Source organism: Chanodichthys erythropterus, chromosome 12 (genome assembly GCF_024489055.1).
Source record: "Chanodichthys erythropterus isolate Z2021 chromosome 12, ASM2448905v1, whole genome shotgun sequence".
Taxonomy (NCBI): domain Eukaryota; kingdom Metazoa; phylum Chordata; class Actinopteri; order Cypriniformes; family Xenocyprididae; genus Chanodichthys; species Chanodichthys erythropterus.
The window spans coordinates 19,160,507-19,232,595 of record NC_090232.1 but is presented as its reverse complement, the minus strand read 5'-3'; the positions used below and the strand labels follow the sequence as shown (position 1 = coordinate 19,232,595).

At 38.2% G+C, this 72,089-nt stretch overlaps 3 protein-coding genes across 4 annotated transcripts in view; 2 read left to right on the top strand and 1 right to left on the bottom strand.

Annotated features, from left to right (window-relative positions):
* anxa5b (annexin A5b) overlaps positions 1-1,056 on the bottom strand; it is a 10,540-nt gene extending 9,484 nt beyond the window's left edge. Inside the window, exons 1-2 of one of the 2 annotated variants that reach the window (XM_067403844.1) lie at positions 950-1,056; positions 684-732 (exon numbers count right to left, since the gene is read on the bottom strand). In XM_067403844.1, coding sequence (XP_067259945.1) covers positions 684-686 — 3 coding nt within the window. In that variant the 5' untranslated portion in view covers positions 687-732; positions 950-1,056. The other variant, XM_067403845.1, reaches the window with a different exon arrangement.
* A 1,800-nt stretch (positions 1,057-2,856) lies between these two features.
* Positions 2,857-5,860, top strand: uchl1 (ubiquitin carboxyl-terminal esterase L1 (ubiquitin thiolesterase)). The gene is made up of 9 exons (XM_067403593.1): positions 2,857-3,030; positions 3,140-3,151; positions 3,483-3,611; positions 3,888-4,023; positions 4,360-4,445; positions 4,813-4,860; positions 4,972-5,041; positions 5,158-5,216; positions 5,390-5,860. The coding sequence occupies exons 1-9, from the start codon at positions 2,998-3,000 to the stop codon at positions 5,471-5,473; spliced, it is 657 nt and encodes a 218-aa protein (XP_067259694.1). The 5' UTR covers positions 2,857-2,997; the 3' UTR covers positions 5,474-5,860.
* A 45,226-nt stretch (positions 5,861-51,086) lies between these two features.
* On the top strand, positions 51,087-62,636 carry chrnb5a (cholinergic receptor, nicotinic, beta 5a). The gene is made up of 6 exons (XM_067402733.1): positions 51,087-51,114; positions 51,791-51,921; positions 53,535-53,579; positions 53,838-53,947; positions 58,636-59,596; positions 62,490-62,636. The coding sequence occupies exons 1-6, from the start codon at positions 51,096-51,098 to the stop codon at positions 62,634-62,636; spliced, it is 1,413 nt and encodes a 470-aa protein (XP_067258834.1). The 5' UTR covers positions 51,087-51,095.
* Positions 62,637-72,089: the final 9,453 nt, after the last annotated feature.

The following is a 72,089-nucleotide window of genomic DNA, read 5'->3' as shown; positions in this document are numbered from 1 at the left end:
TGTGTGCACACCTGGTATTAATTCAGTGCCCTTTTCATATTGACAGTAGGGTAATGTACGACGTTCAAAGATAATAACATAGTATCTAAATATTACATTAGCCTACTGAGTTTATGCAATATTAGTATTATGCTCCACGTTGTCGGAAACGATCTGTCAGTTTACTTTGGCTCAGCGGAACAGGGGTGAATTAGAGGAAGAAAAAGGACAGAGAAGTGGAGAATCTGAGATGGAGACAGACAGGAACGCCCTTTGGGTCGTTTAGCCCACACGAATGAGTCATAGTTGATCTCCATTGCAACAATTTTGTTTCTTTCTAACATTAGCGCTTGTTTGTGAAAACTTTGTTCTAGTCGATAGTTAGATCAACAGTTGTTTCACACAAAAATAACTTACTCCCGAAATGTGTCGTCTATATTGTTGGATAATGAGGAAGCATCGTTTTACTCTGCGAGTAAGTGTTTTACTGCAATACAACTCGAGTAAACGGACTTAAATGGATCTTGCGCCTTGGAAATGTTTTTTATACGCAGCTATGATGGGCGTCGACACACATGAACTTTCGGAAGTTTATACTATTCTCAACAGAAGATTGAATATATTCAGAAATAAAGGCGTTGAAACTTCATAGCCAATGTGCTACAAATGTTATAGACTTTTATTACAACAATAAGATAACTTACCATGTTTGAGATTCACGGACTTCGAAGTGTTTGAAGCTGAAGAAATAGCCTAAGCGACAAAATAACAGTTCAGAAACAAACATTAACATGTGAATATACCCTAATGCATAGACTAATGTGATTATGAAATAATTAAAAGCAGGGTTTACGATGGGAAACATGTTGGGAATGTTTGCAGACAGGTAGGGTCCTACCTGTGTACTCTATAGAATTTGAGTAGCCTACAGTCCTGGAAGTTTAAGACTTAGGATTTCTCATTCACTTACCGAAAGAAGAGTTTCCGCAGTACAGACCAAAGCAGCAGCAGCAGGAATGAGGATGAAGTAGTAGTAGGAGGATTAAACTTGACTACGATGTGTTGAGCCACACCCTGGCAAATAAGCCAATCGCTGTGACTTATGGGTAGTGGTGTTTTTGCTTTCTTCTTATGTTTCAACATTTCTGTGCTCACCAAAGCATTGAATCACTTATGGAGCAGGCATTATATAGAATAACATAGAATATAAGCTATTTGAGCATTCATTAAGCAAACCTATAAACTTTAATTTTTTTTAAATTTTATTAAAAAAAATGTTTTTAATTTTTTTTTTTTTTTTTTTGCCATCAGGAGGCTATGGTTTGTGAAGTCTGGTGTGATGGTTCCCCACCCTGTTGGTCAACAAACTGTTCCAGGTGCTCTCACCGTCTAATAAGACAAACAGAGAAAAACTATTTGCCAAGCAACATATTAAGACTAATCAAACACACAGTGAAGAGTGTCACATTACACTAATCTAACATTTGATTTGAAAAGTAACCTATTGTTGATTTCCACATGGATGCATGCAAGACTTCAGGTCAAATTTCAAGCCAAAACACAACTGCAACTGCATTGTTTTCTATCTAGAAGGACTTGGCAAGGAATTAAAACATACCCTTTTTTAGCCGTAAAAAAGCAAAACATACTCCTGTTTTTATCACATTAGATGACATTGTCTGTAATAACAATACCATTTGCACATGAAGGCAACCTTTTATCACCTGTAACATTTATTGCTTGAATGAAATTAAATTCATTGTCATGGTGTTTTTTGTTGTTGTTTTTTGTTAGGCCTACTGTGCCAAAATCACTATTTTGATAGGCAATTTTTAATAATGTGCTTGTCACTTTTACATGCAAGTACAGTGAATGGGGGACTGGAGCTTTCAAACTTGAAAAAGGACACAAAAGCATCATAAAAGTAGCCTATAAAAACTTGTCCATGTGCTTTATGTGATGAAACTGTTAATCATTGCGAATGGATCATTGCTTTGTGCCCTGTACATTTTAAATATATATTTTAAAAATTGTTGTGGGCCCCCCACACCTTTCACCACTAACTTCAGCCTGCAGTTGTTGAGATTTTCAGTGAATGAATCACTTCAGAATGCTTGAAATACAGCAAACAAGTTTTATTTACCACTATTATGCTTGTATGGTCTTCTTTTGCCATGAAGGTGAGCAAATAGCCAGAATTTAGATTTTTTGGATGAACTACTGTAATTAAATGGGGCAACATGATGATGCCATTTTACATTATCTAGACTACATATGGTTTTTCAATAGTCAGTCAGAAAACCTTGTTATGTCAAATAGGTAGGATACTCTCACACATACTGGGCCTTTATTAATTATGTAACTCATAATCAATATGGCAACTCATGTCTTTGAGTGTGTAAACTGGATTTCAAAGACACACAAACATGATTGACAGTAGTAAACCCACTTCAAATTGACATTTAAAACGCATCAAAAAGTGCAAGTCATCAGTTGTAATTTCAGCTGATCCACTCAGGTCAAAGGAGTTAGATATGTGAATAGAGCAGAGTTGAATTTAGTCTTTTAGTTCTAATTTACGCAGCTTCGAGTCAATAAGTGCACCTAATACATATTTTGTCCACTTTTTAAAATAATCTACTGTAAATGTCATTGTTTCTGTTTGTAATCAAATGATTCATCAGAGATGGAAAACACTGGTAGCTTCCAGAATCGGTCGATGGCGGACCGACCTATTGCTGAAGAATCTGAACCAACTTTTTCCGTTTTACTCTCTTCCGTGTGGCGTTGACAGTTTCAGACGCTCTAAATATACAGAAAAGTTTCACTAACGGGGTAAATATGTGTGCCCGCAGTACAGAAATAGCACGTGTATCTGAGCGGACACCCCTCCGGTCTGTGTAAATGGAATATGACCGGTCGCATATATGATCCTCGTGCTCCCTCAGTTGGGTTTGTGTTTTCTCGGGCGGCGCCTTTCAGAACTCTGAGGAGTGACACTCACGACCGTCTGCGACCATGGAGTGGAAACCGATGGAAATAAACCCGGAGGTTTAACGCCATTTCATGATTTAGCCATGCTAGCTAATTTGTCGTGCATGCTTTCGTTTTCTCTGGTATGATTATGGCCGACATATTTGTGCGTTTGTATTGGTTTCAGATGCTGAATAAGGTACGTTCGCTGAGTCATAAGATGAGGTGATGATGAGCCTGTCTGCTGGACGGGTCTGTGGCGTCTGGGTGAACTGTCATGGATCCGAATATGAAACGAAAGGGCGTGGGCCACACATTCTCACCTATGCATGAAAACAATAACGCGCAGAATCTCTAAATGCATGCTTTACGCAATAATTTGTCATTTTGCGTAATACCACAATTCATATATTCTAATTATTTATAAACAGTCGACAATGAAATTCTCCCTTCATTACAAACTTGGAGCATTTTAGACTCTTATTTTAACGGGTCTGGCGTAGTGTGAACATTTTTCTGTATCTCTTTAGGTATTGAGTAAATTGGGTGTGGGCTCGAGTTGGCGTTTTGTGGATGTTTTGGGTCTGGAGGATGAGTCTTTGTCTGGGGTGCCCTCACCCTGCTGTGCCATGATGCTGCTCTTCCCTTTAACGCAACAGGTACGTACGGACGCACGCACGCACATGAGCGCGCACACAAAGCATTACAGTAAACGCGGGCGTGGTCATTTCCCACGTGAGGAATATATATTATACAAGTAAACATAAAGACAAGTTGTGTCGTTAAATCTGAATAGTTTTATTATAGGAAAGAAATGAAAATTGTCATTTTTGGCTAACATTTTAACAGTTTTAACATATAACATTTAAACTCTCACAGAATGAATCATATTAATAATATAGCTTTTTAACCCATATCTCTCTTCTTTCTTCCAGCATGAGGAATTTCGTTCCAAACAGTCTGTTGAAGACACTAAAGGGGTTTATTTTCTGAAACAAACTGTGGTCAACTCCTGTGGAACTGTGGGATTGGTACATGCTGTGGCCAACAACCAGGACTGTATTGATTTTGGTCAGTGGAGACATGTGCTTTGAACGTCTGCTCATACATAAGATGTTTTCTAATGCAGAAAATTGATTTTTAAAAGAAGGGTATTTTTATTTAATTTTGCTTTCGCAATTTTGACAGGCTAAATAAATCAAGCCAAAGACGTTTGGATTCCTTAACCATGTTAATCCATACTGCAACAAATTACATATGCATCACTAAAGCTAAAACACAAAGTTATGTTATTATAAATTAACTGTATGGTATCTAACCATGATATGACTGTCTGTATGACTGGCAGATTCAAGATTTAACATTTTATTTTTTTTTTATTCATTTTTTTTGCCCCCTTGTCTATAGACAACAACTCTGCACTGAAGAAGTTTCTGGAAGCCACCTCAGGGATGTCTGCTGCAGAAAGAGCCAAAGAACTTGAACAAAATAAGGTATTGTAAGCATTCATTAAAAGCTGAGCAACACAAAACATGTGATTTGCCAAAAACAAAGATTAACTTGAAATGTCCCAAAGTTCATGTGACTATTTTAATTTTTGTGCAATATTCAATACCACCAGTAGATGGTACTATTGTATCTCACTCACATGAGATCACAGCAATAGCAAACCACAATGATCCAATCAATTTCCAATGGGCAAATCAAGTCCTACTTTTTTTCTTTTTTTTCTGGTTTGTGAAGTCATTTCACGTCACAATAGGGAAGAAAAGTTTTGTTTCATGCTGACTTTACTTAAAATGCATGCAGACTTGATTTGTGTTTTTAAAATGAAGTTAATGAAGTTACAATTGTATTCAGGACATCCAGGAAACTCATGATGCGGTTGCTAATGAAGGAGAATGTCGGGTAGGACAAGATAAGACAAAACAACTGACAATAAAGCACAAATACTAGAAGTAATGACTTTGTTAATTTTTTTTATTTATTTATTTTTTTCCTTCTCTCTAATCCTAACAGCCAGAGGCAGACGAAGTCAACTTCCATTTCATTACATTTGTCAATGTAAATGGTCAGCTTTATGAGCTGGGTAAGTAGATCTGTATTGTGGTGTAGTGTCTGTTTTATTGCCAGTGACTTTAATTTAAGTATAAACTCCTTTTAAAATGTCTATGAGATGAAAAAGTGGGTGGTTTGTCACATCAGATGGCAGAATTGATGGACCTGTGAGTCATGGACCTACAAAACCAGACAGCTTCGTCATGGTAAGCACACATTTTCCTGGGAATGGTCTTTTGTAGTTAACTGTAGCATGTTCTCTCTTATGAACTCTTATTACGGTCAACCTTACGGTAAAAAAAAAATAAATTTTTAGAGCATCAAACAATGAGTCATTTTCCTTTGACTGAATAACTGACTGAATAATCTCTCTCTCTAGGATGCGGCAAGGGTGTGCCGTGAGTTTACAGAGCGGGAGAAAGGGGAGGTGCGTTTCTCTGCTGTGGCTCTCTGCAAAGCCTGAGAGGAAACGGACCACAAAGCTTGAGCCATGAGCAAAACCCTTCAACCACTTACTATACAGAGCACAGAAACCAAACCTGTATCAACCTTCATACATGCTACACAAACTGCCTGCTTGTCTGACTGTGAATTAATGTAATTTCCTATTTATTCTAATTTATTTAATTTTGTCTCTTGAATCACTCTCCAACTACTATGCTCCCTGTATACAACAGTGTTAATTAGCTTTTGTTGATGTACCTTTTAGTTCTAGTTACAATATTTTTGGGCACTTTTTGGAATGGGGCAAAATTTTGCAGAAATGTGATGTAAACTCATAAGCTTAGCGGCGTGAGTATGTGCAAAATAAATAGGAGACTGAGAAGGGTAATCTGCTTCTGTGTGTAATATTGTGTGACATTCCATGCTGGAAATATCGGACATCACTGATGTTTAACTTGACATTTAGACAATACGGTATGTAGTTGGTTAACTATCAATATTCACCTTATTTATTAAATTGAACAAAAGTGACAGTAAATATATTTAATGTTACAATTAATATATATATATATATATATATATATATAATTTTTTTTTTAACTATTCATCACAGCACCAGAACTCTCCACAAGGACCCCAAGCAACCCCATTGTTTCAAACTTTTAATGGGTCTCTCTTTAACACCTGATTATATTTCCTACAAAATTACATTATGATATATCACTTCAGCTAAGTTATAAGAAACATTTAATGTGTGTTTTAGTTTGCATTTTCAACTATCTTTAATTATCTGTTAGTGTTAAATCTCCAAATGTCAGTTTTATGTGAATGTATTTTTTTGGTGTATTATGCACTATATAGTAAGCAGTTAAATACATATTGGCTCAGTGGACTTTGTGTCATCACAAATTTTAAATATCACATCGAACAGGAAAGTCATCTACTCACTAGTCCACAGTGTGTTTTTTTTAAATAAAGACAGAGACAATAAAGTTTTTCCAGAAACTGCCGGGCACACAGAACACTGTACAAAAAATGGAAATGTTTTTCCTTTGCTTTTCTCTCATACACATGACAGCGTTGTCAAAATGATCCCAATTCACATTGGTGTATAAAAACAAAATGCTGTAATAATCTGCCAGGCCAGTAGTTGACAATGTCACTTTGTACAGAAAAATTACGCGCCTATAAACATGTAATATGCATGTGCATGAGGTCACTGTTTTCACAAATTCACGTTTTTGTAGTTTACAGGGAGACAATAACGTTATTTTCTATAACTTGCACTTTGAAAAACATTTTCAAAAGTTTGCATTTTCAGGCCCCCAAAACGCCTTTGTTCTGTAAATGAACACCCAAAATGCATGTTCAGTTTTTGGTTTAAAATGGTGTCGTGTAAATGGCCCTTTACTGATGGCTATGTTAAATTCATGTGACCATGGTATAGTTCAGTGGAGTTAATAGCCTATGTTTAGCTTTTTACTTTTGCCGATTGTCTTTTAGGCTTCAAAATTCATAAAAGTTGTTAATTTATGATATTTTATTAACAAAATTCAAGAGGAGCAACATTTAAATAATCTGATTAATCATCACGTCATCTCAGCCAGCTGTCAGCAATCAGTAATCAATGTATCTACCCAATGAGCATGAGTGAAGCATATAGACACAGTCTACTCACCCATATTCCTCGACAGTTTTTCAGCATCCCTCCACCACCCTGTCTCCTCACACTCGCCTGGTTACTTTTCTAACCAGAAATACAGGGGGAGTAGCTACTCCTCCTCCATAATGACATCATGGAGCTGCTGGATGTTAGACACATGGCGCTTCTCCACCTTCCGCTTGAGGATGCCCCACAGGTGCTCAGTAGGGTTCAGGTCTGGAGACTTGGCCACTCCATTACCTTCACCTTCAGCTTCCTCAACAAGGAAGTTGTCATCTTGGCGGTGTGTTTGGGGACATTATCATGCCGTTCAGCCCAGTTTCTGAAGGGAGGGCATCATGTTCTGCTTCAGAATGTCACAGCAGAGCTCCCCAGTACCAGCAGCAATCATGCAGCCCCAGACCATGATGATACCACCACCATGCTTGACTGTAGGCAAGACACAATTTTCTTGGTACTCCTCACCAGGGTGTCACCACACATGTTGGACACCATCTGAGCCAAACAAGTTTATCTTAGTCTCATCAGACCACAGGACATGGTTCCAGTAATTCATGCTCTTGGACAGGTTGTCTTCAGCAAACTGTTTGCAGGTTTTCTTGTGAGCCAGCTTCAGAAGAGGCTTCCTTCTGGGACAACGCCCATGCAAACCAACTTGTTGCAGTTTGTGGTGTATGGTCTGAGAACTGACAAGCTGACCTTCCACTTCTGCAACCTCTAAAGCAATGCTGGCAGCACTCATGGATCTGTTTTTTAAAGCAAGCTTCTGCACCTGACACAGCACAAGGTCTCAATTTCTTTGATTCAACTTCTTTGGCCTGTTCCGATTGGAACCCGTCTTGGTAAACCTCTGTGTGACCCTGGCCACTGTACTGTAACTCAGTTTCAGGGTGTTACCGATCTTTTTATAGCCTAGGCCATCTTTGTGGAGAGCAACAATTCTAATTCTCAAATCCTCAGAGAGTTCTTTGCCACGAGGTTCCATGTTGAACATCCAGTGGTCAGTATGAGTGAATTGTACTCAAAGCACCTAATTTTAACTGATCTAATACAACATACACACATTTGTATGGTCATGTCAAGCAGACAAAAACATGAACATGATGAATAGGACATGTGGCTTTGCATGGTTAAACGACATACAACTGTTATCACTTAGGGTGTTCTCACTTTTGTTGCCAGCTATTTTGACAATAATGGCTGTATGATAAGTTATTTTAAGGACAGTAAATCTATACTACTTTACAAGCAGCACATTGACTACTCTAAAATATATCCAAGTTTCATTTCTATAGTATTGTCCCTTGAGAAGATAAACTAAAATGGTTGCTGAAATTCGAGGGGTGTACTCACATTTGTGAGATACTGTATGTCAATACAGCAGCATGAGTTGATATTTGAAATCAATACAACTGACCCTGAAGCCTGATCATATGTGCTACAAGCTCTTCACAACTCTCCAATTTAGTAAGTTTAATCAATTTGTCTAATTTGGGTAGTTGATCTTCAGTCATCAGTATGGAGCAGTACCTCTCAAGAAGAACCAGGGCTCTTCCCACACACCTGAGGAGATTCTGCGTGCAGGGCATCTCTTCCATTTAAGACCCATGTGAGCTTTCACAGCTGGCAGCTGTAATTAGGTTGGGTCACAATTACAGCTGCATCTCTGTGAAAGCTCAAAGACCCAACGGTTTGAAAGAGTGCTACCTGAAGTACGCTGCTGTCCTTCCTGACATCCCCCAAGCAGCCTCTGTCTCTTCAGTGGACATGTGTCTGGCTCCTCTGTGTCACCAGGAAGAGCCTGTCTCCATTCACAGCTGCAAAATGCAGGACTACCAGGATATTTACCACTCTGTGGTGGACCCCATGATGAAGACGCGCTGTGGTTGGCACCATTTCTACAACCTTGTGCTGGGAGTGAAGGTCAAGCAGCATTTATGGAAGACCGGCCTCAACTGCTCTTCACTGGTGGAGATAAAGCTGCCTGATGGATGAATCCTTATCACTGAGAGCTTCTCCACACCCAGCAGAAGCTTCACTCCATGAATCCACATAGACATCAGTAAAGAGCCCCTGCCCCCAAAAAAATGCACTCTCAAAAAATAAAAATAAAAACCTGAGACTGTGTAATGCTGCACAACCAAACGTTTTATTAACAGAAATTATTATGTACATTAGTATTTACACTAACAAAAAATACTCTGCCACAAGGAAACAAATCTAAATAAATAAATATAATAATCTTTTTTCTATTATAAACACTATTTACCCTCCAGTACACTCACGTTAATACCTGGGAATGTGAAATGCTGAACAACCATACGGTTTATTAACAAACAAACATAATTTACTATGTACGTTAATAGCCTATTTATACTTACCAAAAAACACTGTTGGCTAATTGACATTCAGTTACTTGCTAATGTAGCATTCTATCATCCTGGGTAACGCATACTATCACCAGTTAATAATAATAATATAATAATAATCCTTACATTTATATAGCGCTTTTCTGGGCACTCAAAGCGCTTTACATATAGTAGGGGGAATCTCCTCAACCACCACCAATGTGCAGCATCCACCTGGATGATGCGACGGCAGCCATATTGCGTCAGTACGCCCACCACACACCAGCTTATTGGTAGAGAGGAGACAGAGTGAGGAAGCCAATCAGTATATGGGGATGATTAGGAGGCCATGATGGACAGAGGCCAATGGGCAAATTGGGCCAGGATGTCGGGGTTACACCCCTACTCTTTTTGAAGGACATCCTGGGATTTGTAACGACCACTGAGAGTCAGGACCTCGGTTTAACGTCTCATCCGAAGGACGGTGCTTTTTTGACAGTATAGTGTCCCCATCACTATACTGGGGTGTTAGGACCCACACAGACCACAGGGTGAGCACCCCCTGCTGGCCTCACTAACACCTCTTCCAGCAGCTACCTAGTTTTCCCAGGAGGTCTCCCATCCAGGTACTAACCAGGCTCAGCCCTGCTTAGCTTCAGTGGGCAACCAGTCTTGGGCTACAGGGTGATAAGGCTATTTTCCACAGTAGAATTTGCATTTGAAAGCCTGGTCAGTCACTACTGCTAGTTTATTTGTGTGGCTAGCTAGTTATTTTGCCTACTTACACTCTGACTCTGCTTTATGAAAAAGCTTCTTATGTCCCGTGGCATCTACAAAGTAGAAAAAGGGGCAAAAAACGGAATATTAAAATGTTTTTACTCTGGCCTTTGTATGTGGCAGAGAGACAGCCCTGGTAACTTACCGTCGGCGTCGTCAACTTGCGCGCGCACACACACCACCCGCTCGCTGCTAGTGCAAGCACAAAAGTAGTCCCGGCCCACGCGTGTAGCCTGTAAGATACCCCGCCGCCAATCAAAAATTTAAATTACGGCGTTTCTTGTACTGTCGTCGTCCTGGCCGTTAGAATCGATCCAAATAGCAGTGCAAAAATCCAAATAGCAGTTCAAAGGAGCTTGCTAAATATTGGTGGGGACAAATTTGTCATCTCAAAATATTGATAGGGACTAGTACCTAGCGTCCCCCCCTAAACCTACGCCCATGGTTTGTAGGGTTTTTGCTGTGGGACTGTTAGGATGCTTTTGGTGATGTGGTGTTATGAGGCTCCTCCTAGGTTGTTCTAAGCTGTTTTTAATGCATTGCTATATGGTTGCCAGGATGTTTTGGGTGCATGGTTTCCTGTGTGCTGACATGCTTTTGCCTAGGTTTTCTGGGCAGAAAGTTATTGTTTTGCTGTGTGGTTGCTGGACTTTTCGCAGTGCTTTTTTGTGCATTTCTACATGGTTGTCAGGACATTTTGAGTGGTTGGTTGATATGCGGTTGCTTTTAAACAATAAAGTTAGGTTAGAGTACCTAACATGGTTTGCAGTTTGACATGCTGTGAGGGCTTGTGTGCATCAGTGTTCATACTAAATAAGCATAACCTTTACTATATTTAATTATATGTAAGTGTGAACTTGTGAATTACCTGAATGGAAGAAACTTAAAACTGGTTATAAATGTGGAAGTCATTGATGGATCAGTGGAAGCAACAGTATGAACAGAATGAGGAAACAATATGATTTAATATTGGTAAATGTGACCAGTCATGGAAAGTAGGGACACAAGTCGGTTCTGGGGCATTTTGAGTTATTCACAGATTCTGAAAGTGCACATGTGTGACACATGGAAATCTGATAATATTTGGAGAAGTTGTGGCCATTTGAAGGTAGGCACTCAAAAAAGCTCTAATGGGAGAAAAACCCTTTAAAGTTTTTGCAGTTCTCACCTGTTCTCACCTGCTGGGAGTGACAATAGGTCTCATTTACATCTTATTTAGATAAGCCATACCCCCTGTAAAGCTGCATGGACCACATACTTTTAATAATAAAGGATAATGTGCATTGTAAATGTCAGTAATTTATCTTTTTTGACTTTTATAAAAATGATTTAGAGGCTGAAAATGATTTAGAGATAACATGTTGCAAGACACTCCTTTAAAATCTGGCCATCATTTTTAATGTTATTATTTTACAGTTTATGTAAAGTTTATGTTATTTGCTGGTTTTCTACATAAAACTCGGTGAATTGATTTCATTGTGTAGCATTAGGACTTTTTGAACAGGATTCTGTGAAAAACGTGATCATTTTGGTCACTATAATCATGAAATGAATTTTTTTCACCTGAGAAGACAAAAGAATCACATAATAATGACCTGATATGACTTGCATAATAATGAGGCCTTTCAGTCAGGTAGGCTGTGAAAAAACCCTCTGTGATGGTGTGTATCAAACATACAGAAAAAACAGCAATACTGTGAAATATTATTACAATTTCAAATAATGGTATTATATACCTTAAAATATAGCCTAATGTATTTCTGTAATGCAAAGTGTCTGAACAATTATGTTACCTCAGTACTATGTTTCACAGTAGTACTGAGTTAGCCATCTGCTAACCCATGTTACTTATACAAATCTGACTTTATTCTAAATTATTCACGGTTTAGATTTTGTCAGTAAAACAGATGTAATTCCATTGAAAGATTCCAACAGGGTCTGGCTGCAGACTTGCATTAACTTGCACTCTCAGTCATTTTATATTGACAATGTTTTAATATTCACTAGAGGGCGACATTGTAGCGTGAATAATCCCTCAAAAACATAAATTTACTGAGAGGTTATGGTGCAAGGGACAGAAAGCCTTTAAATGGATCTAAAGAATTTCAAGTAAAACATATTGAAAGTTTACCATTAAGTTATTTAGAGAATGAAGAAAATCATTTGTATTTATGCTGGAAATTATTAAAACATATTAAGCTCGTCTTTACCTACTGTTTTGCATTTCTTATCTGTCTGAATAACTGTAGGTAAGTGTGAGTTTAACATTATGCTTATTGTTATGTTAGTACAATTAATTAATCTCTTCAGCTTTTTAATTTGAGTTCTAATTACTTTTTGGATGGTATTAATCATTCTGTTTTATACTGCAAGCTCTCAGCTGTGTTTTAATGAAGAATGACCTTTCTGGTGCATGATTCTGAAGAATCTTGCTTGATTGCTGCCCTTGAGGCGGAAGCCATGAGGAGACAGTAGCGGGTACTGGGTGAGAAAAAGCTGTGCATGTGGGTGTGTTAGGTGGTATAGGGCCAGATTGGATAGTCTGTAGGCTAGAATGACTTAGTTTAATTGACTGAGATTTTGAGATGATTAAAAGCTCCTCGATTGAAAACCCGGATTGCGCATCATGCCTGTACTTGTTATGCAATCTCTCCCCCAAAATCAGACAGCCATGAAACAAACACTGGGACAGACTGTGCAGTGACATCAGTGACAGGAACATTTGTATCATGATGTGATCATTTGTTGTCCTATCTATTTTTTGTTGTTGTTGTTGTTGTTTTTTTTTTAAAATAATTAAAAACACAATATTAATAGTAATAATTATGCTTCATACAAACAATGAATTTGATATACCTCTTTATTAGCATATTTTTAATTTCTGTAATAATTTAGATTTTTTTTTACCTTACAAACTGCCCTGATAATAGTTTCATTATTATTCAAAAAAAAAAAGAAAAAAAAAAAAAAGAAAACTACTTCACTGCTTCTTAATATTCAAAAAATTGTGGCACAACCCCTGAAAAACTAACATTTATGAATTATTTATTCCTAAATTTTGTAAAAATGTGTATACTCACATCATAATTAAATTGTAAGGGAAATGTTATTTTTTTTACATGATTGTTACATCACATGACATTTTTAAACATTAAATTGAGAATTGAAAAATTTTCTTCCATTTTTTTCAAAACCATATGAAACCAAAAGATATAATAATAATTTTGTAAAAACTTGATGTCACGTTGGCTGTGTTAAGCACACGACAAGAAGTAATTTAATTCAAACAAACATACAGGAGATTTCAGGAGCAAAACTATAGAATGCTAATCACATAAACGCAAATGAGAACTGACAAGAAGAAACTAAAACACAAGGCTTAAATACACAGGGTTTAAAGAAGAAACTAAATGAACAACAGGTGAATTAAAAGCAGTTCAAGTAAAGAGGTAGGGTGAGGACTCTGGAGGAGATGACAGAGAACAGGAGGAGATGATGGTGGGAGAAACCAGGGTGGTGATGTTGGTGGGAGACGCCAGGGAGGAGATGAGAGCATGGATGATCCACAGCCAAGCCAGGATCAAGGTCCATGGCAGAACCGATGGTGGGATGTTGGGTCAGCCCTCCGAACACCAGCGGTGGAGCAAGGACAATAGGAGACCCAAGTGAATCCGAGAAGCCATAGAGACTGGGCAACAATGATGATTCTAGAGACTGAGGCGAAGCCGCAGCGTTGAGCATCCAAGGTGGAGCCAGGGTTCCAGAGGACTGATGCGGAGCCGGTGGGACTGAGGACCAAGGCGAAGCTGGAGGGAAGGTCGAACCCAGCAGAGCTGAAGGGGTGGAGGGATGAAGCACAGCTGAAGGCACGGAAGTCCATGGTGCAGGCAGAACGATGACTGACCAATGTGGAGCCAGAAGAATGAGGGAGTCTGGTGGAGCCAGGTAAAGACCCTAGGCAGATGCAAGCTGAGGGGCTGAGGGGAACCAGTGGAGGCAGGCCAAAGGACTGTCTTTGGTAGAGGAGGTGGGAGAGGAAGGCAGGGTGGGATCACTGGAGATGCAGGAGATTTGGGACCAGACGAGACAATGTAGCCAGCTCGCACAACTGATCAGACCTGTTGTCAGGTTCAGGCTCTGAGGTGATGGTTGGCTCTGTCACTCTCTCTGGGTCTATCATTCAGGCTTCCTGTCTGTAGTGGGCTCTGGAGAAAGCTCTGGCTGGGTTCTGGGTTTGGAGTGGGGCTGGCTGGGTCATCCTCCAATGGGTAGACTGTGAATGCAGACCCTCGGTTCTCCAGCACCCACTCCACAAACTCGGCAAATGTTCCCCTAGGACCATCACCGGGCAGGTGTGCCGTGGTGTGCTCGCTCAAGATGGTAAAATAGAACATGCACATCTGGGAAGTCAGTGAGGCACACCAGTTGTAAAAAGCCTCAGTTCTTTTTTGGTTTGCTGTTCTTGCTCTAAACAGAGCAGCCAGATGTCCAGTAACTTCATACGTCATGTTGGCTGTGTTAAGCACATTACAAGACAAAGAAGAATCCAAAATAAACTTTAATCATATAATCCAGATCTCAGAAGCAAAACTATAGAATGCTAACCACATAAATGCTAATAAGAACTGACAAGAAGAAACTAAAACACAGGGCTTAAATAAACAGGGGTTAACAAGGAAACTAAAAGAACACCAGGTGAACTAATTCAGTAACTAACTGGCACACACTAGGAAACTAGGTTAACGTACAATGATAGGGAACAGGAGCAAAACAGAACCAAAACACAATGAAACTAAACATAACTGTTAAACTTGACACATTTGTTTTAAACTAGTGGTGGCATAGATTATTTTTTTAATCTACATTAATCTCACTGTAATCTTGGAATTAATCTAGATTAATCTAGATTTGAATTCTGCCGAAGACATTCAGAATATGTGTGCTACCCAAATAATAACTAAAATAATCCGCTATTTTGTCCGACAGAGCAGTCAGGACCTAGAAGATTAACCTTGGTGGAGTTAAACTTGAAAAATTGTGTATATTGACATCTTTCCGCGTTTGAAACAACATTGATTCTCATGTTCATTCATGTTTATTTGATGCTATAAATGGACTTGTAGTAAGAGATGATCGGTTTACGAGCCTCTTGAGCTGAGGCGCTACAGCAATCTGTCACGACCATGCTCACGACACATTAAAGAGCAACAAAACGTTTTTTATTGTTTGAATTTCTTAAAAAAACTACACAGTTTTAAAGGTGGGACTTTGTTTACTATCATAAGTAACCTGCTCTGTCTTTTCTGTCTACGTGTTGTCAGTGCCTTCTTTGCTCCGTGATGCATTTATCACTGTGTAACAGCGCCACGGCTTGTCGGACAAAGCAACAGTAACTAAGGGGGGCGGGCCTTTGCGAAGGGTCAATTCGGCTAGGTATACATCCGCGCTAAAATATCAAGGTGAAAGTCATCATAGCTTGCGTAGTATAGACCCAGCTCCCAACCCAACTTTGAGAATAGATTAACGGCGATATTTTTTTTAATCGCCCGATAAAGAGTCTCACGTTAACGCAGCACTTTAACGCCGATAACAGCCCACCACTATTTTAAACTATAGTTGTTGTTTTTTTTCATTTTCTTTATCATAGACACTCCTATGTATCATTAGTGCCATTTTGCAAAATCCTATTTAAACAAATTATTATTTAATTAATTTAGGACATGTTTTGTGTTAACCTTCTGAATGAGAATAAAAATGCAAATTATCTGGAAAACCATGTAGTGCTACAGTACTTGATGCAGTAGTAAACGTTAAATGCTTAAAATCATGTTTATGATAAAGAAAGAAAATAGCTCATTGCCACAGGCTAACATGCTCTATAATGTGTTCTATTTCACATTTGACACTAAATACAACACACATTCTGTCTAAGTACAACACGTACGTTCTGTCACATTCATACCAGTAGCTGGTTTAAGCTGAAGTGAATGGGCAGTAAGAACACAGGCCTCCCTCTTCAGGCAGAGGCAGACTGCGAGATGGTTCACAGTCCAGAAACAAAAGGGCTGGTCAGTGCTTTGAATAAGTTAGTGTGAGTGCTCTGACTCCAGAGGATAAGAGAAAGAGAGCAGAGAAAGATGCTAATTAAATCTAACCCCACCTAAGGGCTTCATACTGACCTCATATGTCAGTCAAGAAGGAGACATTCAGAGGCTGATTCAACATTTTCAATTATATAATGCTGCACTGGTCTATGATGACTAGCCTGTACTAGAATGCCCCATACCAGACAAAAATCCCATTGGACTTTGTAGTGCTACTTTTGGGTGTTACCTCAAGTAACATGGTGATTTGTTCGAAGGCATGACTTTGAGCTGAGGGATGTTAAAGGGATACTCCACTCAGAAATTATAGTTCTCTCATCATTTACTCATCCTCATACTGTCCCATATGACTTTCTTTCTTCAGATGAACACAAAAAAAGATTTAAAAAAAAATAATCCATCTCTGTGAGTCCATATAATGCAAGTCAAGTGCATGGTCCCCTCAAAGTAGATGATTCAAAAACACAAAACGAACACAATGGTAATCCATACACCCCAGTTAATGAATCATTAGTTGGTTTTCCACTGTTTTAGAAATGATAAGGAACCGCTCCAGTTATATTTCCACTTGAGCTTGGTTCGGCACGGCATAATTACAAATTCTCAGCATGGTTGGCTTAAAATAAATATCTGATTGGTCACTATTTACATCTCATACCATCCGTAAACTCTTTCATTACCAAGGCAATGACTTACTGACTTACATTCAATTCCAAAGAGCTCTGTTATAATCCTCACAGTGGAAAATGAAACCATATCCGTACTGGCTGGGCTGGATCAGTACAGAATAGAACGGTTAAGCAATGAGAATAGTTGAAAAGCTGCTATTGTCTTTTGAAGGTAAACTATAGGATTAAGTGAGAAAAATACTAATATATATTTTTAAACCATAAACCATCATTTCCGGCCAACTGTCATGTGTGCGTTAACTTGGCGTAAATGTCAGCACATTATGAAGCATTTGTGTGGTTTTTGAAGCATTAACTTTGAGGGGTCCATCCTCTTGTAATAGTATATAGACTTATAGTGATGGATTACTTTTCTAAAAATCTTCATTTGTGTTCATCTTAAGAAAGAAGGTTATGGCATGGAATGAGGGTGAGAAAAATATGAAAGAATTTGTTTTTGTTTTTTTTCTCGGTGGAGTATCCTTTAATACCACAAAACCTAAAATATTCTACACTTTTAATAAAACAGTTTTGTTAGAAAAATATAAATCAAAGAATACCCAAAACATCAATAATCATTCAGTACAATTTCTTTTCCCACCAAGTAAACTGCATTAAAACAAAATGGAAACAAATGTTGTCAGCAATATAAGCTAACTCTGCACTTAATTTTTCTTTCAGGTAAATGTGTGTGATTTTTTTTTCTTCTAACAGTAAATATATTGCTATGTGGATACAGGTTTTCGAATTGCTATGACTCACAAGCAATTCTTGGTGAAAAGCCTAGTTGGCATCTTTTTAGATAATTTTCTAATGTTGCAACTTGCAAAAGGGGAAAGGTCATCTGATGACCTGCCAAAACCAGTAAAGAAAGTAACTTAAAGTCATGACCTCACATTTAATGCCAGAAGTCACTCAGTGGAAGTTTCTTTGATTATCCGTCGAGCCTTGAGCAACTCCTGAGTAACTTCTTGGCCCTCACGCTCAACTTTTAAATTATTAATAGAGCCATAAATCTGAATGTCATGTCAATTTTCTAGCTTGACTTTTACGACATTTTACTTCAGCAAATGAAAACCAATTGTTTTTTATTGAAGAACATACAGTTCATGAAATTTCTGGAAACATAAAAAATAAACTGTGATTAATTAATTTAATATGGTAATAAAAAAGTTTGAAAACAACCTATTAGTCATAATTACAGCAGAAATATGAAAATATGGGCTTTGAATATTGTGTTGGATAATGGTGGGCCTTTGAATATAAAAAAAGCTGAGGACCTGTTTAAAAGCATATCTGCTAACTCTAGAGTAACAGAAGCTCAACTCTTTTAAGGTCAGGTAAATAGCTGCGACACACTTCATATTCAGCGGAACGTACCACTATACTTCCCACACAAAGTGATTTGTGATGTAGACCACTTCCTTGAGTCAATACAGCTTCTTGATTACATCTCTTTTTCTCTCTCCCTGGTTTCTCATTCAGCATTTTTTGATTTTCTAGAGGGCAAATGTTGACACTGACTAAGTAAAAAATATGGTTACTTGCAGTGCAGTGCAGTGAAACGGATATGAAACACGCATGCACATCAGTGAATAGGGAATGATAAGTGCAGAAGGGTGCTATCATATTCAGCACTAATATAAGTGCTAAAGGGATTATACATCAAAATGAATAAGAAAGACAGTTTGTAGTCTTAAACATTCTTTTTCAAGCCCTTTAACTCTTCTCCATATATCAAGGAAAGATGTTTGCTCAAGTTGAAACCTTTTTAAAGTGTTTGAAATGAAGATCAAGTGGGTTTTAATTGATATGCTTAACATAATGCAGTACCCTGTAACAGCTTTTGAATCAAATTAATTCTTGATCAGATGAATTTATGTGTTAAAAGTGCCTCTCATGAATAAAAATCAGTTAATGAGACTAACAAGGTTTGTTCAATTAAGGGGACCAAATGTCTTAATTGGCTCTGTCTTAATTGTGAGTGCTCAGACTCATTTCACTGATTAAAAAGTCTATACTTTTCTGAAGTGTTTTTGTGTGTTAAGGTGGTGTTTGTTTGTTGTTGTTTTTTTTTTCTTTTCTCATGTATAGTATGCATAATCAGCTAGGATTTATATGTGTGTTTCACCAGGTTTTAATATGAACAGAAAATGAGTCAGGTAGGGGTTTGATGCAGTGTCTTCTCCAGATTTGTATATGTAATGCAAGAAAAGGATGGATTCAGTTTTATTTCCAACTGACTAATGGAGGCACATTTATGAGGCTGGATGTAAATGGAATATGGATAAATAATAACTGGATATTATCTGGACATGAGAGTAGATGGGCACAGAGCTTATTGATTGCAAAATTGAAAACACGGAGTAAAATATGGGAATGTCTGTCAGATCTTGTGCTGTTCCTGCCTGTGTGTAGCACCTACAGCTCTGCATGTTCTTCTGAAGAATCCCAATGGAAATTTTTCACATATGTGACTCCACAGTTATTAACATTGTATATCTAAGAAAGTTTTTTATATTCTCATTTTTAAAAAACATTTAATATATACTTATATACTCATATACTTTGTTATATTGCTGTGACATTAAATTACAGAAATACAATGGCTGACAGAGTGATATCAAATTTGACATCTACATTGCTCAGCGTAAACCCCTTTTAAAAAAAGTAACATTTTAAACAATATCTCAATGAATATAAAAACAATTTCCAAAATGTTGACAAGACTAAGTTTAATATAACATCTGTTTAACTTATAACATGAACGTAAGATTAATAATATAACATAGATTACACATTTTTCAGTTTTACTCAAATTAGGGTGATGCAAAAATGAGTACACCCCACAACAAAGACTACTACATCTAGTACTTTGTATGGCCTCCATGATTTTTAATGACAGCACCAAGTCTTCTAGGCATGGAACAAGTTGGCGACATTTTTCAACATCTATCTTTTTCCATTCTTCAAGAATGACTTCTTTTAGAGACTGGATGCTGGATGGAAAATGATGTTCAACTTGTCTCTTCAGAATTCCCCATAGGTGTTCGATTGCGTTCAGATCAGGAGCCAATGAAGCACTTTCACCCTGTTCTTCTTCAGAAATCCAACAGTGTGTTTAGGATCATTGTAATGTTGGAAAAGTGCATGATGACCAAGGGCATGGAGTGATGGTAGCATCTTCTCTTTCAGTATAGAGCAGTACATCTGTGAATTCATGATGCCATCAATGAAATGCAGCTCCCGACACCAGCAGCACTCAAGCAGCCCCACATAAGGACACTGCCACCACCATGATTCACTGTAGGCACCATGCATTTTTCTTTGTATTCCTCACATTTGCGACACCATACAGTTTTGAAGCCATCAGTTCCAAAAACATTTATCTTGGTCTCTTCACTCCAGAGTATAGAGTCCCAGTAGTCTTCATCTTTGTCAGCATGGGCCCTGGCAAACTCTAGGCGGGCTTTTGGAGAGACTTCTTTAGTGGATGGCACCCATGCATGCCATTCTTCTGCAGTGTACGCCGTATTGTGTCACGGGAAATAGTCACCCCAGTTTGGATTTCTACTTCTTTAGATAACTGCAGTGAACTTGTATGCCGATTTTCTTCAACCCTTCTCATCAGAAGACACTCCTGTTGAGGTGTTAACTTCCATGGACAACCTGGACGTCTCTGTGAGATGGTTGCAGTTCCATCTTTTTAAAATTTTTGTACCACTTTTGCTATAGTATTCTGACTGATAAGTAAAACTTTGCTGAAATTATTTTCTTTCTCAGGTCTTGTGACATTTCTCTTCCATTGCTGACAGCATGAAATGGGAAGAGGTTTTAACACCCTTTTATAGTCAACTGTCTGCTGGACACCTGTGTAATGAATAATTAGACTCACATGTGGTTGAATTCTTGTTAAATTAGACATTTGTAGTCTAAAATGTAGCTTAATGTTTTTGTGAATACTGTCTGAATTAGCTTTAAGTCACGTTCTTGCTTTAGCCTCTAAAACCATCTTACCCACAATTTTTGATCCTCTTCAGTCTAAAATCGTGCATGGTTTTGTGTGACTTCTGTTTCTCCATCACCCACAGTGCTCACTGTTGCTAGAATAATCACATTAACCACAGAGTGCCATGTGCACAGATGCTGCATACTCACAGAGCATGTGGCTGTGCAGCTGAGCTTGACATTTGACTCAACTCAACTCCACAACAGTGCATTTACATTTGCCACATTCCATCCGTCCCCACTGGGCAAGAGGAGACAACAAATTAACACAGATTCCCAGTGGTGAGCCAATGAGGCGGGAAGAGAACAACATTATTGTGAAATGACACTAGGGCAACAGGGGCATACGTATCTGCATTTCTGTTGCTGTACTGTTTTTAATGATGAGATAAATATGGAACACATGGCTTAGCTAAATGCTGAAGTAAACTAATAAAACGTGAGTGACTGCGTCAGGGACAAAACATAGCAAAGTCATCCTCAACAGAACTGGGTATTTGGTGGACGAGGGAAGGGAAATGTGTAAAAACCTTTAATCATGTGCTTTGGATTCGATTTGAAAGCCTTACTTTGATCAGCTCACTCATAATCCCCTGGCCACTGGTTTCTGTGAAGGAGCTCCATAATCTACAGCTCAGCTGTGCTTAACCACTAGAAGGATGTTATAGAGCACTGAAAGGCACAGTACATCTATAAACTTGCTAAAAGTAGAAGTGTGTATAATGCATATGCATAGGCATCTCAGTGATGTGATTCATTGTTTGTCCTGTCTACTAATTTATGCAGAAATGCAGTCCATAATGTCTTAAATACACCACTTTTATGATCATGTTTTTAATTTCTTAATTTTGATGGAACTGTCAATAAAAAAATAAATAAAAAAAGTATGAAATTCTTGAAAGGAAAATGTTAAGTGTGAAATATTTTATATTTCTAAGAAAAGTATGCATTTTTAACAAAACTGCTGTACTGTATTTATATTTGAAATGTAGTGTGACCAACAAAATCATGTTGTGAAACGAACATGCAAAACAAAACAAAAGAGAAATGATAGACGCAAGGCAAGTTGTAAAGTGTCATGTGATCCTATTTGATAAACGTGATTTCACCAAGTACTGTACAATATGTTCCTGCTTGTTGATCCTGGAACAACATTCCAACAAATAACTTTTATTAAAATTAGAATTATTATTTTTTTAAAATAATTATTAAAATGTATATAATCACAAGTGTTTGAGGTGTGAGGAAATATAACAGTTTACTCGACAGTTACGTATCAGTCATCACATAAAACCTTTCTTGAAAATGTTATGAAAGCTTTTAAAAACCATACAAAGCCAACATGAATACAAAGAGTATTCTTTTAATAATATGTCATATGTTAGAAAAAAAAATAGATTTATCTTTTTTCATTTTCTTTATCATAGACACTCTTGACACACTGTTGACCCACGTGCCGCTAAAAGCCACCCATTCACTAATTCAATCAATTTGTTGTATTAAAATTAGGGCTGTCAATCGATTAAAATTTTTAATCTAATTGATACATACTCTGTGATTAATTAATCTAAATTAATCACATACATAATTTTTGCTGTGAAAGTATTAAATATTTCAATTCAAATGAATCAATGCAGGGTTTTTCCTGGGTCAAAAATGGTCTTCGGTGGTGACAGACATGGTCATCCACACAAACACTAAAATCTGCAAGCCCAATACTGACAATAAAGTACCCGTCACTCTCACTGTAATTCTTTCTTGCCCTCTTTGCAAAAAAAAAACAAAAAAGTGATTTTATAGCTTTGTAAGAGAAGATGCTTTTTTGCTAAACCTGAAAAGTATTAAAAAGTAGCATTTAGAAGTTATATTAACTAATAATATAATTTTATACCACATACAATTGAATGCACCTAGCTAACAACAACTTGCTTTGTTCTGGTTTCACCTCACTCCAGTCTAAACTAACTGATTTTATAGGTAGGCGTAATTTACTGCACATTGTCATTTAAATAACCTGTAAATATTGTGGATTATTAAGGCTAATTTTACTAACCACTCTTGCTAAATGGGGTAAGCACACTTATGTTCTCATTTCAGAGTTGTTCGAGTAAATGATTCATTATAGACCGTATGGACAGATCAGTTGTTGTCATGATTCATTAAAATGAATTTGTTCAAATGAGTCATTAGGTTGCGAATTGGACATTAGCGGACGTTGACGCGTTGCGTCCGAATCACGACTGTTATTAGGACATTTCAAAAGATTTGTCAACACAGAAAACACTTCACCACTGGATAGGATTTTCTTTTTGTTTCTGAAAGTGTGGTTTATGTCAGCTTCACGTGCAGGGCGCCTGTCAGAGAAGATGAGGTGACGTTGTTTTGAGCACTATTCACACCCAGCGGTTATTCAGGAAAAACATTCTCAGAATGCACCTCGTGAAACATGGATTCGTTCTTACGAACTTTTAGCATTGTGTCAGTTAATTTTGATTATTATGTGTGAGGTAGAGAGAGTGCAAAGACGGTGCTTCCTTTGAACCTGGAGCCGTTCGCTCGATTAATCTGTGTTATTTTTTTTTCCGCGTTATTTTGACAGCCCTAATTAAAATAATAATGTGCTTGTTTGAGTGACTCCACTGCAGGCCTTAAAACTCTACATGCACAATCACAAGGGAAGATTATGGTAGCTCAAAGCTTATAGACAGGCTTTTGATGGTTTCTCCAGTGGCCATTTTGTTGGCGGGTAAAAATCTAAATGCTATTATTACCTGTTCTAAAGGAACAGGCAGCTTAGGTTTCTATCGTATAATGCACCATGCAGACCACATAGTATGTTGGAAGGCATTCATCTCGGTGACAGTTGCTCAACTGGTACAGTACGCAACCTGCTTGCTGCTATCTTTGCTCAGGGGAGCAAAATCACCTTTTTTTTTTAGCCAATCACCTGAGTCATAATTTAGATGCAGTTAATTACTCTGGATCCACAGTGAAATGATTTCATGGCAACTCTGATGTGCCACAAGTAAGTGACCAGCCCTTCACTAACAACTAGCTTAGCTGTAGCTCAGAAGACAACAGACATGGACAAATATTCAATTGGGTGAAGTGTGCTACGATGACGGCAAAACAAAAAAACAAAAACAAAACAACAACAATACTTAATTGGAGTAATGGGTAATGACTTTTATTACTTTGGGCAACAGATTTAAAAGTGTTGTACTTTCATGTTAGATATGATGACAGAAAAAGAGGTTTATTGGAGAGAAGGTTTCCTGTAGGCATGATAATCAGGTACTTTCTGTTAAAACAAAATCTGTGAGAATTGCCATAGAATTATGTCACTGTGTTATGTCAAAAATCACACATACAACTACTATAGTCAAATTTAAAGCAAAAAAGTGACAGAATTTCATTTCCATGACAGAACATACCTTGGCCGGGTGTGTGTACATTTGCATATGTGTGTATGACAGACAGTGTCAGAGGCAGTCCCAGTTATCCTCTCTTCATCTCAGAATTGCCACTGAAATGGACTTTGACCTTTGGAAGAGTAGCGGTCAGGGCTAAAGATTTCCACTGTCTTTGACCTTGTGATTTTGCTGCCACTTTCTTGAAATAATGCTGCTGAACAAGCAGAATCACATTCAACAAGGGAAAAACACACTATCATGGAATGACTCGATGTCTGCCTTTAAAATTGAAGTGTGCATTTTCTACAACACTATTGGCAACAAAGTTGCAAAAACAACTGGTTTTGAATGAGTTTTAAACATTTCCCATCTAGGCCTACAGGTAATGGCGTCTCAAACTCATGCAAATTTTCAAGCACAGTGTATAAACTCTTAACCACAAAGGTTACCTCAAATTAGTTAGGCCGATAAATAGACACTCATGATCATAAATCACTCATATAATTAGCATTTAGATATCAGATGTTAATAAAACAAACAGATTACAATTTTGTTTGCTGCTGCTAATGGCACAAAATTCACAGTTCATCTTTAAGGTGTTACGCCTCTTCAATCACAAACGGTCTTTCAAACAAACAAACAAACAAACAAACAAACAAACAAACAAGCAATCACATGGAACACTTTAAAATCACTCAAAATCACCAATATACTCCAAATACTAATTAACAAAACTGAAGGTAAACACAGCAAGCAAGCAACAAGGCTGACGAGAGAAGTGGTGACAGGATGTTTCATAGGACTGCAAGTGTCAGCTGACTAATCTGGTGTAGAAGTAATCAGTCTGCCCTGCCAAAAAATCCAGCATAAACCAGCATGAATTCCATGTTGGTCCAGGCTGGTTTGTGCTGTTTAAAGCTTGTATAGCGTTGGTATAGTGCTAGTCTGGCTGGTGGACCAACATAGTTGCAGTTTTTAAGCAAAACTGAGCTGGTGTAGCTGGTCTCCAGCTCTCCTACTTCCTTGCTAGGGACTAGCAAGCAAGCAACCAGCATCCTCTACTGTTAAAGTTTTTAAATAAATGAGAAATAGAGCTTCGACAATGTCAGACATTTCTCAACAGAACAGCAGCAATTACTTTATGAATTTCTTTTCTTGTAAGATTGATATTATCAAAAAGACAATTATAACCATGCAACCTTCTACTACAGTATCACAGTGCATTGTAGACCCCCTGAAGAACAATTCCAATATATAGATTTTTTTGCTATATGAGAGGAAGAATTGTCTAAATTTGTTAAATCATTATAATCTACAGCATGTATATTAGACCCTATACTGACTAAGCTATTGTAAGAGATGCTTCTGGAAGGAATCCTCTTCCTGATGCTTCATGGATCCTCTTCTTAATATTATTAATTCATCAGAGTCATTAGTATATGTCCCAAAACACTTTCAAGCTAGCTGTTATTAAGCTTTCATTAAAAAAAAAAATCACAACTTGATCATAGAGAATTAATTAACAACAGACCAATCTTGAATCTGCCTTTCCTTTCAAAAATAGAAAAGGCAGTATCCTCACAACTATGTTCCTTCTTAGAAAGAATTGGTGAGGATTTCCAGGATTCCGGGATTTAGACCAAATCATAGTACTGAGACTACTCTCATTAGAAATACAAATGATTTGCTCTTATCAACCGATTGTAGTTGTATCTCTATATTGGTGCTTCTGGGCCTTAGTGCTGCATTTGATACTATCGACCACTTCTTTTGGATAGACTCATAAATTATGTTGGCGTTAGTGGAATTGCATTGGCATGGCTCAAATCGTACTTATCTGAGCAATATCAATTTGTAGCAGTAAATGAAAAGGTATCATATCAATCACGTTCAGTATGGAGTAACACAAGGCTCAGTACTAGGATCATTGCTTTTCACCCTGTACATGCTACCCTTAGGAGATATCATTAGAAAACCTGGTGTTAATTTCCACTGTTATGCTGATGATACTCTATATTCCTTCACGGCCTGACGAAACATACCAATTCACAAAACTAAAGGAATGCATAATCTATATAAAAAAATGTAATTTCCTAAAATTACTACTAAGGGGTTATTGGAGAGAGGTTTTAGTTATTGGGCCAAAAACCTTTGCACACAATAACCTAGAATACTCTCTAACACATGATGGCTGCTCTGTGCAGTTAGGAACCTGGTTTGTTATTTGATAGCAATCTCTTTCATTTGAAAGACACATTTCTAGTATTTGTTAAACCACATTTTTCCATCTTCAAAATAAATCTAAATTATGACATATGACCTCAATGTCAGATGCAGGAAAGTTAATTCATGCATTCATGACCGCAAGGCTAGATTATTGTAATGCTTTACTGGGTGGTTGCCCTGCACGCTTAATAAACAAACTCCAGGTTGTCCAAAATGCAGCAGCTAGAGTTCTCACTAGAACCATGAAGTATGACCAATAGCCTGGTGCTGTTAACACTGCATTGGCTCCCTATTTAAAATTGCATATATTTTAAATCCTGCTGATTACTTACAAAGCTCTAAATGGTTTAGATCATCAGTACTTGAGCTTGCTCCTATTGCATCATAGTCTTCACGTTTATTGCAGTCTCAAAATTCTGGCCAGTTGATAATACCTAATATATCAAAATCAACTGCTGGTGGTAGATCCTTTTCTTATTTAGCATCCAAAATCTTGAACAGTCTTCCTTGCATTATTCAGGAAGTAGACACACTCTGTCAGTTTAAATCTATATAAAAGACCTATCTCTTTAACCAAGCATACACATAACTCACTATCACATTTCTGTAATTCACATCTGTTAGGGATTTTTGGGCTGCATAAATTAGGTCAGCCGGAATTAGGAATGCTTCTCACAACATCCGATGAACTTGTAACATCATAAGAAGAATGGCATCTATGCATATATTAGTCTCTCTGTTTCATCCTTATCCCAAAGTTTTTGTAGTCAGCTGGATCCTGTCCGTATCCAGATCAGAATGTCAGCGGAGACCATGACAAGTAGACTGTGGGCACGTTCTCTGAGAGGTTCTTGGAGGCCCAGAAGCAATCCAAGGTCATGAGCCACCTCCTGCCCAGGCATGCTGCAGTCGCCTTTCAGGGTCCAAGTTATAAAGCTGCAAGAGTTTGCTCTGGAAGGGTCAGAGATCGCAACTGCCTTGCTGCTGTGTCCTGTACATACATTGCATGTTTATATTGAGTGTTCCAGCTGGTTTCGTCTGTCAGAGCAGTTCTTAGTCTGTTTTGGAGGCCATACCAAGGGACATTTGCCTAGCTGCAGAATGATCTGCACAGCATACCTTTGCAATATCGTGTGAACCGAACTTGAAAGGAATATCTTTGGTTACCTAATGTAACCATAGTTCCCTGAGAGGAGCGAATAAAACAATAGACATTGCGTAATATGCTGTGTTCCAGTCTCCAGAGCAGGTGTCTAATAGAATTCTATTAAATCTTTAGTCAAAAGATTCTGAAGTAATGACGGTCCAGCATCATGCTATATAAAGGATGGATCTGCCCAATTGTCTTTGGCCAGTAATTCTTATGTATCAGGGCTTTAGTATTCTAGGAGAAAAAGGGTTTCCCCATTGTGCAGCTACTGACACCATGTGTTGTTTCCTCCTCTCAGGGAACCATGATTCACAAGTTCACACTTACATAAAATCAGATATAGTATAAAATGCTGTCTGAGGAGATGGCTCAGAGCATCCCCCCCATCCCTGGCTGGGATAGGAATAATTGAGAGTAAGGAGTTGGAAGAGGGGTGCTGGAAAAACTGTTGTGGGACAGAGGTAAGTCGGCTCTATATAAGCCTCCTACGGAAGAGGATTAGGGCCAAGCAATAATAAAAAAATAAAACCATCTCGAGATTAAAGTTGTTAAATTTCGAGAAAAATCTTGTTAAATTTCGAGAAAAATCTTGTTAAATTTCGAGAAAAAAATTGAAATAAAATGTTGAGAATAAACTCATTAAATTTCGAGAGCATGTATATTAGACCCTATACTGACTAAGCTATTGTAAGAGATGCTTCTGGAAGGAATCCTCTTCCTGATGCTTCATGGATCCTCTTCTTAATATTATTAATTCATCAGAGTCATTAGTATATGTCCCAAAACACTTTCAAGCTAGCTGTTATTAAGCTTTCATTAAAAAAAAAAATCACAACTTGATCATAGAGAATTAATTAACAACAGACCAATCTTGAATCTGCCTTTCCTTTCAAAAATAGAAAAGGCAGTATCCTCACAACTATGTTCCTTCTTAGAAAGAATTGGTGAGGATTTCCAGGATTCCGGGATTTAGACCAAATCATAGTACTGAGACTACTCTCATTAGAAATACAAATGATTTGCTCTTATCAACCGATTGTAGTTGTATCTCTATATTGGTGCTTCTGGGCCTTAGTGCTGCATTTGATACTATCGACCACTTCTTTTGGATAGACTCATAAATTATGTTGGCGTTAGTGGAATTGCATTGGCATGGCTCAAATCGTACTTATCTGAGCAATATCAATTTGTAGCAGTAAATGAAAAGGTATCATATCAATCACGTTCAGTATGGAGTAACACAAGGCTCAGTACTAGGATCATTGCTTTTCACCCTGTACATGCTACCCTTAGGAGATATCATTAGAAAACCTGGTGTTAATTTCCACTGTTATGCTGATGATACTCTATATTCCTTCACGGCCTGACGAAACATACCAATTCACAAAACTAAAGGAATGCATAATCTATATAAAAAAATGTAATTTCCTAAAATTACTACTAAGGGGTTATTGGAGAGAGGTTTTAGTTATTGGGCCAAAAACCTTTGCACACAATAACCTAGAATACTCTCTAACACATGATGGCTGCTCTGTGCAGTTAGGAACCTGGTTTGTTATTTGATAGCAATCTCTTTCATTTGAAAGACACATTTCTAGTATTTGTTAAACCACATTTTTCCATCTTCAAAATAAATCTAAATTATGACATATGACCTCAATGTCAGATGCAGGAAAGTTAATTCATGCATTCATGACCGCAAGGCTAGATTATTGTAATGCTTTACTGGGTGGTTGCCCTGCACGCTTAATAAACAAACTCCAGGTTGTCCAAAATGCAGCAGCTAGAGTTCTCACTAGAACCATGAAGTATGACCAATAGCCTGGTGCTGTTAACACTGCATTGGCTCCCTATTTAAAATTGCATATATTTTAAATCCTGCTGATTACTTACAAAGCTCTAAATGGTTTAGATCATCAGTACTTGAGCTTGCTCCTATTGCATCATAGTCTTCACGTTTATTGCAGTCTCAAAATTCTGGCCAGTTGATAATACCTAATATATCAAAATCAACTGCTGGTGGTAGATCCTTTTCTTATTTAGCATCCAAAATCTTGAACAGTCTTCCTTGCATTATTCAGGAAGTAGACACACTCTGTCAGTTTAAATCTATATAAAAGACCTATCTCTTTAACCAAGCATACACATAACTCACTATCACATTTCTGTAATTCACATCTGTTAGGGATTTTTGGGCTGCATAAATTAGGTCAGCCGGAATTAGGAATGCTTCTCACAACATCCGATGAACTTGTAACATCATAAGAAGAATGGCATCTATGCATATATTAGTCTCTCTGTTTCATCCTTATCCCAAAGTTTTTGTAGTCAGCTGGATCCTGTCCGTATCCAGATCAGAATGTCAGCGGAGACCATGACAAGTAGACTGTGGGCACGTTCTCTGAGAGGTTCTTGGAGGCCCAGAAGCAATCCAAGGTCATGAGCCACCTCCTGCCCAGGCATGCTGCAGTCGCCTTTCAGGGTCCAAGTTATAAAGCTGCAAGAGTTTGCTCTGGAAGGGTCAGAGATCGCAACTGCCTTGCTGCTGTGTCCTGTACATACATTGCATGTTTATATTGAGTGTTCCAGCTGGTTTCGTCTGTCAGAGCAGTTCTTAGTCTGTTTTGGAGGCCATACCAAGGGACATTTGCCTAGCTGCAGAATGATCTGCACAGCATACCTTTGCAATATCGTGTGAACCGAACTTGAAAGGAATATCTTTGGTTACCTAATGTAACCATAGTTCCCTGAGAGGAGCGAAAAAAAAAAATAGACATTGCGTAATATGCTGTGTTCCAGTCTCCAGAGCAGGTGTCTAATAGAATTCTATTAAATCTTTAGTCAAAAGATTCTGAAGTAATGACGGTCCAGCATCATGCTATATAAAGGATGGATCTGCCCAATTGTCTTTGGCCAGTAATTCTTATGTATCAGGGCTTTAGTATTCTAGGAGAAAAAGGGTTTCCCCATTGTGCAGCTACTGACACCATGTGTTGTTTCCTCCTCTCAGGGAACCATGATTCACAAGTTCACACTTACATAAAATCAGATATAGTATAAAATGCTGTCTGAGGAGATGGCTCAGAGCATCCCCCCCATCCCTGGCTGGGATAGGAATAATTGAGAGTAAGGAGTTGGAAGAGGGGTGCTGGAAAAACTGTTGTGGGACAGAGGTAAGTCGGCTCTATATAAGCCTCCTACGGAAGAGGATTAGGGCCAAGCAATAATAAAAAAATAAAACCATCTCGAGATTAAAGTTGTTAAATTTCGAGAAAAATCTTGTTAAATTTCGAGAAAAATCTTGTTAAATTTCGAGAAAAAAATTGAAATAAAATGTTGAGAATAAACTCATTAAATTTCGAGAAAAAAACTAGTTAAATTTCGAGAAAAAAGTCTAGATAAAATATTGAGAATAAAATCATTAAATTAGGAGAAATTATAAGAATTACAATTTTTTTCTCGAAATTTAACAACTTTAATCTCGAGATGGTTTTATTTTTTTATTATTGCTTGGCCCTAATCCTCTTCCGTAGCCTCCTCTTGCACTGATTGGGTAGATTATCTGAACGTGCTCCTCTCGAACTTTGTTAATAAAAGATATTTTATGTAAGGTAATCAGACATGTTTTCTCCGTTGTTTTGGTCTGGATCAAAACAGAAAATGATAAATTTAGTCCTGGTTTGCTTAGCATTCACACTGTCATTTTTAAGATTGAACCTAAAGATACAAAAAAAAGAAAGAAAAAAAAGAGAGATGCTTTTGTATATTTTGCGATGGAACTAACTCAACATCCAAAACAATGCTGTTTGCTGGGCTAATTGTGCACGTTCTATGTGCATATGCTGGTATTTTTACCAGCTGAGAACTGCTGAAGAGCTTATAAAATGTGTAAAGGAATCAAAACAGCACCAGGAATTCCACTGTTGCACACACAAATGAAGATCTACTGCAAGGAAACAGCATTTCCAACACCTGTACCAAACTGTAATGGGTAAGCACCTATGATGAGAAAAACAGGTATGCTTGAGAATTTTCTTTTTAGAGTCACATTTTGTGACATCGTGTCCTGTTTTTGGTTCATTCAGATGTCTTTGGTCCTTGTTTTTATATTTCAGTCAAACTGCAACAGAGTTTTTTGGGAAGTGAACTGAGACCTAGTTTTTCAGAGGTCTCGGTGCACTTGTTTGGTGTCCACCAGGGTTTGGATGGCAGCATTCACACCATAGGTGGAAGGTGAACCAACTCCAGGGTAGGGCTAAGGAAACTGTTCCCCTTTAACAACATTTTCAAATTAAATTATTTGTGTTTGAAGCGTCTTACGTTAACAAAACGCTGTTGATTTTAACAGAAAAGCAAGAATACTGTATACGGTAGCAGAGCACACACTTTATCATCACTAAAAAGCTGTCTCTCATCTTAGTTTATTGTGATCCCACAAAGTTCCGTTATAATCAATGAAGCTGACTGCACAATGAATCTCCTATTTACATAATTACTTGTTGTAATGAGAGGATTTGTGAGAATCTTGGGTTGTGAATCCTCTCACTGCTCAAAATGCTAAATGAGTATTTGTTCAGTGCTAACTTAAAAATCTCTGAATTCATGCTTATTCAAATGAACTGCACTAACAGAGCAATCACACCAGAGTTCGTTTTCATTGAACCAAACATGCAAATTTTTATTCTTATAGCATTCTGAAATATATATGTTTTGCCACCTCATAAAGCTCATAAACTGACCACAGTGTTTGTGTTTTTATTGCTCTTGAAGACAGATCATATACTTAAACCATTAACTGTTCCCAATATCTTGAACACAATACACACTTATATCAATAACAGTTGTGGAAATGTTATGAAAAGTGTCTGCTGGTTGCCAGAGGGGTTGGATGTGGAGGGTCATGGATCAGAACTGTGATCTCCCCTCTATAGATAACAGGTGTTTGTCTTCCAGAAAAAGAATAAAATTGGCAAATCTAATGAATCATCCCTGGCCCTGTTTAAAAATCTGTATCCATCCCCCAGATATTACAGAAATCTGTCTCTCACACACCTTTATAATGCCCTTCAATCTCTTTTACTGTGAGCCACACAAGGAGAGAGGTGATCCAAGTCCATCACGACATATTGGAATCTCCATCATCCTGTAAATGAGAGGTGTGTGTCTGAGCATAATTTACGCTACAATTACGCTATAAGTCATAAACCACATCTACAGCTAATATGGCATCCAAGTTTGAATAAATTTTAATGAGTCAATGCGAAACATCTGTATGTGTTTTAAAGTAACAACAGATCAATGCATAATTACAGTACATGAGGTGCACTGGAAGGAGGATGTTAAACTGATAACATTAATTGCTTTTGAAGGAATGTTTTTTTTTTTTTTTTCTTCTAGTGTACATTTATAAAACCTATTTAAATATCCTAATTACTAAGGAACTAAGGTCTGGCTTAGGTCAAGCCCTGTCTGTGAAACTGCCATTAAGTCCAAGTTGTTACCTTATGGTACTTTCTTGTATAGGTACACTGTAAGTGGAAAATCAAGCACATCCACACTTTCGATGCATTAATTATTAATGATAAATCTATGTCAAGTATACATTAAAGGTGCCCTAGAATTAAAAATTGAATTTATATTGGCATAGTTAATAACAAGAGTTCAGTATATGGAAAAGACATACAGTGAGTCTCAAACTCCATTGTTTCCTCCTTCTTATATAAATCTCATTTGTTTAAAAGACCTCAGAAGAATAGGTGAATCTCAACATAACACAGACTGTTACATAACAGTCGGGGTATACGCCCCCAATATTTGCATAATGCCAACCCATGATTGAGGTAGGCTACAACACAAGGGCAGAACGTCTGGATGTGCACTGCTGAATAATCAGACTAGGTAAGCAAGCAAGGAAAACAGCGAAAAATGGCAGATGGAGCAATAATAACTGACATGATCCATGATAACATGATATTTTTAGTGATATTTGTAAACTGTCTTTCTAAATGTTTCGTTAGCATGTTGCTAATGTACTGTTCAATGTGGTTAAAGTTACCATCGTTTCTTACTGTATTCACAGAGACAAGAGTCGTCGTTATTTTCATTATTAAACACTTGCAGTCTATAATTCATAAACACAACTTCATTCTTTATAAATCTCTCCAACAGTGTAGTGTTAGCCAGTTAGCCACAGAGCATAGCCTCAAACTCATTCAATATCAAATGTAAACATCCAAATAAATACAATAATCACACAATCCAACGCATGCATTCAGTATGCATGACGAACACTTTGTAAAGATCCATTTTGAGGGTTATATTAGCTGTGTAAACTTTGTTTATGCTGTGATAGAGTCGAGAGCTCGGGAGGGGGCGGAGACCTCGCGATTTAAAGGGGCCGCAACCTGAAATCGGCTCGTTTCTAAATATGCCTTAAAGTAGGCAGTTAAAAAAATTAATTATAAAAAATCTATGGGGTATTTTGAGCTGAAACTTCACAGACACATTCAGGGGACACCTTAGACTTATATTACATCTTTTAAAAAAAGTTCTAGTGCACCTTTAACATTATTAATACATTATCACATTGACATATCATAAACAAACAATTAACAATGAATAATAGAATATCTATCAATAAATGTGAAAACTAATTTTTAGTATGTGCACTATTTAGTATGTGCACTAACTAATGTTACCAAAATTAACTTTAATTGTTGTGAAGTGTTATCATACCATAAAATATCAACAAACATTATGACAAGTCTTTCTGGATGTCAATTTTTTTTTTTTGATAATTTAATGTGATAATAAACTGATCTGATCTAAACTGAAATCTCTGTGTACTTTATTTGTTAAGTACTCTAAAAAAGCATCATACTTTGTTTAAGATCATACTCTTAAACAAAAAGCATAATAGAAATCCTCTTAAAGGATACCAATTCTAAATTAGGCAACAATCTCATGCATGTTTATAGATTAGATCCTCTGGAGGCCAAAGATGTCAGTTCCTGTTAGCTTAACAATAGTTGTCCCAGTGAAATGAGTGTCTCAAATTTGAGTGTTCAGTGACACAGTAAAACATAATAAAACTGTATTTACTGTACAGTTTAAATGAAAGTGTGTGTGTGCAGTGTGGAGATTTTCTATGCTGTGAACATGATTCTGCTTTTAACAGTTGGCAGGTAATCTACTGCAGTTGTAAAAAGCAGAAGCTAGCCTTTTAAAGCCTTAACCCTACTGTCTCTTTTAGTATTTGTGTGTATGCGTGTGAGAGAGAAAGAACAGGCATCTGCAGAAACATCATGCCCATTCAAACAGATGAGACATGCCCCTCAGTTTTTTGAGTCAAGTAGATTCTGAATGTAACTATAAAAGAAAGGCATCTTTGTATCTCTCAGGTTTCATATATATATATATATATATATATATATATATATATATATATATATATATATATATATATATATATATATATATATAATGTGTGTGTGTGTGTGTGTGTGTGTGTGTGTGTTTGTGTGTTTGTTTCAAAGATGAGTAAAAGTCTTACCGGTTTGGAACAACATAAATGATAACAGATTTTTTTTTGTTTTGTTTTTTGTGTGTGTGGACAGATAGGAACTGATTACCAGAGAATTCTTTTGAGTCTGCTGATAGTTGAGTTTTTGTTGATTTTTGTTGGACTAAGACGAAAGATTAGGCTCCCTTTAAATAGCCTACTGTCTAACAACATGATGATCTATCATCAACAACATGATGATCTCAAAAAAGAGATAGATAGATAGATAGATAGATAGATAGATAGATAGATAGATAGATAGATAGATAGATAGATAGATAGATAGATAGATAGATGTTCAATAAATTCAATAAAACTGTTCAATAAATTACCTGTTAACAACCGTTTCCTGCACCTCGCACGGAAAACGCGGTGCGTCACGTGATTCTCCAGGAGCGATGTCCCATTTGAGAATGTATCTCTATTCTCACAGATCCCACTGCATCCGAAGATCACTCAGACAGGAATACATCAAACAATAGCCTAGTGCAATAGTATAAAAATGTTGACGCTACCGAAGTTTGTGAGATAAAAAAGCAGAAAAAGCAGATGTGTGTGTGTGTGTGTGGGAGATTGAACCCATCAGAGTAACGATAGCAGTTCGCGACATCGCTTAAAAGTTGGAGCCGGTGTCTACTGTCATTTATTTTCGTGTTGTCGAGAAACGTGCTTACAAATGCAACAACGGTGTTTCTTGTTGAGATATGTGTACTGACTTGATGAATGTCTTAAACGTGCTTCAAATGTAAGCGCGCGTAAGCTGACTGGAGTCTGTGGACGGGCTCGCGCTTCTCTTGCCGGACTGGAATACATTGTATTAACGCGAGCAAAACATCTGTCGATGATTTGGAGACGGCTGCTGAATACTGAGAGAGGAAGAGCAAAGCCTGGAGCACAGAGAATAAGCCTCGTATTGCGTTAAACACACGACAGCGCCCGTCCTGGAGAGGACGGAGGACTCCTGGAGGGTGATAGTGGCCGTAGACTGGACATCACTGTGAACCTTCACCCGGGACAGAAAAGAAAGAGAGAGAGAGAGAGTAATGGGCACCATGATGGCATCAAAGTGGTTTTTATGTCCCTGTCTGTTTTGGCTGTGCGTGACAAGTAAGGCATACTTGTTTTTAAATAACCCCTTTTTTATTTTATTTTATTTTTTATAGTTTGTTTTATATATTCAGCATATTTTTAGTATATTTAGTAATACAGGAACTAAGCATGCAGTACTTTTTATTACAGACATAGTAAGATGGTGTTTTTCTTGATTCTTTGTTCTCTCTCTCTGTGTCTCTCTCTCTCTCTCTCTCTCTCTCTCTCTCTCTCTCTCTCTTCCCTAATGGATGCACGAGTTCATGTGGGACACGTGCATGGAAGACTTGTTGATTAAGTTTATTTGTGTTCATTGTTCAATAAGTAGGTCAAATACTATTCTTTTGGTTTTTATGTTTCTGAGACTTCACAGAGGTGATATTAGTTTTTACACTGCTTCAGAAGACCTGGAATATAGTGCTTGAGATGTATGGACTACATTTGATGCTTTACTGGAGCTTTTTGTCATTTTTGGAGCTTGAAGGCCCCTGGTGCTTATTCACTATCATGAACATTCTTTTACTTCTCCTTTTGTATTTGCATTGGATTTTTTAAAATTTATTTTTGATTTAACTTTTGAACTACATAAACAATGAGTTTGATTTTGTCAAAAAATATGTTGTCAAACAGACAAATGTGCCATTACATGCAAACATTTAAAGTATAGATATAGTTGTGAAAGTATTTGAAGTTAAGACATTTTTCAGGCTGAAATATTTCTATTAGGTAGTCCATATGTCCATATACCCTTTTAATATAAGTGGAAGTAAATTAAGTAAAATAGAGGTAAATGGAAGAGCAAATGTTTTCACAGCATTCCCTTTCCTCAAAGATAAAATGCACAATTAATGAACTACTTTCTAAGTGTCACATTTCAGTCCAGATGAAGATAAAGATGATTAAAAAAGGTTACAAAACAAAGTATAATTTATTAGAACAAACTCAAATAATCCAATAGCAAGAGGTAGTCAATGTACAGTGTGTAAAGACATAAACAATACCGGACAAATGAAGAGTGCACAAGGAGGAACTTAAATACACAATGGTGATGAACTAATAACAATCAGCTGTGATAATTAATGAGTGTCCATGGAAACTAATGAATGGTAGGAAACTTGAACAAAAGAAGCTGATGATAACAAAACTAAAAGTCCATGAGAGTGAAACATAACATAATTGTGACATAATGCCCCCTCTGGGTAGGTGCAACTTTGTGCCATAATAGATGAAGCAAGGGAGCAGGGGTGGAGACTTTGAAGAGGGACGAGGAGTAGGCGAAGGGCTTGATGAAGGCAGACATGCCGGCAGGAGAGACCAGAGTGGCAATGATGAAGGTAGTAGCTATGGAGGAGATGATGGTGGAAGGGCCCATGGAGGAGTGAATGGTGGTAGGATCCAGGGAGGACCGGATGGCCGACGAGATCCCAGAGCGACCCAGGAGATGACCACGATGGAGGCGACCCATGGTGGCAGTGATGGAGGGACGATCCAAGGTGGTTATTTGAGCCTAACCAACAGCACTGCTGCCTGGAGATGAAGAGGCCCAGTCGAAGTCCATGAGACCGAGAGACCGAGTGACAATGAAGGACAAGGAGAGGCACAGTCCTGGTGATGAGTGACCGAGCCCCAAGGCAGATCAGGGGTGCATCGAAGGGCTGATGGTGAGGGGCTGAAGGGAGCCAGCGGAGGCAGAGCCAAGGGAATGGCTGGCTTCGGTGGAGTGTGCAGAAGAGGAAGACTGGGCGATGAAGCAGGCTCAGTGATGGATAGGGCTGGTGATGACGAAAAACATACTGTGATGGACAGGACCGGTGGTGATGACAAACTAAGGCTGGACAGGACCAGCGGACAGAGGCTGGACAGAACACAGATTAATGCAGGAGGGGACTAGTGATAGAGAAGGTTTGTGGGTGGGCAAGGTGGGAAGCACTGCATCCATTTCCCAGTCCATCAGCCATCCATCTGTTTCCAGTTCCACTAAAAACCCCCACTGACACAGATGAAATAACTGGCTCACACACCTGGTCAGCCAGGGCCTCTGGTTTCTCTTCCGGGATGAATGTAGCTGCTGGCTCTGGCTCTTTGCTGGGCATTGACTCAGGCTTGGTCTCCATGGCGGGAATCAGCTGGGTTTCTCGGCCTGTGGTGAGCTCTGGCTCCTTATTCTCAGTGGACATAGGTGCTGGGACTGGGGTGGTGACGGATGGTGAGTTGGCTGGACACTGGCGGCTGGATCCTCTTCTATATCGCCCACAGTGAAAGAAGATCTGTCGACCCATAGGGTGAAGTTGATGTACTTGTCCAGCGTCCAGCAGGAGATTCTTTGCGACATTACCAGCTGGATTTTGTCGTAAAGTCCGATCCAAAACCCCTTCATGACCGTGATGTCTTCGCAAAGGGCAAGGTGGCTCACGCTGACGAATTCCTCCACATACTCCTCCAAACAACAGCCACATTGGAAGATAAAAAAAACTCCTCCACTGAGTCCCGGGCAGCTTTGAGGTGCCACATTAAAGGATTAGTTCACTTTCAAATAAAAATTACCACATGCTTTACTCACCCTCAAATCCATCCTAGGGGCCGGTTGCATAAACTGCAAAGACTAGTCTTACAAGTTAGTCATCAAATTTTTTTCTTTAAGACTGTTCATAACTGTTTTAAGTCAAGTACATAAAATGTAGATTGGTATAATTTGAAACCAAAAAGTAACACTGATTGCCCTTGACTAATCACTAGTTGGTCATACTAGTACTTAAGACACAGTCTTAACATATTGGCTGTGTTTATGCAACTGGCAGCAGAGGTGTATATGACTTACTTCTTTCTGATGAACACAGTCAGAGATATATTAATAAATATTCTGACACATCCAAGCTTTGTAATGGCAGTGAGCGGTGTAGCGTCTGGACTAATCAGCCACACAAAATGATTCAATATAGTTAATGAATTACCTATGAACTCACTTTATCAAAGCTCTGTGAACCCATCCCCCTAAAACTGCAACTAGCATCCCAAACTAGCTAAACTACAGGAAGAACTAGGTGTCCTGTTACAGATACTTGGACCTTTTACGATCAGGAACAATTTTGCAGAGACCAGTGACTCATTCTTTCTGAGAGGGACAAATAAACTCTCTTAATCCTATGTATTCTCTATATAACCACTTGGGAAATGTATAAACATGTATCCAATTTTCCCATATCACGACTTTCCTTTTATAGGCTTTATTCTATGTATTAATTCTCTCTTTTGAACTATTTTGGTATTAGTGTTCCATAGTTGCAAATGTATAGTTGACTGAGATCACATTGGCAGCATGTTTGGTATCTACGGACTCCAACTTTAATTTCCTATTTGGTAATTTATGTTACATGTTACTAACTCTGTGACACATTAGTATTATAAGAATTTAGAGGGTTCTTTTCTCATTCATCCAATCCAGTGTCTTATGCTAATATCTTGCTACAGAACAAAGACTCGTAAAACTTCCCTCCGAGGGGGCAACTCCTTATTGGCTCAGACACCTTAAGAGGGTGTGACCTCTTCACCTCTTATATTCACTGAACACAAGATCAAACTCTTCTCTTCCTGCTCTTCCTCCTCTTCTTCTCTTTTACTGATGAATGCTGACGTCAAGATGATGCTTTAAGAAGCTAGAAGCTTCTAAGGAACCCCAAGCTTGTGCCAGGCCTCGGCCTAGACCTTCCATTCACCAAAGATCCTCTGAATCCAGCCGGTTCTCTTTCGTCAAGAAAATATCAGCAAAGATTCAACGGGAGCCTCCACAAATTGCATCAGGACAGTTTTAATTCAACTTGGAGAGACATGCAAGTATCAAACTTAGTCTCATTATCGGATACATTGAGTATCCTTACCCCTTTTAAAGAAGGGCCTGTTAAAACTAAACTGATGGTTTGCTCAAGGCTGTTGATCTGCTGAATGTCCAACAATGCTGTAACTTCTTGCTTCCTGTACTCTGCTTTCTCTCTCTCTCTTGGTAAACTGTATGCATGTATGTGTGTGAATGTTAGAGTAGTTTAAGTGTTTAGTCTAGTTAATAAAGTCTTGTTCATGTCACACGTAAGGTTGTCTGTGTTTTGCGCTCATGTACTGGAGTCCCTATTCATGTCGGTCCTGACTACAGGCTTTTAGTAGAATAAGATTGTTATTTCCCATAACCTGGAAATGAACATTTCTTAGTTAATAAACAATTAACACTGTGTGTTCATTGAACAACAGGTTAATTGATTGTAATATTAATTTTATTACATTAAGTTAATTTTATTGACTGATTAAAATATTAATAATTAATTATAACTAGTTATGATTAATTATTCATATTTATTTTGAGCTAATTTGCTACAAATGGTGGAGAATTCGGGGCATGAATAAACAAAGGTTATGAGCTTAAACCACTGTCAATTTAAAAGTGTGCATTTGATAATTCCAGTCAGAATATGTCAGACGATGCGCATTTTGGTCACTAATTGCTGGCTTGTTAGATGCTGATAAAGTGATGGCTTGAATTGACATCTCTACTGTAACTGAAAGAGTCTACTCTTGACACATTTTAGCATATGTTCAAATGGTATCAGTGTAAAGTTAATCTGATTTTAGCGAAGAAATCCTAATCTCAGTATTAGAGCGTAAGCCTGTGTTGACGAAGGAATCTCAGCTCAGCGGCATGTAAACTGTACCAGAATTGATTATTCTGCTTTGGTTGGAGAAATACCAATTGCAGTATTGCTTAACCTGTTTCTGATGAATGAATCTCAGTACAGTGTTATATAAATGTAGATTTGGGTAATGCTCCACTGTTATAGTTAAGATTGATGTCATTCATCTAAACTTTGCCTGCACCTACAAGCATAGCTACCTTTTGACCAAAACTGTGTTTCACTCGCTGAAAGGAACATCAGTATTCATGCACAAGACGGACTTAACTATATATGCTTAAACAAGCTTTGACTTACAGCAAACTGTGTAATTACCCTTTAAACAAGTACAAGACGTTGTTTAAAGTAGAGAGAAGAGTTTACATGAGTAAAATTTGCAAATGGCAAAACATATTTGCATTTTACTGAATGTAAAATCAAGTTTTTGAAAATCTGAAAGTATAAGCGTCACATTTTAACTCTATACGTAACTTGTTTGAAATGAGCAGACAGTCTCAATAAACTGTTTGAATTGCTCAGATGTGCATTGGTTCCCATGACAATGACTTGTCACAGGAAGTGCTAACTCATCACCCTGTGATGCCATATTGTAAACAAACCAGGCTAGGTGGCTAAGCTAACCTCACCTAGCAGCCCTGCACCTCAGGCTAAGCTAAATAGTAGCTTCTACAGTTAGTGGTTAGCATCATTTATGTGAAGCCTTTAACTACAGCTTGTGTGTATGCAGTGTGAACTGATCTAAACCCATTCTGCTGTTTTAGTCACTTCTTTAAATCTTTTTATTGATTTTAATTATAATAGCAGTCAGCTATTAATTTTTACTAGTATTATTTCTTTCATCTTTGTGATTTACTTACATCTTCCTTTTTTTCTTCTGTGGTTTAATTTCCCAATATAACCACAAGCAACTAGACATACTCTCCTTCTTGATTTTGTTTATTTACAACAGTTGCTTCAATTTTATGAACCAGCTACAAAAGTAATCTGAACAATTACTAGGGCATAATTTTGAGCACCACTAATAAGCAGAATCTAATAGGAAAGCTCTCTTCTTCCTCTCCCTTTTTCTTTCCTATTTGTTCAGAGGTCAAGCCTGTCGTGAGCCATCAGTAAGAAATACTAAGAAATAATTTGACCACAAGAACCATCTTAAGTCATTTGTTAAACCTAGCTGTATTTTATACACCTGGCTGCTCACTGTGCCTTTAGCCCTAAATTCTGTTTGATCTTGCAGTAGTCTCTTGCCCTTACTCTCACCACAAGCGTGCCTAAATGTTGCAGATGCTCAGCCTAACTGCCCAGATGGCAGACCAAAAGGACTGGCTAGGTGTCGTGAGGAACACCCTCCTAACCAGTGCTGCTGATCAATTACAGCACCAGAGCCAAAAGCAACTGGACAAAGATGGAAGAGAAGTAAAGGCAGATGACTCAAACCAGAGGTATGGTCACAATGATCTGACTGAAGTCAACTTCTTCCTGGCCCACATCCTCACTGTTTTGAAACAGGAGGTGAACAACCTCAAACTCCAGATCACAGAGACTCACTAGGAGCTGATGCATGCTAAAAGCCACATAGACCAGCTAGAGATGGAGGCTCGGGACAGACACAAGGACCCTGACAGAATAGAGACACAGAAGAAAAGAGAACTGAGACTCTCTTACCTGCAGCAAACAGAACCACTGCAGGAGAAACATCTCACTTCACCACATGGAGTCAGCAGAAGAACCTCCCCCAGCCAAGCACAGAGGTACAGAGGGGGGGAGCCAAAGCCTTCTGCTTGACACCTTATCAGACAATTTCCTGAAATCCTCTGCAGCTTCAGAAGGAGAAGGATTAATTCAGACAGACCCAGGTACCAGACCTACCACAGGAAGAAGCCATGGATGGGAGCATCCTCATCCTGCAGACCCCGCAGGACCTCCAACAGCAGGCAGCAACCACCTCCTCATCCACGCCCTTCACACAGCAGCCATCCAGATGCTGCACAAGGACGAATGGACATGCCTGCATTGGACCCACAGGAGCTTCTAATGCTAGTAAAAGAGCTTCTTGAACAGGTCTTACCTGAGAAGTACTCAGAAGCACAAGATTCTGACCACTCACACAACACCATGCAGCCCTGCTCAAGCCAGCCACACCACAAGAGCAGAGTGACACTGCAAACTTCAGACTGCTTCTGACTGAGAGCAGAGGCTACAATCACCGGTTGCTCCTCTGCCATCAGACCTAGGTGAGTCTGAAACCCTCTTCACACTACAACTCCTGTAACCTCCTCCTACAACCACCTGCTCCACAGGCGTCCAGACGACAGGTGACACTGTCAAGGCACCTGCTACTTCGACACCTGCTGAGCAAGCTCAGAGACCTGAACCTTGCCACCAGCAAACATCTTGCCCGCATTAACTGTACCAACACTAACTGACAGGTGACACACGGTCAAGGCACTGGCTGCCTTGATTCCTGCAGCACCAGCTCAGAGACCTGAGCTTGCCTACTGGCTACATCAACCGCCATGGAACGATCACCACTCCAGGAGACACATACAACCAGAGTCCATCACAGCCTTCCAGCCTTGTGTGCTAGTGGTGTGCCTGATCTTTCTGCACCTTCAATGTCGCTCGCTGTTGTCCACAGAAAGAACAACAACGATCAAAAGGGGGGATATATGTAGCGTCTGGACTAATCAGCCACACAAAATGATTCAATATAGTTAATGAATTACCTATGAACTCACTTTATCAAAGCTCTGTGAACCCATCCCCCTAAAACTGCAACTAGCATCCCAAACTAGCTAAACTACAGGAAGAACTAGGTGTCCTGTTACAGATACTTGGACCTTTTACGATCAGGAACAATTTTGCAGAGACCAGTGACTCATTCTTTCTGAGAGGGACAAATAAACTCTCTTAATCCTATGTATTCTCTATATAACCACTTGGGAAATGTATAAACATGTATCCAATTTTCCCATATCACGACTTTCCTTTTATAGGCTTTATTCTATGTATTAATTCTCTCTTTTGAACTATTTTGGTATTAGTGTTCCATAGTTGCAAATGTATAGTTGACTGAGATCACATTGGCAGCATGTTTGGTATCTACGGACTCCAACTTTAATTTCCTATTTGGTAATTTATGTTACATGTTACTAACTCTGTGACACATTAGTATTATAAGAATTTAGAGGGTTCTTTTCTCATTCATCCAATCCAGTGTCTTATGCTAATATCTTGCTACAGAACAAAGACTCGTAAAACTTCCCTCCGAGGGGGCAACTCCTTATTGGCTCAGACACCTTAAGAGGGTGTGACCTCTTCACCTCTTATATTCACTGAACACAAGATCAAACTCTTCTCTTCCTGCTCTTCCTCCTCTTCTTCTCTTTTACTGATGAATGCTGACGTCAAGATGATGCTTTAAGAAGCTAGAAGCTTCTAAGGAACCCCAAGCTTGTGCCAGGCCTCGGCCTAGACCTTCCATTCACCAAAGATCCTCTGAATCCAGCCGGTTCTCTTTCGTCAAGAAAATATCAGCAAAGATTCAACGGGAGCCTCCACAAATTGCATCAGGACAGTTTTAATTCAACTTGGAGAGACATGCAAGTATCAAACTTAGTCTCATTATCGGATACATTGAGTATCCTTACCCCTTTTAAAGAAGGGCCTGTTAAAACTAAACTGATGGTTTACTCAAGGCTGTTGATCTGCTGAATGTCCAACAATGCTGTAACTTCTTGCTTCCTGTACTCTGCTTTCTCTCTCTCTCTTGGTAAACTGTATGCATGTATGTGTGTGAATGTTAGAGTAGTTTAAGTGTTTAGTCTAGTTAATAAAGTCTTGTTCATGTCACACGTAAGGTTGTCTGTGTTTTGCGCTCATGTACTGGAGTCCCTATTCATGTCGGTCCTGACTACAGGCTTTTAGTAGAATAAGATTGTTATTTCCCATAACCTGGAAATGAACATTTCTTAGTTAATAAACAATTAACACTGTGTGTTCATTGAACAACAGGTTAATTGATTGTAATATTAATTTTATTACATTAAGTTAATTTTATTGACTGATTAAAATATTAATAATTAATTATAACTAGTTATGATTAATTATTCATATTTATTTTGAGCTAATTTGCTACAGGGATCAACGAGTATGAGCTGAAGAGAGTGCTTCCATCCACATCCATCCATCACTTAACCCCCTCTAACATCCATTAACACCAGAGCAAGCATGACAAAAACACACTACCTCAGTTCAAAGACAGTTCACATAAATTACAGCCCCAACGAATAGCCACAAACACACATAAAAGTGTACATATACACAATTTATTTAATCTTTAATTATCAGCTCTTTCAGGAGTTGTTACTTATGTTGATGTGTCTTTTACACAGCTTTTCTGTAAGACTACACTTTAAAATCTACCTTTAAATCTACCTTTCTAGCTAGAGTGCAAGACTTTACTCTTGGGTTCTACACTAGAACCATGTTTTGGATACAATAAATTAACGTAATTAGCTGCAGTGTGCATTAAAATGTTTACTTGAAGTGAGGTAACAAAAGAGAGACAAGGAAAGAGGGCAATCTTACAAATATAGGAGTAGCACAATTTGGGAAAATAAAAGGATCTACAGGGCTCATAAGTAAATATGAGATCACTGATGACATCAAGACTTATTTTTCTATAGTAAAATTTCTTAAAAAACAAGAATAACACTGTCTATTGTTTATAATTCACTGCAGTTTGTTACATGAACCTTGTTTACATAACAGTACAAAATTATTCAGAAGTTTTCCTTTTGTTATTGTTTTGATCATAAGTTTAACAGTTTTGAAAACAGTATGTAAGCATGTGCAAATTGGCCTGTACGTACAAAGAGTTTTGGCAGTTGTGTCTGAGTGAGAAAAGAATTCATGAAATTTGAGAGATGTAGTCATTGAATGCATTTTGTGCCAAAACAATGATAATTGATCCTCAGTTTAGCCCACATAGACTTCTGTTGTGCTCACTGTGTGAAGAGTTTTGCAAAAGTGACCTAAGTATTGAAAAAAGTGTCACGTCACGTCTCCGCTGATCGCCCAGAGTCACGTCACGTCTCCGCTGATCGCCCAGAGTCACGCCACGTCTCCGCTGATCGCCCAGAGTCACGTCACGTCTCCGCTGATCGCCCAGAGTCACGTCACGTCTCCGCTGTTCGCCCAGAGTCACGTCACGTCTCCGCTGTTCGCCCAGAGTCACGTCACGTCTCCGCTGTTCGCCCAGAGTCACGTCACGTCTCCGCTGTTCGCCCAGAGTCACGTCACGTCTCCGCTGTTCGCCCAGAGTCACGTCACGTCTCCGCTGTTCGCCCAGAGTCACGTCACGTCTCCGCTGTTCGCCCAGAGTCACGTCACGTCTCCGCTGTTCGCCCAGAGTCACGTCACGTCTCCGCTGTTCGCCCAGAGTCACGTCACGTCTCCGCTGTTCGCCCAGAGTCACGTCACGTCTCCGCTGTTCGCCCAGAGTCACGTCACGTCTCCGCTGTTCGCCCAGAGTCACGTCACGTCTCCGCTGATCGCCCAGAGTCACGTCACGTCTCCGCTGATCGCCCAGAGACACGTCACGTCGCTGGTCCTGTCCGAGAGCGGAGAGGATTGCGTTCCAGCATGAATGATCCTCCACTGACTACAGCACGAGCAGCTGGCATTCCGAAACCCACGGCCGCTTCGCCCTCAAGCTCACCGGTTGCAACGCCCTCAACCTCGCCGGTTGCAACGCTCACAAGCTCGCCGGTTGCAACGCTCTCAAGCTCGCCGGTTGCTATGGACTTAAGCGCCCTGGACGCGATGGACGAAATGGCTGCTTTGCCAGTGCCCACGGGCAAGATGGCCGCCCCTTCGGTGTCTGTAAATTCAGAGCCTGCTCCAGCCAGTGAATCTTCTCCAGAATCCATTCCAGCCAGTGAGTCCGCTCCAGAGCCTGCTCTCCCTGTCAGTCCTGTGATGGCCAAGAGGGCTGTCTTCATTTTTTATGTTTTGGCGGTGTTGCGTGCCTGGAGGAGGCATTCAGGCGTTTTTGACTCTGGACCAGTCTACCAGCCCGCTGCCGTCCCGGAGCAGCCCGAGCCCGCTGCCGTCCCGGAGCAGCCCGAGCCCGCTGCCGTCCCGGAGCAGCCCGAGCCCGCTGCCGTCCCGGAGCTGTCTGCTCTCCTTGATACGGCCATGGAGGCCGTCACCGAACTGCCCGCTCTCCTTGATACGGCCACAGAGCAGCCTTGGTCGCCCCTGCCACCACTGCCCAGGCCATTTGTCCTGCTGCTGCCACTGAGGCCATCTGCCCTGCTGGCGCCACCCGAGCTCCTTGCCCATGAACCCGCCAATGCCTCTGTTGATTTCCCCAAGAACTTTTTTGGGGGGGGGCAGTATACCTAGGGGTGGGGAGCTTGTGGGTGGGGACCTTGCCCGGCCTTTGCCAATAACGGCCTCAGAACTATTATGGCCTCCCATGGACAGTAACTCACTAGGGCCGTTTATGGACTTTGTGTTGCCGTGGTTACCCAGGCCACCTGACCTGCCGTGGCCGCCCGAGCCACCTGACCTGCTGTGGTTGCCTGAACCACCCGACCTACCGTGGCTGCCCAGGCCATCTGACCTGCCGTGGCTTCCCAGGCCATCTGACCTGCCGTGGCCACCTGAACCACCTGACCTGCCGCGGTTGCCTGTGGCTCCTGACCCTCCCTGGTTGCCCGCGCCACCTGACCTGCAGTGGCTGCCCAGGCCATCTGACCTGCCGTGGCCACCTGAGCCACCTGACCCTCCGTGGCTGCCCGTGGCACCTGACCCTCCGTGCCTGCCAGTGGCTCCTGACACTCCATGGCTGCCTGAATTCCTGGACCTGCATTGGGGACCCTGTTCCTATCTGCATGCAGGTCCCCAATGCACCCACCCACCCTCCCTAGCTGTTCCTTTTTACGCCGCGAGGACGCGCCTTCCGGGAGGGGGGCCTTATGTTATGATCACCGTCTGTTCCTGTCAGTTCCCGGACTACATTACCCATAATCCTCTCTGCCAATCACCTGCACTCACTCCATCAATCACTATCACTAATCACCACACCCAGCTGCAGTACATTAACAGGACTATAAAGGACTCACACTCACACCACCAACTTGCGAAGTCTTGATTCCTAGTGACAATTCTGAGCGTACCTTGTATCCTGTCTGCCTGTGTTTGATCTTGCCTGTTCCTGTGTATTGACCCGTTGCTGCCTGTCCTGACCCTTGCCTGTTATACTGTTCTGTGAATGATGTCCGCCTGCCTTGATCTACTGCCTGTGCCCTGACTACGATTCTGTCTACCCTCTGCTGTACCTGTTTGCTCCTGATTTACCCTGCCTGTACGACCACGCTTACTTTTGTAATAAAAGCTTGCAAATGGATCTCCGCCTCAGTCCCGCTGCGTTACACTTGGGTTGGTCCTTGACCCCCAACTAAAATTTGATAAACATATTGAGAAAATATCAAAAACAATACAACGAAATTTAAATGGTTTCAAATTAATCCGGCATTACATTCCGAACCAGGCAGCCTTGCTGTACATGCATGCTATGATCTTTTCTCATATTTCATACTGCATGACAGCATGGGCCCAGGCAGCTCCCTCAGCTACAAAGTGCATTGGTTCACTTTACAACCAAGCAATGAAAATTATGGATAGAAAACCAATTTGCTTTAATCACTGCCACATTCTTAAGAAATATAATTTATTAAGTTTTGAAAGCTTCAGTAATTTATGTGACAAGAGGCTCCTTAAACCAAAACTGTAAAATCCCACAGTGCAGTGATCTTTTGGCAAATCAGCCTTTTTCTCACAGGGCTTGTAAACTGTGGAACAACTCACTGCCCACAGAGATTAAGAACATTTCTGAGTTTAAAATGTTCACCTCTAGGCTCAAGGCATGGCTGAAAACAAACCAAAACTGTACCCATTTCTAAATGTCTGAGCGTGAATGAGTGAGTTCTGAATATGTAAAATTGCATTGTGTATTTTTTTTAGAATTGAATATTGTTTTATTATGCGTTATTGTAGAAAGGCCCATCCAGGGACGGGAGTTGAAAATTAGCACTTGCTATAAACTCTGTGTGCATCACATCAGCTGCAAACTTTGTTCTGTAGCTATGTTTGACTGCATTGTCCCTGTCAAATAAACTAATAAATAAATAAAATCTAAAGAATAGGCACAAGTACCTAAAGGATAAACACTAGTAGCTAATGAATAAGTACTAGTACTTAATGGAACTAGTAACATTTCTTATCTTATTCTTATCTTATTCTTTTTTACTTGTCTTATGTTATGACTAGTCAGATTGGCCACTGTAAATTTCAATTCAAAATCTTACTAGTATAATAAAAAAGCTTACTAGTAACATTTGGAATGAATACTAATATCTAAAGTACTAGTATGAATACTTACTTACTAGTACTTAATGGAAAAGACACTAGTATCTTAAAAATAAGTATTAGTAGCATGAAAATAGATACTAATACGTTTTAAGGATTAAATGTTAAAACGGCTTGCCAAATAACTCACATGACTGTGAAATCCCTACAGCGTGTTGTGTTCATCTGTACTTAAATGTAGCCAAGATTAAGCAAGCCAAGTGTTTATTTTGAAAATGGTTTCATTAGAAAAAGTCTTACTGACCAAAACTTTTGAATTGAACAGTTTAATTCTACATTGGCTTTGTTTGGAACAGACAATACTTTGTCTAAAATTTAATATAAATTGTAAAATATTAAATTCTGTTTTATTTATAAACATGCATATATTTGTTAGTGGTTCTGATTACTGCATTTGAATCCACTGAAGCTCAGATAGACATTGAAAGACTCTCAAATAGAATAAATAAAATGGATATTAGGTTTTGAAGCAGATGCTGCTGCAGATGTTTTTTAAACATGTTTATAAAGCACTATGCCGGAAATGGTGGTCACACACAGATGGGTCTGAGATTAGAGGTGATAGGTCAGACACACATATACTCACTCATTGATTGTCATTCCAGAGTTATCTATGGCTTTTGCATGGGAATATCATCATTGAAGAGTGCGTTACACACACACACACACACACACACACACACACACACACACACACACACACACACACACACACACACACACACACACACACACACACACACACACACACACACACACACACACACACACACACACACACACACACACACACACACACAGGTTTGTTTTGTTTTGCTATCTTAGTGAGTACATTCCATAGGCGTAATGGTTTTTATACTGAACAAACTGTACATTCTACCCCCTACACTACCTCTACTCCTAAACCTACCCATCACAGAAAACATTCTGCATTTTTACATTTTTATATTTTTTAGTATGTTTTTAAAGCTATTTTAAATATGAGTACTCATGAAATGTCGTATTACCAGTGTAATACCCATGTCATTACACAAATTTGTGTCCTCATAAATCATAAAAACACGTGCACAGACACACACACACACAAACAAAACAAACAAACACATAAACTAAAATGAAGTGGATCTGGACCTTGTGTTGCTAAAGGGGAAAAGCCATTGAAAATGACTAAGGCTCTACATAACCACAAAAGCTTGAAGGTGTGTGTGTGTGTATGTGTGTGTGCTTTTCTTCTGGTGTGGAATGGATCATACCAATCGAGTCTGACACAAACTTGGATTCATGATGGAAACCAGGGGTGTTTGTATGTCATTGTTCTGTTTTGGGAGGAGGAGCAGAGTCACTGGAGATTTTATCCTACATGCAGTGGGGAGGAAATGGCATGTGTGTGTGTGTGTGTGTGTGTGTGTGTGTGTGTGTGTGTGTGTGTGTGTGTGTGTGTGCGTGCGTGCGTGCGTGCGTGCGTGTGTGTGTGTGTGTGTGTGTGTGTTTTGCTACAGTCTTGGCAAGTCATTGTTTTGCCATGTCATTGGCACACTCCCTCCACAGCATTGGTGGGCTTATGAGTTATGATAGGATAAGATGCATAGTAAAATTATTCTGACATATTTGTGTTTTTGCTCTGCAGTGAAAGCAGATTACATGCTGCTTAGCAGACATTTTGGCCTTTTCATGATATTCTCAAAAACTCAAGAACTATATATATATATATATATATATATATATATATATATATGACTATATAAACTGTCGAGATTTAGCACTGCTTTGTGACTTTGTGTCTTTCACTGAATATTTGACATTTAATGACACAATTTTAAAAGGTATTGGCAAACAGACATTAGATACAAAGCTAGAATAGGGTCATATTATATATAGATTTCAATTCTTGTGATTCACTTATATTTCTATTTTCTATATATTTTTTGCCAAGGAAGTCATAATTCAGTTTTATTGTAATTTATAAATATTCAATTTAACACAATAATGTGCTGCTCAGACTGTTCAAGTCAGATGTCAGAAATCCATGGATTCCAGAATGAGCTGTTTTTTGCTGTTTGATTTTAGTAAATGGTCTTACAATCTTTGATCAAGGAAAGTTTGTCATGATGACCCATTTGCCATGTATTGATCTTCAAACATTTCTCTCTCCCCCCCCATATATGTATCTGTTTTGTGTATGTGTGTGTGTCTGTGTGTTAGTGTGTCTTGCTGCTGATGCTGAGGAGAGGCTGGTAGATTTTCTGCTTGGTCCTGAGCGCTACAATAAACTTATCCGGCCTGCGGTCAATAAGAGTCAGCAGGTCACTATTGGCATCAAAGTCTCTCTTGCACAGCTCATTAGTGTGGTAAGTGTTCTTCATACACACAGACATACAGCACTCACAAAATATTAGAGCAAAACACTACTGACTCCAGACTTTTAAACAGTACTGTATATAATATTTATATATAAGTCATCTTATATATGAAAAATGTTTCTGACTCCAAACTTTTGAATTGTATTGAGTGCAACATAAAAAAGTTTATATAAATATGAATTTAAATATTAAAAATGACTGGCTTTAAAAAGTGCATCTAATGTTCACGTCACAAGCACACAATTGCATTAGAGCTGTGGTGCAGCAGCAGTAGCATGTCCTTGACACATTACAGACTCAAGGTACATTCAGACTGACAGGTAAATTCACTTTGACACTGTGTTCTAACTAGGCATAATGCCACAAAGTGACAAGCAACAAAACAGTTTGTTTCTATATTTGTCCTGTTACACTGTGTATCCCCACCCACTGCAAAATCTCATTTATTTATCTCTGTGCTTCAGACAGCTGTATATTAAACAGCAAATACATTCAAACTGACTTGCACTCATTGTGAGGATGCTGGAACCCTGCCGGGTCCCGTTTGGTTAGGACACAGTGTTAGCACTCACACGGGTGATGCAGGTTTGAGTCTGATCCCATCATATCCTTGCCACTCCACCCAATAATTTTCTGTTCCCTTTTTCACTGTTGCATACAAACTAGGGCTGTCAAGCGATTTAAATTTTTAATTGAATTACATAATGTGCCGAATTAATGTAGTTAATCGCAAATTAATCACACATCAAATTTCGCTGAGATATAACCCCCAGAAGATAATTTAAAGTCATTATTGTGTTAAATGAGAAAAGCATCAAATAGACATTATAAAAAATAACTTTAGAAAGAAACATTTTATCTGATTCAACATAGCAATTCAAAAGTTTGGGATCGGTAAAAGAAAATAAATTGAGAAATGTTGCAGATTTTTTTTTTTTACATTCAATGGAAGTCAGTAACCAATGGTAACCAAAACAGTTTGGTTACCAACATTCTTGAAAATATCTTCTTTTATGTTCTGGAAAAGAAAGAAAGTCATGAAGGTGAGTAAATGATGACAGAATTTTGTTCTTTTTTTTAATTAATATGAAAATATGAAATTATTTTTTAAAGAAATTATGCTCTAAATAAGAAACTAAAACTGTGGTAAATGTCTATGAGTAAGTCATTGCACAATATGTTCTGAGATGCACAACAGTTCTGTTGTGGCTTTATAAGTAATATTTTCATTGGCAAAATCGAGCAAAAACAGACAATATTGTGTCTAAAATACAGAACAATATTAACTTCTTATTTATTAAACTCTTATATAAAATTAAGTTCACATTTGCACTTGTGCTATTTGGGATAAAAACAGCACTTGTGTGATACTTGTTACTCGTGTTGTGTGATATTGCGTAACTACTGTATATAAGAGACAAAAACTCATGCAAGAGCATTTTTGCCCCATTATCTTGAATTTTAGGGGCATTCTAACTGCATTCTACAGTATAGGCTACATCAAGCAGTGAGTTGTTTCCCTGCATCATATTCCTCACCGATCCCCTGTATGAAAATAAGAACCTTAATACAAACACATGCAATGTTCTGTTTTTTTACAGAATGAGAGGGAACAAATCATGACAACGAATGTGTGGCTGACTCAGGTAAGCTCACCTGCTATGCCTGTGTGCTCATCTGGATAGTGTTATAAAACACAGTCAATTGAGCTGTCCAATACATAGAGTGCACACACGCACGTTAAAATTCAATTATAGTTCACTTTTAGGTCATTTCTGTTGCGTGATGGAAAATCCTGTTTAACTGAGTGAATGCATTTAGCTGTTCTGTTTTAAATAAGTTTGGTACATCATCTGACTCATTTTCAACAGTTTTTTTTCAACAGCATTTTAATTTTTCTATAGGAATGGAATGACTACAGACTGGTGTGGGATCCGAATGAGTATGAGGGCATCAAAAAACTACGAATACCATCACAGCACATCTGGCTCCCTGATATAGTGCTCTATAACAAGTATGCCATAACTGTGACCAGTAGCATATATATATATATATATATATATATATATATATATATATATATATATATATATATACACAGACACAGAGACTTCCATTCAAACTTCCATATATACACACATAGACACAGACTTCCATTTTTTAATGTTTTAAAGTCTCTTATGCTCACCAAGGCTGCATTATAAATACAGTAAAACAGTAATATTGTGAAATATTATTACATTTAAAATGACTGTTTTAATATATTTTAAAATGTTATTTATTCATGTGATGGCAAAGCTGACTTTTCAGCAGCCATTACTTAGTCTTTACTGTCAAATTTTACTTCAGAAATTATTCTAATATAGAAACATTTCTTATTATTATCAATGTTGAAAATGGTTGTGCTGCTTAATATATTTGTGGAAACCATAGTGCATTTTTCTTTGATGAACTCAAAAGAGCATCACTTATTTGAATTTTTTCGGAACCCGAATTCTGGAAAAGTTGGGATGTTTTTTAAATTTGAATAAAATGAAAACTAAAAGACATTCAAATCACACAAGCCAATATTTTATTCACAACAGAACATTGAAAAAATAACAAATGTTTAAACTGAGAAATTTTACAATTTTATGCACAAACAGTCCATTTTAAATGAGCCTTGGCCCACAGGACATGATGTTTACATATGGCTTATTGTTATTGACACAATCATGTCGATAAGTGATGCAGTGTCGTCTGAGGTCCCGAAGACCACGGGCATGCAATAAAGGTTTCTCCAGATTCTCTGAATCTTTTGATGATGTTATGCACTGTAGATCAGATTTGCAAAGCCTTTTCAATTTGACATTGAAGAACATTGTTTTTAAAGTATTCCATAATCTTTTTACGCACTCTTTCACAGCTCTGCCCATCTTTACTTCTGAGAGACTCTGCCTCTCTAAGACATCCCTTTTATAGTTAATAATGTTACAGACCTGATATCAATTAACTTAATTAGTTGCTAGATGTTCTCCTAGCTAAATCTTTTCAAAATTTCTTGCTTTTCCAACCATTTGTTTCCCCCGTGCCAACTTTTTTGAGACCAGTAGCAGGCATCAAATTTGAAATGAGCTCATTTTGTGCATAAAATTGTGAAATTTCTCAGTTTAAACATTTGTTATGTTATCTATGTTCTATTGTGAATAAAATGTAATTTTCATTTTATTCAAATTTAAAAAACATCCCAACTTTTCTGGAATTTAGGTTGTAAAGGTCTTTACTGTCTTGCTGAATAAAGTGAAAATAAAAATCCTACTGACCCCAACATTTTGAACAATAGTGTGAGCACAACATTGAGGATTCTTTCTATTAAATGAGTAGTTCAGAAGATTACTTGATGTTTACATCCTTATTGGTGAGCACTGATATACTGTATAAGTATAGTTACAGTGGGTACGGAAAATATTCAGACCCCCTTAAATGGTTCACTCTTTGTTATATTGCAGCCATTTGCTAAAACAATTTAAGTTCATTTTTTTCCTCATTAATGTACACACAGCACCCCATATTGACAGAAAAACACAGAATTGTTGACATTTTTGCAGATTTATTCAAAAAGAAAAACTGAAATATCACATGGTCCTAAGTATTCAGACCCTTTGCTTAGTATTCAGTAGAAGCACCCTTTTTGTAACGATGGGAGACTCAGGCAGGGGATCCAAATGCAGCGTTTTATTAAAGGTAAGCGTGGTCGTACAAGCAGGGTCAAACAGGAGCAAACAGGTACAGCAGAGGGTAGACAGAATCGTAATCCAGATACAGGCAGAGGTCAGGACTGGCAGATATCACTCACAGGTCGGTATACAAAGCAAGGGTCAGGACAGGCAGCAACGGGTCAATAAACAGGAAACAGGCAGGAACGGTAACAACAAACAGGCAGACAATAAATACAGGGGAACGCTCAGAAATGTCACACGGGGTAAACAAGACTTCGCCCTCAGGAGGTGTGTGTGTGAGTCATTTATAGTCCAGATAAAAAGCTTCAGGTGTATGTGGCAGATGATGATTGGAGTGGAGTGTGTGCATGTGACTGGCAGGGAGGATTATGGGAAATGTAGTCTGGGAACTGACAGGATTCATGACACTTTTGATCTAATACAGCCATGAGTCTTTTTGTGAAAGATGCAACAAGTTTTTCACACCTGGATTTGGGGATCCTCTGCCATTCCTCCTTGCAGATCCTCTCCAGTTCTGTCAGGTTGGATGGTAAACATTGGTGGACAGCCATTTTTAGGTCTCTCCAGAGATGCTCAATTGGGTTTAAGTCAGGGCTCTGGCTGGGCCATTCAAGAACAGTCACGGAGTTGTTGTGAAGCCACTCCTCTGTTATTTTAGCTGTGTGCTTAGGGTCATTGTCTTGTTGGATGGTAAACTTTTGGCCCAGTCTGAGGTCCTGAGCACTCTGGAGAAGTTTTTCGTCCAGGATATCCCTGTACTTGGCCGCATTCATCTTTCCCTCGATTGCAACCCATTGTCCTGTCCCTACAGCTGAAAAACACCCCCACAGCATGATGCTGCCACCACCAGGCTTCACTGTTGGGACTGTATTGGACAGGTGATGAGCAGTGCCTGGTTTTCGCCACACATACTGCTTAGAATTAAGGCCAAAAAGTTCTATCTTGGTTTTATCAGACCAGAGAATTTTATTTCTCACCATCTTGGCAAACTCCATGCGGCCTTTCATGTGTCTTGCACTGAGGAGAGGCTTCCGTCGGGCCACTCTGCCATAATGCCCCGACTGGTGGAGGGCTGCTGTGATGGTTGACTTTCTAGAACTTTCTCCCATCTCCCGACTGCATCTCTGGAGCTCAGCCACACTGATCTTTGGGTTCTTCTTTACCTCTCTCAACAAGGCTATTCTCCCCCGATAGCGCAGTTTGGCCGGACGGCCAGTTCTAGGAAGGGTTCTGGTCGTCCCAAATGTCTTCCATTTAAGGATTATGGAGGCCACTGTGCTCTTAGGAACCTTAAGTGCAGCAGAATTTTTTTGTCTATGAGCTCTTCAGGCAGTTCCTTTGACCTCATGATTCTCATTTGCTTTGACATGCACTGTGAGCTGTAAGGTCTTATATAGACAGGTGTGTGGCTTTCCTAATCAAGTCCAATCAGTATAATCAAACACAGCTGGACTCAAATGAAAGTGTAGAACCATCTCAAGGATGATCAGAAGAAACCTGAGTTAAATATATGAGTGTCACAGCAAAGGGTCTGAATACTTAGGACCATGTGATATTTCAGTTTTTCTTTTTTAATGAATCTGCAAAAATGTCAACAATTCTGTGTTTTTCTGTCAATATGGGGTGCTGTGTGTACATTAATGAGGGAAAAAAAAAAAAAACTTAAATGATTTTAGCAAATGGCTGCAATATAACAAAGAGTGAAGAATTTAAGGGGGTCTGAATACTTTCCGCACCCACTGTATATAATAGTCAAGTCTCTAATGCGTACCACAACATCTGATTCTTATTATTTTATTTGGAATAGCCCGGAGCAATAGCTTTGGAAACAGTTATTATTACCTCACTAATGTGTGTTCACAGTTGTTCTCAGTTTTTATTAAGGCCATAAGCCGTGTACACTTTTGGGATGTTTTGAGGCTTTGATGCACAGTCATTATTTAGTGACAAACTCAATACAACAAGCAAGCTGTCACTGTTCCAAGAGACTGGCTAATTATGCTAAAGAGTTGCCAAAAGCAAAAGCAGTTGCCTCCCTTGATGCTGTTCTTTCAGGTCGTTCATGACAAAGCTCAGAAGAATGAAGAAAAAAAAAATAAGATGAATGACAAGCAAAAATGTTTAAACTGTTTGATCTAGGTCAGATGTGTGTTCCTAGTTGAAGCATTGTGTGTTGTATAATCCCCATTTTAGCTGATAAAAATGGAGGATGCACTTGCACATGTTCATTGCTTAAATGGATAAATTGAGTGGGATGAGACTTTAATTTGCTTAAGAGGCATTTCCTCATGTAAAGAGACACTGGTGCATGTAATCCTTTGCTAAAATAAGCATTGTATTTCTATGTTAATTTTAATTAAAAAGATGTACACTAATAATTTTCAAAAGCCAGAGAGAAAGAGAGAGATCCTGGATTAAATATCTGTTAATTAATGCATATTAACCAGGAGGTGTAATGAGGAGGTGTTTTCATTGTCTCATATATATAGGTTTTTCAAACTAATTTAAAATGTTTAATTTAAAATGTTTAACATAATAATTTTGAACACACCAAATTTTATATTACTACAGTTTCATCACAATAATTTGATTGGATTGACAGCCGTAATTAAAAAAACACGTCAACTTAATACCATATAAGTATTCCCTAAATAATATATATATATATTTTTTTGGCTTTAATAAAATTTTTAAGACATAATATAATTTAGAAATTGAACATTATTTAGAATAAAATATTTTTTTGGGGAAAACAACTTTTTCACAGTATGAAAAGGACTTTATTAACAAAAATATATTGCTGCCATTGTTTTTTTTGTTTTTTTTTTCCTCTCAAAAGGATATTCATATTTGGTGATGGGTACATCAAAAATTTTAAAAACCCCTGTGCCAGTGAATGCATTTTGCCACTGTAACACACTTTATGCTTTTTATACAGTGTACACTTGAATTATATTTAGAATGTATATTCTTTCTTTTACAGTGCAGATGGGGTGTATGAAGTATCATTTTACTGCAATGCAGTTGTCTCCAACAACGGTGACATTTTCTGGCTCCCTCCTGCCATCTACAAGAGCGCCTGTGCGATTGAAGTCCAAAACTTCCCCTTTGATCAACAGAACTGCACGCTTAAATTTCGTTCCTGGACCTACGACCGCACAGAACTGGATCTTGTCTTGACGTCCGATTTTGCCAGTCGTGATGACTACACACCCAGTGGCGAATGGGATATTGTGTCACTCCCTGGCAGAAAAAACGAAGACCCCAATGACCTCACATACCTGGATGTCACATACGACTTTGTGATCAAGCGCAAGCCTCTCTTCTACACGATTAACCTCATCATTCCATGCGTCCTCATCACTTCTCTTGCAATTCTGGTTTTCTACCTTCCTTCAGACTGTGGGGAGAAGATGACACTTTGTATTTCAGTTCTTCTGGCTCTTACTGTGTTTCTGCTACTGATTTCGAAGATCGTTCCACCAACATCACTTGCTGTTCCATTAATAGGGAAGTATCTGATGTTTACGATGGTACTGGTCACATTTTCTATCGTGACGAGTGTGTGTGTGCTCAACGTGCACCACCGTTCTCCATCAACCCACCGTATGCCTGAGTGGGTCAAGCGTGTGTTCCTGCATAAGCTTCCTGCTTTCCTTCTAATGCGACGACCAGGAAGGTCTAATGTACGGGAGAGGTTTCGAAAGAAACACCAGCAGAAATCGTTTTCCTCTGATGCAAAGAGCATAAGGTTGGATGGAGACTCATTCTTCTTAAGTGATGACCCCGGACGTGTGTGCGGCGCCTGGAGGGTCGGTGACCTTCCTGAGGGGTCAGACTTCAGGCAGAGAGTTAAAGTCAGACATGACCAAGATGTGGATGAGGCCATAGAAGGTGTGAGGTTCATTGCTGAACATATGAAGATTGAGGATGATGATGAAGGGGTGAGAAGTGGTTTTGAGTTTTATTGATTTATTTGGCTTATTGTGGGTGCTTTCACACTGGCAGTTTAGATCAAAACAGGGCAAGGTTTGCATGAAAAATTGGTAATGTGAAAGCTGTCTTGCGGACCCGTGAGTGCATTGGAGTACCATAATCGACTAAGAGCCAGATTTACTAACAGCTTGCACTAGCGCAAACCCTCTTTTTGGCGTTAAAAAAATACTGTTGGGATTTACTAAAGACACACAATGCAAAATTAAGGGCTGAAAAGGCGTGGACTGAGTTGTTTTTGTGGCCGACCTTATTGCATATGTATGCATATGTAACGAGTAAGTCAATTTACTGGTATTTGCACCATTATTTAATGGCCAAAAATAGCATTTCTTAACCCATTTTGCGACATGGCTGCAATTGTTGCTGCTAGGAGGAGACACCGCAGAGAATAGAGAGTGCATGGTAGAAGGGAGAAAACATTTTCCACTTGTATTAATTTCTTTGGAATGTCAGAGGAAGATGTTATCCGAACACATTGCTTGCCAAGCCATGTTGGCCTATATGTATGTGTACGTATTTGTCAGATTACATGTAACAAGTTGTGCCTGTGTCGACCCGTACCTGATGAGCATCAGCTCTGCTTATTTGTGACCCAATGCTAATTTCCACTGCTCTTGTTAGATTGAGTTGGTCATTATATAAATGATTTGACTGCGTCTGTGTTCTTTCATTTGCGTGTCAACAATAGATCACGTGCAAAACTTGTCACTCCCATTGGCGCATTTGTGGAATTAAAAAGCTACAAAGCTGTCACTGGGGCAGTACCCTAAGACACTAAAGTGAATTATCTTCTATTATATGCTGTCCACGTTTGTAATGACATTCAGATCAGACCAATGCTGCTATTGGGCACCAGGAACAAAAGCGCTCAGATTCAGACCACAGCAAACGTGCTCAGTGTGAAAGCCCCCTAAATGAATGGTTTGCTAATAGTTTGCAAATTTTAATTAGACAGAACAAACGGGATCTACACAACAGCCTCTTCAATGTCTACAAACACTCAAGTTAAGCTCAAGTGTTTAAAAAGGGGATAAGTAAACCAATATCCTTAAAAAAGTTTGCTTCAATATAACGGATAAATAACATAATGTTAAGTTTAATTAAATAGTTCAAATTAAACAGTCAAAGTCTACTTTCACTAGACGAGCTGGTTTTGGCAACATCACCTGCCGTAGCCATGTATCTCCATGCTTCTCATGTATGAAACACCACTCCCATTCATGTAAAGTAGCCTTGTTGACCAGTTTGGATGAGTAAGGGCAAAACGCAAAACATATAGTACCTTCAATGACCTGTAGATGGCGATATTGCTTCTTTTGTAGCAGAAATAAACTGCTGCATAAAAAGTTAGTTGCCATGCAAAATGTAACGAGTAGCAGCATTACTCATCACAAATGTACTGGAGTAAAGAGTACATATACTTGTAAAAATGTAATCAATTAGAGAGTACAAATTAATATCTTTGATACTCAGTCATACTACAAAGTACAGTAACTAATTACATATATAGGAACTTTAGCCGCTTTTCCACCGTCGGGCCGAACGGTTCTGTTTCCTCTTGAGCCTGGTACGGTACGATTACAAACTGTAACCGTAATGCCTTGCCCGGATTGGCACGGAATGGAAAAGCGGCTTTATCACACATTCGTTGTTCAAACTACGTTGATTAATACTGTCATTAATGATGTCATACAGTTAATAATTTATGGTTATATAACTTTGATAACTTCTGCTTATTAATCGATTCGAGATCAAATAATAATTAATTAATTATTGCTGTAAATAATTACCATCATATCTGAAACTACTTTGCTATTTTTGTTCTCTGATGTTTTACTTCTTTTCCAGATGTTAGATACCAATGCGGGTTCTCTCTTACATCATTCCAGGGTTCCCCTGGGGTTCACCAACACGGTGAACGTGATTTCACCAAGTACCACATGTTCCTGGATCAACATCTTTGTTGACCCTGCAAAAACATTCCAACCAACCAATCAGACTTGAGGGTCAAGTTTACAGTTTGACCAGTTTAGGCTGACAACCAGGGTTAGGTGCTTCTACATCAGTGTTATTCACATATCATTTCCCTCAGATTTTAGGGATAAGTTATGGCTAGTATTATGTTTAGGGGTAGGGATAGGGTCAGGACTAAATTTTCGGTAAGAGTAATGTTGTTTCAGGATCAACAAAGCATGTTGATCCAGGAACATGTCTCACTTGGCAAAATAACGGTGACCTCTAAAACACATATGCACACATGCACTTTTCAAAATTGCCACATTCTCTTGGCAAACTAAAAGACATGTGTGTATATATATATATATATAGACTGAAAGACATTATGAATTTTGTCAGTAGAATTTTATAATGATCATTAATGAAAGAAATCTGTTATCACATTTTGTTTGTTTAGTATCGTTGTTTAATGTGCCAATTGTTACACTGTATTTATGCTTCCTCTTAAAAGACTGGAACGTTTTTTTTAGTCCATGTAAAAACCTCATACAGTACTGTATTTATAAATATTTATTATTGAAATTATTGTATTGTATTGTATATCTTTTTTATCCACCAAGGTGGAAAATTGTCTCATAAATTGTTTCCAAATATTTATCCCTTACTTGAAAAGAGGCATTAAATGGAACCATTAAAAAATAGTTAATTCTTTACAATTCCCTTTCCTAGACATGGGATACTATATGTCTGCAGTGTGCAACCAAATACCAGGAATGAAGACACTTTCAAACTTTACAAACCATTCAGTGTTAAGCCCATCCCTAATTCCCCCATGACTATGCATATATGTAATTTTAATTAATGTATTTTGCATGTGTCATACAGATCATTGAGGACTGGAAGTATGTAGCCATGGTGATCGACCGGCTCTTCCTCTGGATTTTTATCCTGGTGTGTGTCGTCGGCACACTCGGACTCTTTGTTCAGCCCCTCTTTCAAAGCTACAACACCCCCGTGGCAGAAGAAGTGTGAGTCACATCTTTCTTTCTCTACTCCTTCTCTTTAATTCATGATAGAGCGGTGTTTGGAGGCCAGTGCCTTCCGGAGTTTTGTAAACTTGCATTTAACAATAACGTCACCTCCAATGTGAAAAAGTTTACTGACGTTTACTGATGCATCTGCTTCTTTCTTTTCCTCCTTGCCTTTTCCCATGGTGTTCTTCTCTTTCCTTTGTCTTCCTTTTGCAGATATGGGGATTTCTAAAATATCTGCTGAATGACCCTGTGACTTTTGGACATAACTGTTGACCAAGTTTTGACATATCACAAACACAAATCCACATTATTGTTGTGGCAGAACATAACCATTGTGGGGCGAATTCACTAAACTGTTGCACCACTTCAGTTTCAGTTCAAACATATGAATCTTATTCACAAACCAACCACAATCCAGTTTAAGCAGGTACAAAATAGCATTTTGCATTTAAATTCATTATTTTCCATGCAAACCACCTTTCTATGCAAATTATTAGGCTTCATATAGAATGTGTATTAAAATGAGTGCTGTGTGCCTGGTACAAGATATTTGTTTGCATTTTCTATTGAACTTGATAGCAGTATATTATCAAATGATGATTCATTGAAGTAGAGTGTTATAATAAGCCATAAAATCAGCCATTACCTGATTTGAATAATTCCTTTAGATGCAAGTGAACACATCAGCTGGTTCAATTCCTTGTTAGTGAATATCCTCCTTGTGTCACATGACAAACTCTGCCCACTACACTCTCAAAGCTATAAACCAATGATTCTGTTTCTTTAGTTAAGAATTTCTCATTATACAATAATGGACAATATTAATAGTGGACAATAATAGCATCATATGACAGCTGTCAGTGCCACTCAGTCGACATCTTTGTAGCAAAATTGTTGTATAACTATAATATTTATATGTTTTATGTAGTGTTCACTTTTATATTTTTTCAAGGCACACATTCACTTCTATCAAAGAAGGTTTACAGGGTTTCAAGAGCAGGATGATTATTGGAGACCTTGATACAAGGACTAATTTTCTAAGATGTTTTTCTCCTTCTTGCTTGACCTCACACAAATGCATTGACACACAAACTGTAGTTCACTCAATATTGTTTGATATGAACATTTGATTATTGGCTGTGAGTGGTATTCCGGAAATAAATCACATTTTAATTGCCTTAAAAGAAAGTTTCATGCTGTGATTGAAAAGCACCTCACTACCATGACATTATGATCAATAGACTTTTCTCAAACTAAGCATTGTAATTAAAAAAAAAAAAAAAAAAAAAAAATACAATAAAACATTTTTCCTTCATTTCTTTCAGTGTTGATTTTTATGTGAAAACAGTTTCTTTATCTCACTTTTTCTGTTCCTTTCTCTTAATGCACATTCAACTTCTATGTCCCATCTTTGAATTGAGAGAGTCTATTTACAGAGTACATCCCTGGCAATCCTCCATTATTGATATATGGTTTATATATCATATGATACATACACTGATGGGTATTTGTGTCCTCATAGTTACTAATACAAAGACAAACTTTTTACTGATACTTCAATAACATGCAGGTGCTGGGTAACAGAATGAATGTAGATGCCTTTGCTAATCTTTTCTTTAACATTAGCATGGAAAATATTCCATTGCCATGGAAACCACTGAGACATGGGTGTGCTGTTTATTGTAAAGTAGTCTTCCTCATGTCATTATTCCCTGTAAAGGGGTAAAGCCTTAAAGTTTTAACTCTTAAAGAAACAGCTTAATCCTTTCAAATATTACCATGAATGTGTGATTACATTATTAGAATTGCTTTTAATATTATTTGTTTCATTTTTCGCATCTTCATATGCAGTATAATTCTGTGTTCACAATATTCCTCAAAAATAAATGTTTGTTTAACCCTGTAAAGCCTGACATATGAAATAATAGTCAGAAAAATCAAAATTTTAAAAATGGAATAGTTAAAGGATTAGTTCACTATAAAATAAAAAAACCCAAGATTTACTCACCCCCAAGCCATCCTAGGTGTATCTGATGTTCTTCTTTCTGATGAACACAATCAGAGTTATATTAATAAGTATCCTGATGTGTCCAAGCTTTATAATGGCAGTGAATGGGACCCACAAGTATGAAGCTCAAGAAAGTGCATTGGCTGTATCCATCCATCATAAACATAGTCCACACAGCTCCAGGGGGTTAATAAAGGCCTTTTGAAGTGAAGCTATGCGTTTGTGTATTCCGTATTCAACTTACGAACAAAGTGTAACAACTCTGGGGGTTGAAAGCACTTAGGCTACGTCCTATGCCTTCCATATGCAACTCACGTATGTTGAATACGGTAGGTGGTCTGGCAGAAGCTAGATATTTTACTTTATAAATTGTTAAATATGGATATTTTTTATTATACAAACGCATTGCTTCGCTTCAGAAGGCCTTTATTAATCCCCCGGAGCTGTGTGGAGTATATTTTTGATGGATGGATGCATTTTCTCTAGCTTCATGCTTGTTGGTCCATTATAAAGCTTGGTTTTATGATCAAAGATCTGAAGTTTTAATTTTGTTGGTCAAAACATATAATGCAATGCAATAGAATGATTGAGAGATGAACAACTAAACATTCCTCAAAAGACTGATGTATTATATTTGATACACATTTTAACATGATATTTATTAAAAATGTATAATCAAGTAAACCTAAGTTACTTCAGTCCAGTAAGTGTTCATCTTGAAATATTACTCACAATATTATTCATTATTGTTTACTTTATGAAAATCGTTAAAGATTTCACTGCAAAAAGACAAGTTTTTGTTGTTGTTGTTTTTGTTTTTTCAGCAAAGCGATCATGTTGATAATTTAGAGCCCTACATTTTGCATATCAAATGTGAAACAATAGGCTTTATGGGGATAAAGCACATAGAATATGAATGAAACTATGTGATTTTTTTCAAGGTCTGATTTCCAGGAATAGCTGATGTTCTAACTGAAGTGTGCTCTGAGCAGTGATGCTATCTGGAGTGTAGCCTTTGTTACTGAAAACTGTCTTACTGTGCTAGGAAAATGCCTAAATGTATTCCTAATGATCATTGAATTTGCGAGAATGCAAGATTGGGATCCCTGCCATCAGGCAGCACATTAACCATCTAAGTGAAAATTGGTACAAGCATTTGACACAATAAGACAAAGTTCAAAGCTGGAATGCATCAAAACTGTCCTCACATCCATTTTAAATCAACTCAACACAAAACAACATTTATTTATATAGCACTTTTAAAAAACAGAGTATTTACCAAAATGCTTTACAAGCATAATCAAGATATAAAAAAAAAAATAAAATAAAAAAAACACAAACAAGGTCATAGAAACTTAAAGGGGACCTATTATGCCCCATTTTACAAGATGTAAAATAAGTCTCTGATGTCCCCAGTGTGTATGTGAAGTTTTAGCTCAAAATACCCCACAGATAATTTTTCATAGTATGTTAAATTTGCCACTTTTTGGGGTTGAGCACAAACGCACCGTTTCAGTGTGTGCCCTTTAAATGCAAATGAGCTGCTGCACTCGGCCTAAGAGGATTCAGTCAGGACACACTATAATGTCAGAAACTGCAAATATATGCTGCATGGAGATAGAACAGGTATAGTTTAGTTTAATTACGGTTATAACTTGTATTTTCTTCTTGATTTTATCCACTATATTAGTACAAGCCTGTTGTACAGGACCCTGTTCGACTTTACCGATGAGTTTTATGACGTTTATTGTACTTCACACAAAAGATGAAGCATCTGTTTTCACTCTAGAAAATCTCTGTAAAAGCTTAATAAAACACAGTGCAAGTGTGCATTAAAATATTATCCATAAACTCTCTCTCTCCCTTGCATTATCGTCAACATACACAGTGAATTACACACGAATTAACACTCATTACAACTAACAGTAAACAAATATATAAAGACCTTATGCCTTTTCGGGTGGTGCTTAATCAACTTTAAATCTAAACTTTATATCTGTAAATTATCTCCGATGAACTGTAATAAAGTGCTCTCGCCTTTATTACTGCCATATCCAGTATCACTCTGGAGGCTGTAAGATGGATCATGAACAGTTTACTGGGTAGCGTTTCCCAAAAGCATCGTAAGCCTAAGTTGATCGTAGCTCCATTGGTTTCAATGGAGCTACGATCAACTTAAGCTTACGATGCTTTTGGGAATCTCTGCCCTGATCTACCCTTGAATAACACATTTTTAGCACAACCTTTGTATTGTCCCTTTGTCTTGACATTCCTTCACAAAGCAGTCCGGTGTGAAATGATTCGTGCAGACATAAACGAAATTCAGTTGAGGGTTGAGGGAGCATTTTCTTCGAAAACAAAATGAATCCACCTCGTCTTCAGCGGCATGTGGCTTTTGTGACGTCACACTGCCAGGGATCTGAAAACGGCATGTTCTGAGACACTGCTTATGATTTATGGGGATTAAAAAAACACAAAGGAGTGCTTGGATTTTTATCATTATAGGGTGGCTGTGTACACACACTGCCAACACACATTTATAGCCAAACACCTTGCAAAAGTGAATTTTGCATAATAGGTCCCCTTTTAAAAGAACAGCTCTCATACTTAATTAAATGCCAAATTACAAAGGTGAGTTTTAAAACTGGATTTAAAAGCTAGTTATTCCAGAGCTTCGGGGCCGTCACCGCAAAAGCACGGTCACCCCTACTCTTCAGCCGTGCTCAAGGGACAACCAAGAGTAAACGCTCAGCAGACCTGAGTGCTCTAACTCAGCTTAAGAAGTCATTTAAAAAAAAAAAAAAATGTGAGGGGGGGGATCTATTTTCTTCTTTTGCCACCCTTGCACTGTGTGTGTGTGAATGTCTGTGAACAACATGATCTTTTGCCATCCAAATTATTATTTTTTCCAAAATCCACAAAGTATCTCTTCTCGGTGTGAATGAGCATGAGTAAGTCTTTATGTATAGTATGTTGTGTGTCTGCACATATAAACAGAGACACACTGTCTTCATTTACAGTCTGTTCTGATGCCTGCATTCGTCTTTTTATTGCTTATCTCATTGTGAGTGGTTGAATGACAACATAAAATCTATAAGACGTAATAGAATGTCCTCTTCTCGACTCATCTCTTACAGTCTGTCACGTCAACAAATTACTTCCCAGAGTGGACATAAAATATTAATGTATTGTTTAAATCTTATTGTTTAATAACAGACTTACAAGAAGCTGTTCATATGCACTTAATCTGATCTTAAATTGACTGACTAAAAAAATAATTTGAAATAAGGAGACAATTAGAGCTATATAAGAATATTGTGGCTGTATAAAGTAAGAAGAACAGACACACAAAAAAATCCATGAAATATGCTATTTGTTGAGAGACCATATTTTGTATGGCCTGTCAGGTCTATTTATATATTTATTTTTTTATTTGCACATATATTTTCAGCTGCCCATAGCGATGATGTCGGGGGGAAGATTTAACATGGTGGAAACTTCATTGCCTCAGCAGAGACAGCCGTTGTTGTCTGCAGTGCTGCTGATCAGCAGAAATGCCTATCCATTGCTTATAGTGTGCTGAGATATCGACGTCTTTCATATTTACTGTCAGATTCTCACATATGCACTGGTGCATTCTGAAGTGTGGAGAAAGGAGAGATGTGTTTGTTGGTTCTAATGACTCTTGAACTAAATATATACCATAAGCGCTTATTTCATGCTATACGAGACTGAAGACTAGTCCTTAGCGCTGAGTGCATATAACGAAATTACTTGACATGAGCGTCATTAATAATTTTGTGTGTGTATGGGGGATGACCTTTAAATTATTTTGCATTGTATTAGATTTTTGACATTTTTAGCACTCTAATTTGATTGATTGATTGATTAAAACTGTTTTATAGGAATGAAATACTCTCACTAAGTGTATAAAAGTGTATAAGAGCTCTTCAGATTATTCTAGAATGTTTGCTTTGGTTTATAATGTGGCATTTCTGGGCTTGTTTTGCTAGAATTATCAATGTAAACTGCTAGGCCCTTCAGCCAAACCAGTCTTCTGCAGCATTGCCAGACAGCTCTTTGCGTGTTGTTTTGCTCTGATACTACTCTTGGAATACTGCCCATCTTAAAGTGTTCATGGAGTGAGAGAGAGAGAAAGAGAGAACGAGAAAGATAGGAAAAAAGAAGAAAGCATGTGACAAAGTAAACTATAAATACCATTAGAATTGGGTAATCTGAGGAGCGACACACACACGCACATAGAAAAACACACATAATTTCATTAGCTTGTGAGTTTCTCCCAGATATCTCTCATTAAATATTGTCTTAAGGTCGCATGTCCCCAGAGGCTTATGGAGAGACTAGCTGTGCTTGCGTTTGATCACTCTTTCTGCCACTGAAGATTAAAAATAAGAGAGTGCAGTGACGTTTACTGCTAACACTAACCACACAGCTGTCATTTCTAAACAAGCACATAATGACTCCTTAAAACCCAGTTGGGGTCTATACACAAGGTCAAATTTGCAAGCGAATTACATACTTGAATTCAAAATTAATCCTGTCTCCATTTATATGTCATGACGCATGTTTCTTGTGACTTCTAGAAAATACTCACTATAGTTTATTTCATTTGTGCCCTAACAGTGTTCAACAGTGGACATGCATGCATCATTTTTCATTTTTTGCATCAGTTTTTCAGACAAATTCCACAGTGTCATTTCCAGCACACATTGAACGATGTATTGTATTTAATATCATCCTGTGATGGGAATGACATTTTAAATGTTTTTGTAATAAAATGACTTTTGCTAAGGCTAACTTCATATCTAGAATTTTCATAAATACACATAAATTTATGTTTCATAAATGACAATCGTCACACATATTGCATAATTTGTCAATTACACGTTGACTGGAAATAATGTATAATATCTTTTTATGGTGCATAAATAAATAAATGTGATATATTTGCCATGAATTATCATATAACACAAATTTAGTTACAATAAAAAGTTATGTAATATATAAATGCTTGAAGTTTAACAAATACCCATGTAGTGTTTTGCACATACAATATAATCTCCATCTTCTTTTAAAGATATAATTCATCTGTATTCATCATTTGTATTTACTTCATATCTATTATCTTCTTTTATGTTCTGCACAAGAAAGAAAATATGTTTTGAAGCATGTTGATAAACAAAGAGTTTTGTATGGATGAAAAACACTGAGACATTTCTCAACATAACTTATTTTATTGTTCACAGAAAAAAGAAATCCATAGGTCGGAATTACAATGAGGGTGCAAATGATGACAGAATTTTCTTTTTGGCATGCAGAATCCCAACTATTGCTAAAGATCCTGGAAAAACCTGTCATTTATATATAATTTCTGAAAAGACAAACTCATGTTACAAGCAAGCAAGTCCATGCCAGTACATCTCTTTACATATTCTTCACTATCCATAAACCCTTTATGGTGATTAGGTTCACTCTGGTAGCCCATGGCAAGAAAAAAAAAAGTGAGTGAGAGGTAGAAAAAGGAGACAGAAAGAGGAAATCCACTTCATCCCTTGACTGTCACTGCCAGTAAAAGTCATGGTGGCCTCTGCACTTCCTGTAAGCTGGTTAAAGACTGGCGATACTTGGGGCAATAGACTCTGAGTCACTGTATTATGTAGCTGCAAAATTGTATTTGTCTTTGTGTGCCTGAGTATGTGTTTGTAATGTAATGTTGTTCTAACAAGGATTAAGCATGTTCAATCAGCGAAAACAAACTCCGACAGACGCCAACAGACTCCAACAGGGGTAACACACTGATTTGACAAAACTTGATGAAGTGTCTGTTGCTGTTTGTCAGTGCGGTGCAGTGTAAATTGGCCTTTAGAGAAGAATAACAGCATGGCTCCTCTCATTACTAAACTGACCAATCAGAATGGATATTCAAATGATGCAACATTTATATGATTGATATATTAATTGTATAATATACGTTTAGTCCATTAAACATTTTTACTATTTAGTTCAAATGATTATATAAATATATACAGATAATATATAATATAAATAGGCTAAGTTTTATGCTTAATCAATGAAGCTTTAAAAATGTCTCTTCCGATGATGAAGTTACACTACACTTCCACGTTCTTAACCCAGAGAAACATTTCTACATATGAAGCTAAAAAACACACTTTTATGACAGCATATAATTTGTATATGATTTATCATGTGATTTGGGCTATTTTTTATAAGAATAAAGGATGTTTAGAAGAGAAATGCTGAGCAGGTGTAGCAATTAGCTTTTTCAAAAACGCTACAAGTTATTACTGTACAAATACTTGATGGTACAGTGAGTTTTGAGTAAAAGCATAATATTAATCTCATAATTTTTTATGTGTAGCTTGATGCTAACTGTAGCTATAATTCACCTGCTACCTAGATATGATTATGATGCATGTTGTCAAAAGATTTCATGTTAGGTCATAAGAAAATGTTTCGTTTTCTAGAAAGACTTTTGATAATGGGGGGTATAATGTATATCAGGATCAAAGGGATGAAATGCCAGAGTAAAGAATGTCAAAAACTTACATTTGACAGCAGTGTATTTTTTCATTTTTTCTCCTGACAAAGTTAAAGTAATGGCAACATTTCCATCCACTGAATGTATGCTTTTCCATAGCTTGCTGCAATGGCAAGTGTGGGTATCTGCAATGGTTACATGTATGCACAAGTTGTGAAGGCTTTCAAATCAGTAGAGGTTGAGGCGACAAAAGTAACGTTGTTATGAGCTATTTTATGGATGGCAACTGTAATATTATTACTGAAATCTTATTAGTAATTAGCTACTCTACTAGTTAGTGCAAACAGTAATATAATCACTGTAACATGTTACAAGTAAAACATTACTGCAAACACTGTTTGAGAATCTGTGAGAGACTGTGTGAACGGATAGCCTTGGAAAAGCAAACAGGACAATATCAGTCAGTAATTGGTAACAATGCTGGTTCTGAGTCATCCAAAAGATTATTGCATTTGCCAAGATCTTGACAGGGACAGTTGGTTTTGTGGGGTTGTCTGAGGCTGTGATGATGGTCTCTGCTTTTTCTGGATTTCAACACAAGGCCAGCCATGCACCCATAATGGATGATCGTGATTCCAGATATTCCAGTGAAGAATAAAAGCACTCAGGTATAATCGTCTAGGTATTGTGGATGTGTGAGGTGAATAATTTACAAGGCCATAAAAGTCCTATTGGGGGATGCAACTTTATTTTTCTATTTTTGATATGTGCTAGAAGATGGCAATCCTGTTCCAAAGACAGAAGAAGCTTTTAAAAGAGTGTTTGGGATATGGCAGTGTGGGTGGAGAGACAGGAAAAGCAGACACACAGATTTGAGAGAGAAGGATAGCGAGAGAGGAGAAAAGAGTGAGACATTAATGGCT

What these genes read in the sequence shown, in the direction of transcription:
- uchl1 (XM_067403593.1), top strand. Translation starts at nt 2,998, where the DNA reads ATGGAGTGGAAACCGATGGAAATAAACCCGGAG. An exon ending in TGGTCAGCTTTATGAGCTGG is followed by an intron (nt 5,042 to 5,157) that starts GTAAGTAGATCT and finishes TTGTCACATCAG; the next exon opens with ATGGCAGAATTGATGGACCT. An exon ending in AACCAGACAGCTTCGTCATG is followed by an intron (nt 5,217 to 5,389) that starts GTAAGCACACAT and finishes CTCTCTCTCTAG; the next exon opens with GATGCGGCAAGGGTGTGCCG.
- chrnb5a (XM_067402733.1), top strand. An exon ending in CGAATGTGTGGCTGACTCAG is followed by an intron (nt 53,580 to 53,837) that starts GTAAGCTCACCT and finishes ATTTTTCTATAG; the next exon opens with GAATGGAATGACTACAGACT. An exon ending in GATATAGTGCTCTATAACAA is followed by an intron (nt 53,948 to 58,635) that starts GTATGCCATAAC and finishes TTTCTTTTACAG; the next exon opens with TGCAGATGGGGTGTATGAAG.